The 72,089-nt window shown below is 43.4% G+C and overlaps 1 pseudogene; it reads left to right on the top strand.

Annotated features, from left to right (window-relative positions):
• Positions 1-31,290: 31,290 nt before the first annotated feature.
• LOC125079036 (60S ribosomal protein L32-like) lies at positions 31,291-31,755 on the top strand (annotated as a pseudogene).
• The last annotated feature ends 40,334 nt before the right edge of the window (positions 31,756-72,089 follow it).

Below are 72,089 nucleotides of genomic sequence, written 5' to 3'. Positions count from 1 at the left end.
TATATACAGATTCCATTTTGAAAGGCAAAGAATAGCACTCTCAATAGAGTGGAAAATGTAAAGAAATCCCTAAAAGGAAGAAAAACTCTTTAGCTTAATCCAGGCTTGAAGGCAGGGAGCACATGTGGCATTTCTAGCATTTAAAAGCTCAGGATTCCTGGGGCACCTGGGTGGCTCAGTGGGTTAAATCCTCTGCCTTCGGCTCGGGTCATGATCCAAGGGTCCTGGAATCGAGCCCCGCAATAAGGCTCTCTGCTCAGTGGGGAGCCTGCTTCCCCCTCTCTCTCTACCTGCCTCTCTGCCTATTTGTGATCTCTGTCTGCCAAATAAATAAATAAAATCTTTAAAAAAATAAAATAAAAGCCCAAGAGGCTATTGGTATTTCATAGCTATAGATACTGGTGCAGGTAAATGACCAGATCACAAAAAGCATAAGTTTGACCTTTTACTCTTTGACCCAAGAACATGAATAGTTGAAGAAATTAAGCCTTTGAGGAGGTGCTCATTCAGGACTTCTCCTGCATGGACAAGATAGGACATACAGAAAAAGAAAGAGCTGGCAGAGTGGCACAGCTGGCTCTTGAAAGGCCAACATACATTTCAGTGATGCTGACTGCTCGGATGTAGTAAGCTAGGCATGAAGGCCAAGTGAATGTCCTTCCTTCATACTCAAAGATTGGGCAGAAGCATCAGCTGAATGAGTGGTCTGGTCACTGAAGGTAGAAAAAGGGACAGCGTGAGTTGCCACGTTGTGAAATTCCAGATCTCTGTTGGCAGAGTGGGGTGCTTTAACAACAAGAAAACAATGTCAAACCCAGAATCAGAGTCTCCCATGGTGTAAATTTTTTGCCCAGGCCAAAAAAGAGTCCCATTTAGTCAATAATACCTAGCTAACATAGTCATATAAGAAGGAATCTCAATGGGCCCATCCAGAATGTTAGCAGCTGATACCTACCCCCACAAAAAATTAAAAAAATTTTTTTAAAATGCATTTGCATCACAAGGGGTAGAATTCTCTAGTAATTACCACCACCTACCTGTATTAGGGAGACAAGGGTGAGGATTAAGGATAAGACCACTTGAGTCATGGCATCCATGTTAAAGACATTGACAGGAAGAAGAGTCCTTCTGGTGGTTATTGTCATAATAGATTCTGATACTGACCCTCTTCAATAGGCTTAATATCTCTCCAAATGCATCTCTGCCAAAGCAGTTTGGTCTTAATGATATTTGAGAGGACCAGTAAATGAAGCCATTATCCGCAGCCCAGGAGTCATTCACCAGGAGAGGAGGAAGTAGACAATGGGAAACTTTGGCAATGACCTTTTATAGAGACTCCAGTTCACCCTAAAAGAATGAAACACCAGAACCTTTACATACTCATTCAGAAATTTCTCAGGGATGAATAATGCATAGCTGCTCTCATAACTCTACTCAGTTATGGGTATCACATAGAACCACCCAGAAACCAAGGCAGATTGGCTTCCTCACCCACTCAAAAGTCATATCTAATTATAAAGTTAGGGACAGTTAATAACCAGCAACTACTGAGGGTACAACTCATGGCTAGGGGATACTTTGCTACCACCACATGGAAGTAGAAGTTATCCATGGAAGGATGCTATGACCCAGAGAGACCACCCAGACAGACTACCTAAATATAGTCATCTGTGGCTTGGCCAAAACAGTTCTACTCCAGATAGGATATAATCCAACTAAAACACTAAAATGTGGGGTATACATGGTTTGGATGCTTTTCTAAAGTAAATGGGCATGATGGCCATCATCTAGGTACTCAATTTTAATGAGAACTCTATAAGCAGATAAAAGTTTGTTGCTTATAGAAGAGTGTCTAAAGACTAATAATAGCAGGAGTTTGCTTGCACAGAAGCTCAGAAACAATTTCTAGAGCCGTGAGGAACCCACCAAAAGCTTAAGAAGGCATGTGTGTCTAACCTAGGTGCAATGGAAGATGCTGTAGAATAATATGCAATTAGGGTAATAAGATATTAAAACAGGGCTCAATGTATCGGCATTTACACCAGCTCAAGATCTCTTGTTGTTTGGGTCCCCATTCAAAGGTAGACACATATGAACCCTGGGAGATGGGTTTGTGTAAGAGGCTGAGATCAGGAATAAAGTACATCATCAAACAACAGGAGTAGGTGCCAGACCTCCCACTTGGAAGAGAGCCGTTTTGCTCAGAATCCTTAAAGTGTCTTGCCTAGCATCTGGTGATTCCCAGCCCAGAGAGTGATGCTCAGACCCTGGACTAAATGTAGACTAAGAAGCCATCCACTGAGAAGCCATTCTCTATCTGTCACACAGGAGATGACCTCATGATGATCAACAAATGTCCCTGAATGGCACATCAGTATGTTGTCTCAGGACAATTTCTGGGATAGGATAGGAGTTAGACCGAGAGAAGAAAAGTCTTATTGCACTGTATGGTGATAGAGGGCCAGGCAGTAAACATGTATTGCTCAGATTCCCAAGTAAAGATACACTGTTGCTAGTAGCTGGGGTGGAAAGGAATAGAGAAGATATTCTTGGTTAGATCAATGACCATACATCATTGGAGTGGACACGCTAAGACATGTTCAGTCATGGCGATGATATCACAAATCTAAGACGGGTGGGCAAAACAATATTATTTAACCATCTCTAGGAAACAATGAGTTTCCAAAAGCCACTGTTCTTTTAAACTAACCATATAATGAACTGAAGGGTGGTAATGTTAAGACTTCAAATGAACCTCAGGTAAAGAGGCTCATTCCACTCCCCTTCCTTTGTGAGGGCAAGAAAGATTCAAAACAAGTACTGAATAAATGAGAATCTGATATTATGCATATCCTAATCTAGTATGCTAAGGACTTCTCACAACCCAAAGGAAGGGTCCTAGTAGCCAAGACAAAAATACTATATACAACCATGAGATAGCCTGGGACAACTAGAGGAGAGTTACATTGTATAGTTTTATTTTCTTATCCAGTTATAAGAAAGACTGGAAGGCCTTAGAAAAGCTGGCATAACTTGACTACAACCTTTCTGAGTGTCTGATCATAAAAACCCTGCTCTGGTAGGAGTAAGATAGCTGTTCTTCTTGACAAAGGCTACCACCAGAAGCTCTGGGACAAATCAGGCATGAATTAATAATAACCTCTATTCATGCCCCACAAAAAAGAGATGGCATCCACTGGAAGCAAATTTAATCTCATAAATGGAAGCAAAACAAATACATAGGACAATATCATAACCAAAAGTGGTAAGAAAATGCCACCAAGAATTTATGAGGCTGTTCCCTGCCTGGATGCAACAGGCACTATGGTGCCTCATGTCCTGAGTTGAAAAAAAACTTCTTCTAGATCCTATTCGATCACATTTCCCATGCCCAGGGGACAAAGCAGCTTCTACAAGAAGCAGTCCCTGAGAAGAGGTCATGTTAGAGCTAAGAGAGCAAATCCTCCTCCTGTTCTGCTAATGACCTGGCACTCCTCCCAAGTCCCTGTAAGGTGTCTCTGTGAGGACCTTATCCAGAGTGCCCCTATTGAGCATCCTTCTGTCATGATGATCATGATGGTCATGATGACCATGATCAGATGGACGAAACTAGTGTGTATTTCATTGTAGAAACCAGCCCCTAAGTTGCCCCCAATGATCCCAGCCCCATGGCACCCTGGTATTGTCCCCTCCCAGCTATGCAAGACTCACCTGTATAACCTATAGAATGTTGCAGGAATGATGGTGTGTGACTGCCAAACCTAGTTCACTATTCTCTCTTGGATTACTTGTTCAGGGAAGAGAGCTGCCACGCCATGCACAAACTCAAGCAGCCCAGTGCTTTATGTGGGAATTTTATATGGGGAGAAACTGAGGACCCCTGCCATCAGCCAGCACCAACTTGCCAGCCATGTCAGTGGCATCTTGGAAGTGGATCCTCCATCCCAGGTAAGCTTCTAATTTTGTAGACCCAGTTGATATTCTGACTGCAACCTCAAGAAACACTTTGAACCATTACAACCCAGCCAAGCTGCTCCCGAATTCCCAGCCCACAAAAACTGTAAGGGATTTTTAAAAAGTGTATTATTGTTTTCAGTTGATAAATTCTAGGGTGATTTGCTACACAGCAATAGTTAACTAGAGCTAGCATAGATAGAAAGCAAGCAAGTAGCTTATGAGTTTGCAAGATACAGGCAGAATTCATAAGATATACTAATTATAGATAATGAAGTAGTAACCTGTAAGACATGCTAAAGATATACGGAATAAATGGAATGTATGATGAAACAAACAAGAATGTTACTTATAGGTAGAAAGAAACAGAATAAGTCATGATCGTGCCACCTCTGGGCTGACAGTTTTGTCACCTTTAAATCAGCAGCCCATTGGCTGACAACCGTAAGGTCTCATTTTGGCCCCAAGTGCTCTGGGCAAGAAATGCATATAACACTCCTGGCTGTTCAGAAGGCTAACCGGCAACAATAGCTCTGGGCCAGCATACGTGTTCTTGCCCCTGTGCTCCTCCTATCAGACAGCAAATACGAGCTTTGGCTCCAGGCAGCTTTTGTGGGGTCTTCTTGCTGAAATCTCAGTTCTGACGCTTACAACCAAACCATCAGCTCAGAGACCACTACCGCTTCAAAGTAATTTTCCATATAACAGGGACCTTGGGAAAGTCACTTTACCACTCTGAGCCTCAGTTTTTCTTATTTAAATAAAAAATTAAGCTAATGCTATATAATGGGCAGTACTGTAAGAATAAGAAATATTGATGGGAATGCACAGCAGAGGCACAAGGTAGATACCAAAAAATAGTTCCTTCTGTCTTTGTGTGACTCTGTACACGTAGCTAACCTCAGCTTTGCCATCTGTTAAAAGGCTATCACACCTAGCCCTCCATGATTACTATGAAGATGGACGTAACATTTCTGAGAGCACCTAGTGCAAGGTTTGACACACAGTCCATGGTCAACCCATTTTTAAATGTGTCTTCCTTTCCTTACAAAAACAAAACAAACAAACAGAAAACCCCACTGTGACACCTGCTGCTGTGGAAACATTCCAAAAAAATGTGGGAAATCTCTCCATCCTCACCACCAACTCAGATTATATCCCTCCTCTCCTCTCCCGGCTTCCCATTCCTTTGAAGGGTTAGAGCTTTGTTCCTTAATAGAGAATTACAACTCATCCTGGAGGAAGAAACGAAATGACTTAAATTCTCCCAAAGACACAAATGACTAACAATAGATCCTTGCACAGAAAGGAAGATTTTATGGGGAGAGAGAGGAGGAAGTAAGAGACAGGGTTTAGAGAAAGGGCACTCAGAGGTGAAAAAGAAGAGAAAGGCCCAGAAAGAGGGCCAGGACACAAGGCCATAACAAAGACACATTTATTGCTGTGAATACGTCCAAAAACGGCAGGACCACAGAGCTGCTCCCTCAAAGTCCCTGCCCTCAGACATCCCCTCCATCCCTGACAGCACGCCCTCCACAGATCCCTGCCCTCACACAATACCCCTCCCCCACCAGCCCCTCCTTCAGACAGCTCATCCCGCACAGGCCTGTCCCACACATGCCCCTTCCTGTCCCCCTCAACATACACAGCCCCTCCCTCACAGGCCCCTTCCACCCCCTCACACAGCCCCTCAGGCTACTCCTCCCACCTATGGCCCTTCCCACACAACCCGTCCCACAGACACTCCTCCCTCACACAGCTCCTCCCCCACACAGACCGTCCCGGAACGCTTCCCACATATGGCCCCTCCCCAAGGCTCCCTTTCCTACACAGGCCCCGCCCTCACGTGGCCCCTCCCCTCCCAGAAGATGAGGACGTGCCGCCCTTTAGGCAGCCCGGAGTCAACAGGCAAAGAGCAGGAACGGAAGAAGCGTCCTACCGAAAAGAGCCGCAGCAAGCTGAAATGGCCCACTTTTTAACCACAACCTCCTCCTCTTCTTAGGACAGGGAGGAGGATTGTGGGACATGTGGCTCAGACCAAGAGCGGCCCTTGCGAAGCTTACCAGCTACACCATCAGAGGCCCAGAGCAATCTGGCAGCCATGGAAGGAGGCAGTAGAGAGCAATGGAAAACACATTAAGCTTAGCATCAGAGGTTGTGACTGCACACATCATGAGAGCTGTGCCCGGGAAAAAGTCACGTAACGTCACTGTCAGAGTCACTAGGTAGGGATCTTCACAGACCTGCAGAGCAGACTGAACTGGGATCTGGGAGAGCTAAGCCCCCCGGCCGCTGCCCTTCATGCCCTCCCCTCCCCAGCCTGAGTGAAGAGTGTTCCTGGTGGAAGGGAGAAGCCAGGCTGCCAGTGTGAAACGTTCATATGTGAGCATTTTGGGTAAAATGCCTAAAGAGATCTCAGAAGAAAGAGACCTAGATTTCCAGATTGATAGCCATTTTGCGTGTGGGCAATTCATTTTTTTGCTCATTATAAATTAATACTCACTTTTACATCTAATTTTATATTTTTATTCTTTTTCTTACGGCCCCTAAACTGTACTTCAGATCCCACAAAACCTGGCTCTACCCCTAAAGGCATCTGAGAGTTGTTAAATCAAGTGGCCGCAGAAGAAGTGACCGGCTTACAAAAAGCCGGAAATAAATGCTTATTAAATCTGATTCTGAGGTCCCTAACTCGGTACTCTTCTACCCAGGTAAGGTGGGTGGGGTAGGGGGAGCAAGTTTAGCCCAAGAGACCTCCCCCAGTTTGCAGACAGTAGAACTGGCGGGGAACCTGCCACTTTGCAGCCAGGGTGCCTCCAGCCAGACAGGGACAGATGATGCAGTGACTTAATTCAGTGGGTAAACATCCAATGCAGCTTGCTGGAGGCTCCCAGCCTCATATTACTGTTGACACAAGGCAGATTCCCTTTCTCTAAACCACTGTTTATATTTTAGCCAAGTGTCCTACATAAATCTCCTATCCAACCACCAAACTCTGGCTGCTACAGAAGTGACCAACTAGAAAATGGCCTAATAAGGAGTTTGCGGCAGAAACCGAGGGTATCTCCATAAGAAAGGCTGCCTTAGGGGCAGGTCCAGGAAATCCTGATGCTAGATCATTTCCAAAATGAGGGGGCCAGAATAGGGTTAAAGGCAGCTTCAGCTGAAATAAAGTTTCTTTTAAAGAACTGAGTCTTAACCCGGGGACCCAGTCCATGAAATACAGGTTCAGTTCGGCTCAGGGTTGAGAGAACATTCTGAAGTCCCGGTTCAGTAGTTCTAGGAAATATGCAGGCTTGGTTCCAGTCCAGACTCGTCCTTCAATAGGGCGTTTTCAGAGGAAAAATAGAGCACAACTTCGTAATCGCTTTGTGGTTCCATAAATTAATATTAGGGCTTGGTTCAGAGCTCAGCACAGTTGTGTGGTAAGCTGTGGTTTGGGGTTCATGGTCTGGCGGAGGTCCCTGATGGAAGGCCTCGATGCCTGGAGAGCTGTGGCTTGAAAGGAGCAAAGGGGAAATCTTTTCCTTTCAAGTAGGAACTAACAGCTGAAACCAGATCATCTTGACTCAGCAAGGGGCAATTCAAAAACTGATTCCCCCAGCTATAGCTTTGGGGAGTTGGCCTCTATTTCTTTTCTGTCATAGTTCTGCAGGTATCATAAATAGCTACTCTGGACTACCAGAGGAGCTGTTATTTCAAATAATAATTAAAAAGAGTGACAGTAATCTTCAGGGACCAGAGGAGGGGAGAGGGTGCATTATATTTAGATATTCTGGACTTGATTATAAATCCTAGAACTTGGCTGCTCTGCGAGGATCTTGCTTCTCTAGGCTGTCCATCTCTACATGATTAACTGACTACTGCCATCTAGTGGATGTGGAGGCCTTTGATGCTCCAGCTCCTAATGGACATGATGTTGGGCATTGATCTTGAGAGATGCTATGCTTAATTAGGGCAGCAGATCTTAGGGTGGCCTGTAGGGAGGATTATGGATCATTCACCCTGGGAAAACCCCATATGCAATTTCTCCTCTTTGACACAGGTTAACAGAGAAAAAGGAAAAGTTTAACAATTCACTGCGTTTGGGTCATCAATGTTCTGCAGTTTAATTGGCAACTGAATCAAAACTGTCCTTCAGAGCCTTACAAAGAGCCAGAACTAAGGCTGTGGGTAACCACCTCACTGCTCTATTCTGAGCTCTCCATGCAGGCTGCAGCGGCCACACTGGACCACAGGCATGGCTTGGGTGATGAGAGGAAGCCCTCTGTAAGAAACAGAGCTCTGGGTCCCTGCAGCCATTCTCTGGTAGAGCTGGGCTATCCTGTTCAGGTAGTTCCCTGGGCTTAGCCCCCAGGTGATGCCCTTAATTGAGGAAATAAGGGAAAAGGGGGCCGGGCCTGGACCCTAGAACTTCCTTCTGTGGAAGCTTCTGTTTACCTGAGGTGGTTGTTCTGAGAACAGACACATAGATGTGCAGGGACAGAGCAGATCAAGGAACTGCTGACCTAGAGTTTTCAGGGAACTTAAGAAATCAGATTAACTACATAAAGAATCAGCAAATGTGCATAAGTTAGTCTTCAAAATGGACAAGAAACTTGGTATGACTCAATACATTTGCATCTCTGCCTCAACAATCACATAAGGATGCAAAGCAAACCTGCACAAAGCATTTGAATGAAGTCTGCAAAGATTTCTTTTTCAGTTATGTAGCTTCATGTTCTCCTAGGTTATAACCCTCTTCCCTTGCCCCAGCGGACTATGAGGTTTCTGTCCAAAGCTGGAAATGAACCCAAAGCACTCTCCACTCCCCCCACTCCTAGGCTTCAGTTCCCTTGTCTGGAAAATGAGGGGGTGGGTTTGATTACCTAGGGAGAGCTCTGCTGAATTTGAATTCTTTAAGTCTAAATTTTCCTTTGCAAGGTTTCCTTAAATTTCACCTAGAAGTGAAGGTCTGGCTCAAGGTCTGGGGCAGAATGAACTAGGGATCTTTTACTATCACCTGGAATATCCCCCCAAGGAGTTGTTCATCGAGAACAAGAGGATATTTGGGCTAACATATGAACTTGAGTGACCATTAGGTAGGCGTGATAAAACAATTTTTGTAGAGCAGCCCTAATGTTAAGACACCCTACTGGGATTCCAGCCTGCTGCTAACTCACTGTGTGACCTTGGGAAGTCATTCATTCACTTAGATTTTGCTTTCCCCATTTAAAAACTAAAAATAACAACCCCCTATCCTATCTCCCTCTCAGGATTGTGGAAAGGAAACAAACAAATAAAAATCGGCATAAACACATTCAAGAAGTGTTTCCTTAAAAAGCTCAACATGAATTTTAAATGCCACTTTTCTGTTTAGGTTAGGTTAAATCTATTTAATATTACAACTGTCTTCCAGAGGATGCCCATCAAATAAACAGCCAAACAATCCATGTCTGAAGAATCAGACTTTGCTTTGAGGAAAAAATGCTATGCTAAGACAAATAAATCAGTCCCTCTAACCAACAGGGAAACTCTGGCCTTTCCTCACACCTATCCCTTCTATTCCTGGGGCCTCGTTGTTGGAAGTGGAGCTAGACTGTAGACACAGAGTATTGCTTTCAGTGGATGATAATGAGGAGAGCTGGAACTTACCGTTTTACCTGGAATATCTGACACTGCTTCCCTTCCTCCACGGTAAACCTCTCCATGAAAGAGCAGAGAACAAGAAAACTGTAAGATGTGATTCGTAATTGTCAATAACATTTGTGTCATTTTGATGCTCTAACTCTATTACGTTAATTGCTTTCCTCTCTACACTTTAAGGTGAACATTAATTGATTCCCAACTGTAATCACAATTATGGTGAGTTATTCTGATTAATGGAAGATGTGATTAATAGGTAGGAAGGTGCAACTGTTTCTCCTTCCGAGGGAAGAGATGATATATGCTATTATAGCTCTGCTGTAGGTTGCGTTTTCCCCAAGAATTCAGGGCTAATGCACATCTATCAATCACCAGCTTCTATTGTTCTGCCTGGATGACTAGACACAACTCCCTTCAGCTTGGCCTGTTTCTCCTTGCCCACTGACTGTCAGGCTTCCTCGGGAACTCTCCTATTCCCAACCCCCAGTATTCCAGAGATAGAGTTTCTAGCATGTCAGATCTGAAGTCATGAATTCTGATGCAGTTAAGATGGGTAGGGTCATGGGTGTGTGCCCCCAGGCCCACACCCAGACAAGACACTGAAGCAGGCAGAAGAGGAAAACAATTGTTCACATGTGTTCTCCAATGTCTGGCACCATCACCAGCCCACTGGAGCTCTTTACCACATCGTATATGAAAAGGAGAATGGACAAATTAAGTTTCTCTTCCCTTCCTATGCCCTTTTGCTATCCCAGCTCCCTGGCTGCCAGCTGCCCCATGGCAATTCTGGACTTCCCTCTGCCTCCCCACCCAGCCTTGTCCTCCTACTAAAGAAGATGTGCCTCTCCACACCTCTCTCCCTACAGCCTAGCTCACCTGTCCTATGTCCTGCTCTATGAGTGCCCTGCACGGAGACAAGGCAGCTCATCAGATGGACGGATTGATTTGATAGCTAATGCTGAGATAATTATTCCTGTAGCAGGAATCCTGTAATAGGAACCTTGAATACATCTCTTTATGACTCCATTACATGGGTCAAACTTCCTCCCCAGCCTCATCTCCAGGCAGGAGCCCCTCCAACCCACCCTTTCACACACTGGACACAGATGTCTTATAATTGGTCTGGTGGCATCTACTGTGTAGAAGCTCCAGGCTATGTGGAAAGGAGAACTAAAATACTTGCTTTGAAGCTGCAATGCCTGACAAGTACGGAGGTTTTTCTCATAGTATGTATGTATGTATGTATGTATGTATGTATGTATTTATTTATGAGGGTTGAGGAGGGCCTCTCACAGAGAAGTCCTGCGGGGGGCTTATGTCTGCAGTTCACAGCACTATCAGCCATGGACAGTGTCCCAAATTCAGACTTCTGTACCTTTCCCAGGAGCAGGAGGTTCCTTTGCTCTGTCATCTGGTGAGATTCTGCTCATCCCCCAGGGTTCAGCTTAAACCTAAGAGCTTTCCAACCTGGCCAGACCAGGACACACCTCTGTCCTCTGGGCTTGGAGGCACCCTGGCTACACATCCACACAGGCCACATGGCACACCACCACCTCATAACTCAGATGTCCTCTGTCCCACTGCTGTGCCAGACCATGTCTGGGCCTCTGCAGACCTCAATGCAGCTTGTATCTGCCTGAAGACAGCCAGCAGAGGGGGCGAGGTGGGGCAGAAGTCCAGCCCTCACTCCACTTGCCAAGCCATGGTACCTGGCCTGTGGCAAAATCTGCTTGCATGAAGGAAGCCTTTTTCCTTCTCTAAGGGCTCAGCCTTCAGCGGCCCAAGCCATGCCCTGGTTGGCTCAGCCCAGAGGTACGTTACCTACAGAGCCCAGAGACACTGAGAGCCCCTAGCAGCCCTTCTTATGATGTTGTGGGTATGACCCTTGGGCCTGACCTCAGCTCCTTCACGGTTTCTCGGTCACACTCAGTACCGTTCAGCTGTTTTGTAGACCTCACAGGGAACCACACAGGGAACCACACAGGGAACCACACAGGGAAGCAGCAGCTGTGCATCTGACGTTGCGGCACACATGGCACTCATCTGCCCGGCACAGTGTGTTTTCCCCACAAGTGACCCGCTCCACTAAGAGCAGAGCTAGGCCCAGCCACCTGCAGCAGAAACCCCTACCTCCTGGATGTCCTCTCCTCTCTACACCTATTTCGTGACCCCAGCCCACCCCACCTCCTACCCCGAACCTGCAAACTCTCTCCATCACAGCATGGTCAGCAAGCTTTGGCTCCCAGGATGTACCACTTCCTCCCTCGCCCCCGCCCCCGACCCAAACTAATAATGATAAGTTAAAAAAAAAAAAAAACCTTCTGTTATAATTTAGGAGTTAATCTAGTGTTGATTTCCAGGAGGTCAAAGACTGTGCATTATTTGTCCTTGTCTACCTGGTCTGACTTAGGCTCAAAGGCCAGGTCCTTCACATATTTTTTGCTATGTGACTTTGGGTGGTGTCACTTTAGCCTCAGTCTCCCCACAGAGGCAATTACCAGGCCTATTTCAGAGGATTCAATAACCTTCTCATTCAATTATGAGGACTGAATAGGATGAGGTGCAAAAGGGGTTGGCATACAAGTGCTTGATAGATGTTAGCTGTTAGTGTATCACTAGGTTCTGTGGTTATTAAATATTAGTGGAATGATAACTGAACAGGACTTTATCACCCCAGCATAGCCAACAGTTGCCAACATACACGGGCTGATGTTAGCTCCATCCCTATCCTCCAACCACAATCTCTGTCAATAGTACCGAAACGCCTTCTCACAGAAGATCGTGCCAGATACGCACTTATACATAAGACCCAGGAGCTGCTTTTTTTTTTCCAAATCGTAAGTTCAGATCCTGCCCAGATGTGTCAACTTGGATCTGTGGTTTCTGGGTCTTCCCTCAGCCTCAGGGCCTTGCTGCTCTTAATTGGTTTGGTTTCAAAATTGCTCAACCCTTCCAGGCATAAAGAGCTGTAGGCTAGATCCTGATGGACACTTAATAGATGTGTGTGGGCATGTGTATATGTAAATATTTAACCACCTCAGAAGAACTGAGATTCAGAGCTATGGTCATGTGCTTGAAAGATTATGTTACAGTTGGGGCCCTTCAGTGACAGCCTTGCTCTGAAGCTGCCGCAGAGATCGTAGGCTTATTTTCAATTTGGTTCAGTTCAACAGATTTCTACCTAACATATACTAAGTGCCCAGCACTGTGACAGACAGTCTGACAAATAGCCCTGTGTTACTACAATAATACTGCATAACAACAACAAAAAACAACACCTAAGGTTTCTTTCTCACATGTAAGATTTCTTTCTCACTCATCCAGGGTCAGATGGTCTAAGCTGAGCTTAGCTATAGATCTGTGGGTCAGCTGGGGACCATGCTTTATGTGTCTCTCAACCAAAAGCTACCCAAGGAATTTTTTTACCATGGCCTTTGTAGAGGGAAAAGTCCAAGCCCAAAGATGCAAGTCTCTGTTTTGTCATATCTAGTAATACTCCATTGGTCAAAGCAGACACATGGCCAAGCCCCCAGGTTAAGGATCCAAAGGTATTCTCCACCTACTCTGAGGCCAAAGCAAGTACCCAGCCAAGTCCAAAATCCACAGAGTAGAAAAATATACCATCATCACTGAGGTGGTGTTGAAGAGTGAATATCTCTGCATGACAACCCAATTTATGGCATGCCCTCATTGTGATTCAGTATAAAACAGAGCTTCACTTGAGCCCCAAAAGTGAGTTCAAGCTTTAACAAAAAGAAGAAGTGATTGTGCAATGTGACTGTTATTTTCATTGCTGTTGTTACTTGCTTATATTTACTTTTGGGGCAAGCAGATTGAGGAAGAAATAGGACTAGTGCTTAGAGCTGGTGTTGTGATTCATAGTTTGGATCTCTAGAAGTATCCAAACGGCAATACTTAGGTTATAGTTTTAAGTTCTCAAGCAATGAGGTGCTGCCTGAAGCTTTAATTTCTCACTGAAATTGTTTATCTTTTCCAACTTAGAAATCATTCTCTTGGATGAACTAAACAGAGGATTTGGACCTGGGGTTCCTGAATGTATAAGCAGAATGCTGTACATAGGGTCCATTGCTTCATGAGGTTGTCAACAGGCCAGTAACTAGAATAGGGGAACACCATTCTGGCCTTCCACAAAAAGGGTAAAAGGGAAGTCCAAAAACAAAAGCTGAAGGTTGAATCCCCAAGCCCAGACTGATCACTAAGGAGATGGTTCCTGAATCCTTTAAAGTGGTGATACCATTCTCCATAGTTCCATTCAACATTCCCAAGCCAAATTTACTTGTTTCCTTTGAGGAAGACTGTATATTTCAGTAAAAAGTTTGGCAACCACTCCTATAACATTCTTGTAGCTAGAAATATGGGCAATATAATAATACAGTTCAGTCAAATCTTACTTAGAGTGCTACTTAGAAAATGTTGATTAAGGACACCCTAAAGGCCTGCCTCTGGCAAGGTGCCCCAGGACTCTGGCCTTGGCCTTCCCCTGACAGTTTTATCAATTACCTGAATGAAAAAAAAAATCAGAAAGCATGCTAATCAAGTTTGTAGGCTGCACAAAGCTGGGATGGTGAACAAGTACAGACCCACACTCAGAGTAATAGACTACAGTAATAAAGTGCATTGAACAAGGATAATCACAAAACCCAAATTTAGGCCCTGAAGCAGTACAGGTTGTGAAAGTCATCTGCCTTGATGACAATTTAAATAGAAAACATCTGGGCATTTCAGAGGAGACTTCAAGCTCAGTATGAATCAGAAAGGATCTGATAATATTTGAAAGTCACTTTTATAGCAATCATGGCCCAGATCAGAAAAAGTCATAGTCCCACTGCACACAAAGTTGATTCAAGCACTTTTATCGCCCCAGAAATGACCAGGGATAATCTGATTTTCTGACCAGCTAGAAAGACATCCTCCTCTCATTCTCTTCTTACTTTTGTCTCATTTTCCTTCCTGAAGCTCTACCGTTAGGCATAGAGTGCTTAGCTTTTGATTTAGCCAATAAGCATTTCATGCATTCAACAAATATTTATTTAGAATCGTCATATGTATTCACTCTACTGAATCCCTCTTCCAGTGCTAGGGGTGGGATGACAAACAAGATAAACACAGCAATGGGGAAAATGCACAAACATACACATTACAGTGTGCAAAGTGCTAAAATGATGGTACTTGCAAAGTGCTGTTTTTTTTTTGTTTTGTTTTTTTTAAGGATTTTTATTTATTTATTTGACAGAGAGAGATCACAAGTAGATGGAGAGGAAGGCAGAGAGAGAGAGAGAGAGAGGGAAGCAGGCTTCTCGCCGAGCAGAGAGCCCGATGTGGGACTCGATCCCAGGACCCTGAGATCATGACCTGAGCCGAAGGCAGCGGCTTAACCCACTGAGCCACCCAGGTGCCCCGCAAAGTGCTGTTTTAACCCTGGCTTCCCCCAGGCAACAAGCACATTGTTGGGCTAACGCAGGCAACTTGTTCTAAGGGAGTCAGTGTTGAGGTCATTTCACCCCAGGCCAATGGCGGAGCTTGGCACATAGTATTTAATAAGTAACTGATTGATGGAGGGATGGCAAAGAAGACTGGCTGGCAGATCTAAAGGCAAGTCCTAACTGTGCAGCCTCCCAGGAGGGAGACCATGAGCAAGGTGAATCAACTCACCAAACTTTTAGTGGCCCATAAGTAAAATGGGGGTGATGATCCTCACCTCCCAGGGGTGTTTGGCAGATTTGATGAAACAAGAATGAACTAATAGACTTAAAGAGTGCAAAGGTACATGGAACCTAGTAAGAAGAAGCTGTAGTCTCTATTGTGCTTCCTACTCATGTGCCAGCGAAACTGTATTTGGATTATTCTGGGTGTCATGTTCTAAGAAAGGCATTTACAGCTCAGTCTCAGAGCAGAGACCAAACCGAAGAGGGGCTCAGGAAGCAGGAGAGACGGAGGGGCCAAGGAGGCAAAGATGATTTAAAAGCTGTCCTCAGTGGAAGGAGGCTGCCTTATCCCACAGAGCCCCAGTAGGAAGCACCAAAAGGGGAGGGATTGGAGAATTGGATTCTGGATATAGAATAATGTTCCGACAACCACAGCTGCCAAGAATACAGTGAGCTGCGTCTTGAAGCAAGGAGCATCTCATTGCTAGAACCTGTAAAGCAGAGCCTGGAGGAACATCTGCCAGAGCTATTCATACAGTCACTTACTTATCCACCAGAGTATTTCTTGAGTGCCTACTATGTGCTCCCATCTTGTGCTAGGAATCTTTGTATTAAAGGCGGGGGAAGAGACCCTCTCAATCTGAGGTGTTCAACAAAAGCAAACAATTCTGTGCATGATGCTATCAGCTGTTGCAGAAGCACAGAGGGTTTAGTAGGAGGGATTACATACTTGGGTGGGAAGTGGAATGGGATGACCTCTAAAGTCTCTTGGCTCCTATTATTCTGTGATTCTATGTAAGACAGAATCTCTGTCCGCAAAGAATTTACTCATCTAATCCACAGACTTTCCTCAGATCTAAACCTTGGAGACCCAGGCCCCTAACGCTCAAATTCTAAGACTCCACAAAAACAATAACAATGATGCTTTATATCAGTAACACCCTTTCCCCTCTAATCTGCTAGAAGTTTTATATTATAACATCTGAAACTCACACCTAACCTATACCTAAGACCACGTCTAAACAGATGAGGAAACGAAACAACAGAAACAGCATAGGAGACTGGCCTAAAATTACCCAGCTCATTCACAGCAGGGCTGGGGAGAACTCAGGTCTCCGGAGTCTCATTTACCGCTCTTGCCGAGAGACCATAATGTGTTTAGCTTTCTCCTTTGGTGGATTTTGTCCCAGAAAGTTTCTCTTTTCTTCTGCCTTCTCCCCTCCTCCCTACTCTGTTATTGCAAGCGCAGAATCTGGCAGATGAATGACCCGGCTGATCTCCCAAGTCTCCCTCTGAAACGTAGAACCCGACATCCTTTGCATTTGGAATTCCAAACACAGTCATTGCTGTGTCAGAAAAATATGAACTGTTTGAGCAGTGGACCTTGCCACCAACCCAGGAGAATGATAAGCACAGGCAGAGAGGGAAAGGGCCTCACTGCTTTTGTTCAGCTCTAAGGGAAGATACATGACCTAGTTCCAGTGGTGATGCTGCTTTTTAAAAATAAAATATAGGGATTCAGAGGCCTGTGATAAGATCATTGGCTCTATGGGGAAATGGCCTTCTCTGAGAGACCAATAAATGTGAGCTTTGGCTTATTTATTTGGCTTCCATTTGAGGTTGAAGTGGCAACCAGTGGGGAGGTCATGAGGCCAGGACTTCTGCAAATGCTGGACCATAGGATGCTGGCAGTTCTGTTGTCACCTTTTATTTCTCTAAGGGAGTCACTCTGATAGCCTGACCAGGCTGTTGAGAGACAGCATGAGACCCTTGTTTTGACACCATCCCATCAGACTGAGCAGCATCCCATCAGACTGTACCCTCACGGGCAGGACTCAGACAGGGTTCAGAACGTATTGGAGGATGTAGGTGCCTGGGCAGAACATGGCACCATAGCCTCAGTATGTCCCTGACCAGCGGCCCTCTGGACACCTCCTGAGCCATTCCCAAGCCTGGACTGGAATTCTCCAACTTGATTTCAGTCAGGTGACTTAGGTGAGCAGCTTCTAGAAACACCAGAGAGAAAATATAGGAAAATCTCTGGACTTTCAACCATGAAGGACTGGGCTTTCAAAGGAATTCCCAAAAAGGAATTTGATATTTTTGGCAATGACAGGATCATTGGAAGATGACCCACACCTATACACAACTACACCTCACGCAAATGCACACACATACACCCGCACATGCACCAGCACTTCCTAATCCTCTTATCTTGCTTTATTTTTCACATAGCACAATTTTTTTACAGTCATTTATTTGCATATTTTCTATCCCCCTCTACCAGGGAATATCAGCTCCATGAAGGCAAGGACTTTGTTATTCATTGCTGCAGCCCCAGTTCATAAAGCAGTAACAGGCACATAGCTAGTTCTCATTAAATAACTGTTTCTTCACTTGTAGCCCAAATCCCTATTTCTGGAGATTTATTAACCTAGTTTTCAAAGGCTTCAAAGTTATTGAAATGCAAACATCCCTAGAATAGTACTTTAAGTCTTAATAATAGTTCTCAGGTAATAAATTTTGAGGACAGGAGCCTCTGCCATGACATTATGGAACACAGATACTTACCAGAATGATGCTTAAGAGGAAAGCATACAGGTGGGAAGGACCTAATTTGGGAGGTGAGAAACAAGGAGGGGGTCGTGAGTAAAGCCCGAAGTATGACCTCTTGCCTGGAAGTCATGTTTGACTCCCTGGCCTCCTCCAATCCAACATTAGTTTCTAACAAATCCTATGTCAGCTCTGCTGAAGTGACACTTTTCCTCTCCATTCTCACTACTGATACCACAGTGCATGATCTCACTGCCTCCTTCTTGGTGACGTCAATGATCACCTACGCAGTCTACTGCCTCCGGTCTCCCCATACTAGCCATGCATACCACTTCCAAGCCAACCTTCCGAAATACTACTTCCATCTTACTCCCATGTGACTGTCATTAGGACTGCTTATCAATATTTCTGATTTTCCTTTTATAGGCATACCATAAGTGGGTGATTACTACTTTCAGTGAGTTGGAAGAAGTGACAGATGTTGCTTTTGGGGTTGAGCATCTCACTGCTACTGTGACAGCTTCCAGGTCTCTGTCAATGTGGCCCAGCAACCATCAGCATTTGAGATTAGGCTGGGATTGTGAGTGAGCAGGATGAACAGACATCCCTGCTAACCAACCATGGACATAGGGCAAAAAAGTAACATTTGTTTTTTGATTCGTTATTACTGCAACATAACATAGCCTATCCTGATGGATGTGTACCACCCACTCAAGAACCAACAGTGTTTCTCATTACCCATGATAGCACATGATGTAGCATACAGACTGTGGTTAAGCCGACATACCCCAATTCCTGGTTCTACTAACCACAAGTTAAGGACAAGCTACATTATCTCTTAAGTCTCTTCATTTGTGAAACTGGAATAATAATTGGATGAGTAATCTTCCCAGAATCAAGTTCCCAAATGCCAGAGTCTTGAGAATATAGAAAATAAGAAAATATAGACATTGTTAGTGTATAAGAAAGCAACTGATTTCTGTACATTGACTTTGTATCCTGCCACCTTACTGAATTGCTGTATGAGTTCTAGTAGTTTGGGGGTGGAGTCTTTTGTGTTTTTCATATAACCTAACCAAAGAGGTAAAGGATTTGTACTCGAGGAACAACAGAACACTCACGAAAGAAGATGGAAGAACTCACGAAAAAAGATGGAAGATCATTCCATGTTCATGGATCAGAAGAATAAACATTGTTAAAATGTCTCTACTGCCTAGAGCAATCTATACTTTCTATGCCATTCTGATAAAAATTCCACCAGCATTTTTCAAAGAGCTGGAGCAAACAATCCTAAAATTTGTATGGAATCAGAAGAGACCCCGAATTGCTAAGCAAATGTTGAAAAAGAAAAACAAAACTGGGGGCATCACGTTGCCCGATTTCAAGCTTTACTACAAAGCTGTGATCACCAAGACAGCATGATACTGGCATAAAAACAGACACATAGACCAGTGGAACAGAGTAGAGAGCCCAGATATGGACCCTCAACTCTACAGTCAAATAATCTTCGACAAAGCAGGAAAAAATATGCAGTGGAAAAAAGACAGTTCTTCAATAAATGCTGCTAAGAAAATTCGACAGCTATATGCAGAGGAATGAAACTCAACCATTCTCTTACACCATACACAAAGATAAACTCGAAATGGATAAAAGACCTCAACCTGAGGCAAGAACCCATCAGAATCCTAGAGGAGAACATAGGCAGTTACCTCTTCTACATCAGGCACCGCAACTTCTTCCAAGATATGTCTCCAAGGGCAAAGGAAACAAAAGCGAATATGAATTTTTGGGACTTCATCAAGATCAAAAGCTTCTGCACAGCAAAGGAAACAGTCAACAAAACAGAGGCAACCCACGGAATGGGAGAAGATATTCACAAATGACATGACAGACAAAGGGCTGATATCCAGGATCTATAAAGAACTCCTCAAACTCAACATACACAAAACAGATAATCATGTCAAAAAATGGGCAGAAGACATGAACAGACACTTCTCTAATGAAGACATACAAATGGCTAACAGACACATGAAAAAATGTTCATCATCACTAGGCATCAGGGAGATTCAAATCAAAACCACATTGAGATACCACCTGACACCAGTTAGGAGGGCCAAAATCAACAAGACAGTAAACAACATGTGTTGGAGAGGTTGTGCAGAAAGGGGAACCCTCTTACACTGTTGGTGGGAATGCAAGTTGGTGCAGCCACTTTGGAAAACAGTGTGGAGATTCCTTAAGAAATTAAAAATAGAGCTTCCCTATGACCCTGCAATTGAGCTTCTTTACCCCAAAGATACAGATGTAGCTTCCCTATGACCCTGCAATTGCACTACTGGGTATTTACTCCAAAGATACAGATGTAGTGAAAAGAAGGGCCATCTGTACCCCAATGTTCATAGCAGCAATGGCCACTGATGCCAAACTGTGGAAAGAACCCAAGATGCCCTTCAATGGACAAATGGATAAGGAAGATGTGGTCCATATATCCTATGGAGTATTATGCCTCCATCAGAAAGGATGAATACCCAACTTTTGTAGCAACATGGACGGGACTGGAAGATATTACGCTGAGTGAAATAAGTCAAGCAGAGAGAGTCAATAATCATATGGTTTCACTTATTTGTGGAGCATGAGAAATAACATGGAGGACATTGGGAGATGGAGAGTAGAAGGGAGTTGGGGGAAATGGAAGGGGAAGACGAACCATGAGAGACTGTGGCCTCTGAAAAACAATCTGATGGTTTTGGAAGGGTGGGGGGTGGGGGGCTGGGTGAGCCTGGAGGTGGGTATTATGGAGGTCACGTAATGCATGGAGCACTGGGTATGGTGCATAAACAATGAATTCTGGAACACTGAAAAGAAATTTTAAAAATAAATAAAAAGAAAAAAAAAAGAAAATCTAGACAATATAGCATGTGATGGTGAACTCTGTAGTGAAAACAATTGGGAGGAATAAAAGATACTTTCACCCTACAACTCAAGCCACAAAGGACAGAGACTTGGTCTTCAGTTAAGAGTCTGAAAATGGCTGCAGTGAGGCTAAGAGAGTGCCAACACCTCCTCTGGCCCATGAGAAGAAAGGAAGCAGCGTCTATAAGGAAAATCAGAGTTTTGGTTAAGGCCTGAGTTTACAGGGAGTAGCACAGATGTGTAGGGAGTTCAGTCTGAGAAACAGCGCCAGAGAGAACAATGGAAAGAGAAGGCAAGAGATCAGGAGTGGAAGATAGAACATAGAGCTTGCAGAGAAGGCATGAAAGAGTAAATGAGAGGATTGTAGGGGCAGAAGAACAAGGAGTAGTAGAACACTGACTGCTCTGGATCATGGACCTGCACAGCCTGAGGTCCCAAGTAGTTCAAGGAGCCTGACTAAGCTAGCAGTGTCCATTAGTTTGATAACATGTGGCTAAGAAGTTCTGCACAAGCCCCTGCAGAAAGGATTTCTTGGCCTCTTTTTTTTTTTCTTCAGCATAACAGTATTCCTTGTTTTTGCACCACACCCAGTGCTCCATGCAATCTGTGCCCTCTCCAATACCCACCACCTGGTTCCCCCAACCTCCCACCCCCCACCCCTTCAAACCCCTCAGATTGTTTTTCAGAGTTCATAGTCTCTCATGGTTCACCTCCCCTTCCAATTTCCCCCAACTCCCTTCTCCTCTCCATCTCCCCTTGTCCTCCATGCTATTTGTTATGCTCCACAAATAAGTGAAACCATATGATCATTGACTCTCTCTGCTTGACTTATTTCACTCAGCATAATCTCTTCCAGTCCCGTCCATGTTGCTACAAAAGTTGGGTATTCATCCTTTCTGATGGAGGCATAATACTCCATAGTGTATATGGACCACATCTTCCTTATCCATTCATCTGTTGAAGGGCATCTTGGTTCTTTCCACAGTTTGGCGACCGTGGCCATTTCTGCTATAAACATTGGGGTACAGATGGTCTCTTAATGTCCTACTCCCAGTAGAATAACCAAAGCCGAGGGCAGCTTGGAGATTTAAGCCTTTGCCTATGTAAATGGAGAAGCCTGCAAAATTTGGAGGAACTTCTCCCCACAGAAACAAGAAAGGATGAAATGAATCCCCGGTGCCTCCTAGTGGAGTCCTTGTGGCCCATGTGTCTCAGGGTCTTTGTTTTCAAATCTATCATTATTTCAATAGACAATGTGGGCATTCAAGGAGATCAAGATACAAGAGACAGAGAAGGTAGACATAAAAGGCAGCTGATCTGAGATCACTTCTAAGACCTCTAGTTTCAAAACCCAAGGAGCTCCAGCCAGTTATGCTAGGCCATGGAAGGACAGCCCCCAAACATCCCTCTTTTGAGCAAAGGAATTAGTCATAGCCCAGTTTTTCCTGTCTGGCTGTTTGGAAAGCCTGAAGCATGAATTCTTCCAATGCCTCTACGCCTTCCTCTTAAAGGTTCTTGCTGTTCGTGTTGCATGACTCCTTACTAGATGACCTTTATTCTGACTTTCCCTCCCTATCTCACCCACACTTCATATTTGCCCCACATGGCTGCTTCTTAATGTTTATTCACTCATTACTCAAAAATTGAGCAACTACCATATACTGGGCACTATACTAGATATTGGAGGCCCCTGATTTCCATTGTACATACCAGTCTTCCAGCAACCCAGACTCATGAAGGATCCCTTATGTGGAACACAGGACCAGGGCAGGTGCTGAAGTACTGTATCAAAAGGAAGACATGCTTATTCAGTCCCTGACTAGCTGGAGCTTGCCATCTGTGGAGGACACATGACTGACATAAGTCTTCATTTTCCAAGACAAGCTGAGCAATGGATGGGGACACTGCTAAGAGATATGTTTTCAATTATGGGAAAAGCAGAGTTAAAATCCCAGACTCTTCCATTTAAGTCATTGTTTGATCTTGGCTGAGTTTCTTATTCCTCTGGGAACTTCAGTTCGTCAGGCTGTAAAATGAGTATAATCATCATCTACCCCCAACATTGTTGTGAAGACCAAATGAATTGATGTCTCTGGAAACCTTTTGCAAACTGTAAAGGGAGGTAAGGATTATGATTAGCTACAGGTTAAAAAAAAATTGTGTCCCCAAACCTCACTCCCAAAGGATAAGCTGTAGTGGTGGTAATGTTCCCCCATGTTATCCAGATCTCAAAACCAAACAGACTGGCTTCTGAAAGCTCTGTAAACATAGCCCTGGGGGAGAAACTCTTAACCATGACCCTCTCCAAGTTCCTACTGTAAATTCCAGTAGTTCCCAGACAGCCATGGGATGCTTATACCTAACCAGAACCTCTGAACGTTTTGGAAATCCTGTCTACAGAAAGCACCCGGGCTTAGACAGCAGAGCTGAATGCCCATCCAGATAACGAGCTGCACAGCTGTGCAGCATCAAATATTTCCCCAATTATGGTGGCATTAGAGAAAGTTATTGGAAAGGACTTTCTCCCACCATTGAGTAGTAAATGCTTTGCTAATTTGCCTGATGATACATTTATGATGGTTGCTTGCTGATCTTCTTCCCCAATCCACCTTTAATGGTCTGTTAGGAGAGGAAAGTCTTCTCCAATGAACCAACTTTATTTCATTATAGTTTATTATTATATTTTATTCAGGGAGTGCCCACAAAATGAGAAAGCGGCCTACAAAAACTCTCTCATCGCAGGCGTAATTACTGCCTCAGTGCTTAGAAAGAAAGAAAAACAAATAGTAATCTTTGCTAATTGAAACAGTAAAATATGTGCAGCTCAGAACTATTCTGTGTAGAATTTTAAGAAGAAAAACCCTTACCCCCACCACATATATACACATACTTACACAAAATGGAGCATTGCCCCTGAAACTACAAATCACAAGCAGGACCTTCTATCCTTTTTCTTCCTCCCTCATCTGTCTTCTGCAACCCCTTACTCTGTGTGTGTGTGTGTTTGAAACTCAGTGTGCTGGTATTAATTATTTTTCAGATTTTTTTTTTTTTTGGCAGGATTGTTCTATAATTAAATCCATTTCCCTTGCGGGAGGATTTACTTCGCTTGTTTGCATTTCTTGTGTTCTTTTCACAGAATAAAATGTAAAAAGAAAGTTTTGTTTGCACTTGGTTCTGCAATTGATCCACTCCCACTCCCCCTCCCCCTCCCCCACCCCGGGTTTTTCTAGCCTCTGTCCATAGCCATAGTGCAGAAGCAATTCAACAATTCTCAGGACAATTATGCACAACTTGGGTGGGGGGTGCTTCTGGGAGTGGAGGGGGCTGTCATCCATAGGAGAAGCCAATTGTTGGGTAAGTGAGCAAATCATGTAATTCATTTGTTTCTACAGTAAAGATAAACTACCTGGGTCTGTGCTGGTTCTGCCTCCTTTACTCAATCACAAACACAGTGTGCAAAGGTGGATAACCTTTAGGCCAATTCGGTAGTCATATATTTATAAAAGCAAAAGAATGGTGGTGTAGTACATAGAAACATGCAGTACATAGAAACATGGAAGCTTTGTGGTCAATTTTGCATTCAAACCCTACCTCTACCATAAGGATGTTCCAAGATGGAACAAGCCCAGAAGCCTCTCTCTTTCACACTGATTACAGCTAAATGACTCTGGACAAAACACAAAAAAGCAACTCTCTGAGGACTGGGAAAGGAAACCAAAGCAAGCAGACTGTGAAGAGGAACTAACACCTGGAGATGCAAACAATATAGGATGACCTCCTGGGGCTTTCTTTCCCTTTCCTCACACAGCAATGTCATAGGATGGCTCACACAATGGGGCAAGGCTCACACATGCAACCATGACCCACTGCTGGCACTTGCAGCTAAAACTCTGATCGAAACACTTTTTCTAGCCAGTGGAATTGGGAAAAGGGGGTTTTGGAGGTGGGCAGGGTGAGGGAAATAATAGACAGGAGAGATCTGGAGAAGAAAATCTCTTAGTTCTGTATACAAACCCACACAAATCCCAGGGTCAGCTCTAAGCTGTGGATGGATGCATATAGCAAGGGCTGAGAAATGAGCTGTGAACCACTACCCAGAAAGGAAGACAAAATTTACAGTCTAATCCTGACTAAACCAGATGAAAACAAAATTAAAAAATCAACATTCTCTAGAGGATTTTAACAGGATGCAGGCGAGGCACAACACAGCATTTATACAATCCAGGATGCAATCTAAAATCACTTGACAGACAAAGAAGCAAGAAAATGTGACCAAATCTCAAGAGAAAAGACAATCATCATATGCTAAACAAGAACTGATCCAGATGTTGGAATTATCAGATAGGCACTTTGAAACTTTAAAAGAGCTATTAGAACTCTCTTGCATGAGGTAGAGGCAAAGGTAAACACACCCAAAATGAGTGGAAAGTTCTCAGCAGAGAAACAGAAATCATAAAAAAGGACCAACTGGAAATTTTAGATCTGAAAAATAAAACATCTGAAATTTTTAAAAACGTTAACTAGGTGGCCTAAATAGAGCTTGAAGGTAAATCAGTAGAAATTTTACAATCTGAGGAAGAAAAATGAAAACAAACCAGCAAACAGAGCCTTAGGAACTTGGGATGACATGAAAAGGCCATTAAGTCCCCTGAGGAGAAGAGAAAGAGTCTTTGAAGAAAGAATGACTAAGAACTTTCCAAATTAGGTGAAAGACATAAATTTACAGGTGCAAGAAGCTCAGTAAGTCTATATCTAGCAAAAATATTCTTTAAAAACATGATGAAAGAAACAGATGAAAGAAAACTAAGAAAATTTATAACCAGCAGACATGCTATAGAAGAAATGTCAAAGGGAATTCTAAAAAGAAATGTAAACAGAGAACCTTGGATCTTCAGGAGACCAGGAAAAGCAACTAAAATGATAAATATGTGGATAAATATAAAAGACTTTTTTTTTCTTCCTGAGGACTTTAAAATAGATGTTCCAGTTGAAAGTAAAAATTATAACATTGTTTGCTGGGATTTTCAATGTATGTAGAGGTGATATATACAACTATAACACAAAGGGGGAGGAAAAAGAGACCTGATGATTCTAGAGTTTCTCCATTCTACCTGAAGTGGTGAAATACTAACTTCAACTAGGCTGTGGATAATTAAGTACATACATTGTAATCCTTAGAGCAAGTACTAAAAAAATAACACAAAGAGTCCAAAAACCTGATAAATAAGTTGAAATGAAATACTAAAAATAAGGGGCGCCTGGGTGGCTCAGTGGGTTAAGCCGCTGCCTTCGGCTCAGGTCATGATCTCGGAGTCCTGGGATCGAGTCCCGCATCGGGCTCTCTGCTCAGCAGGGAGCCTGCTTCCTCCTGTCTCTCTGCCTGCCTCTCTGCCTGCTTGTGATCTCTCTCTGTCAAATAAATAAATAAAATCTTAAAAAAAAAAAAAAAGAAATACTAAAAATAAGTAAATCAAATAATTCAAAAGTAACTAAACAGGTAACAAGGGAATCAAAAATAGAAAAGACTGACAGAAAATGAATAATGGTAGACCTAAATCCAACCATATGAACAACTGTATTAAGTATGAGTAATCTAACCATACCAGTTAAAAGACAGAGACTGTAAGGTTGGATTTTTAAAACCTATCTACTACTCACTAACTATACAATTTGGAAAATCACTTAATTTTATGATCCATAATTTATCAGTTACAGGAGAGTAATATCTACCATGTAGGGCCTATTATGCAGATAAAATGAAGTGGTGTCAGTTAAATGCTTAGTGAATAATAAGTAACTAACAAATAATATCAATGTCTGCTAATGACCATTAACAGTGACCATTAACATCTAACTAAATTCATTAACAGTGGTTCAAGGCCACTATATTTAACCCTGTATCTTTTGTTTTTAAGAAAAGTACCACCAGAAAGGTATGACCACAAAAGATTAAAGATGTATCTTCCCCAATACAAGATGGGTTTCTTTCATTCTACTCTGAATCTGACACACAATTACTATGTATTTTTTTTTTTACAATATCACTATGTATTTATAATGTCCTTAGCATTATGAATTGGCAAATTTTATAGATTGAGGACCTGTTTACACATCTTCTATCAACTCTAAACATTTATTTATTGGAACTAACCCCTTCTGCCCTCATTAAAATAATTCCTGGTCACTTAAAAGTAATAATTTTCATTCTCATAAGTAAACTGTAATTTTACAATTCTGAGTGTCATAGAAAGGACCCAGGCCCCTCAAGTTCTTCTTTTACTGATCTTTATCATTAAGGCGTCCACCAATGAGCACGCATCCTCCACAGGAAGGCACAGCACTGATGCATTCTCCTTATTGAGAAGGCAGACTCATGGGATTCCAGCCAGAGAAGAAACAGGGAGATTAAGACTGGCTGTACATTTAAGAAGCCAGAGTTGCCAAGGTGCCAAAGAGGTCATGGACCATAAGATCCACCAGTGGTTGTCAAATTTCCAGGGGTAAAAATACAGAGAATTGCATCTCAACAACTACATATTGAATGCTACCATGAGCAGGGCACAGGACAGGGGGGGCCAAGAATAGAGATAAATCAGGAAGTGAATCAGCATGACTGCTACTCTCAGGTGGCTGAAGATCTGCTGGGGGAGAGAGCAGGTCAACAGATTATTTCAGGCAAACATGGTCATTGCTTCATTCATACCCCCTTGGACCTGCCATCTGAAGGCCTGGAGACTCATCCCTCAAGCCCTGGATGTCCCAGAGATCAATTTAGAGAATCCCCGCGCTGGGAACTGGTTTTCTTTAGTCATCATTACACACACAGGGAGGTCTGGGAGTATGTATTTCCTGGTGATGTTTGCAGTGTCAATTTCCATTTTTGTCACCTGTCATAGGAGTCATTATAATATTTGCTTAAGTATTTAAATCAAGTCCTTTACTTTAAGCCAGTGGTTGCTGAGCTTTAATTGAAGCATATTTGCATACGTTACTATCACCCAGCTTCTCTACATTTTAACTGTATTTTCACATTCAAAACATGACATTTCAATAACAATAGTTGTCAGTGCCTGGGTGCTTATTTATGCCACAATTACAGGTCCTGTTAATTACAGCCCCGGCTGGCTTCTCCAGCTCCTTCTGACAGCCTGTGTGCAGCCACATCTTCGACTCTGAGCGTGTGCATCTCACCACTTCCAGAGCAACTCCACTGTCTGCAAGGGGCTTAAAGACACCAAGCTCCCTTTATCTCCCACCCTGCTGACTTCCTACAAATTTGGGGGTCAAGAGGCACAAACATAGCTTTTACATCAGAGACTATTGGTCCGGGCAGCTCCTACTACCGGTCAGTCTCTACTGAGGACAGATAGGGAAGTTCCCACCTCATGAGTATTGCGAGGTGTTACCAGAGTCTAGAAGCAGTGGGAGTGGAGAGCTGCTTCTTACCAAGCGTTTGTAATAAGCTGGGAACTCGGCTCCCAGAGAGGGTGTGATCACACACTGAATTCCTGCTCCTACCTGAGGATATGGTCACGTCTCCCTGTGTCTTGACACACAGAGTCCCTCACTCTCAAGGAAACTTGTACTAGCTCTGTTAGAGCAGTGACCTCTCATCACTATTTTTCTATTTCTCTTCCCAACTGAACTATGAACTCTGAGGGAAAGACCATAATTTATCTCCTCATTGCCTCCCCATATATGGGTTTCTAATAAACATTCTTGGGGGAAAAATGAGTAAGAAACCAAAGTACCAAAATTCAAGATTCTAAACTAAAGCCCCAAATGAGGAAAAGGCACTAGTTGTGAGAAATACCAAAACAAAAGGCCACAACCACCCTTGACATAGGGCAAGCTTGTTCCCTCCATTGGACTAGCTGGCCAGCCAGCCAGCCCAGATGCTGCCATCGCATGTGGGGCACCCATGACCCTCCTTCTGCCCCAACAGCCTTGTCAATCAGACACTGAACTTCCCCTCCAGATGGCCCTGTGGAAACATTCAGAAACCAGAAACACAAACAACTTGTGGTATCCCAAAACTGCAGAGACAGTCAGAGAAAGGAAGCTCTTCCAAAACCTCCCCTGTGGGCACAGTGCCTTTCTGAACCCTGTGGCGAAGCCAGAGGAGTGAAAAGTCAGCCTGAGCCTGACATTTCCAAACACTGGGGCTAGAACAATAAACATCGAGCTCAGCAGGCAGAGAGACAAGCCTAATCTGGGTTTCTCATGTTTCTCTCCAAATACTCTCCTGCAGGCCCCAGCCCACAGAGGGTCTGTTTGTCTACTGCAGGCCCCCTAACTGTCACTGACCTCTGAGGGCTAGGCAGAGCTTCCTGGACCTGACAACAAGGTGACAGTAAGTATCTCTGCAGCACAGAGAACAACAGAAGGACACTGTGAGCCAGAGACTGCTTTGGGCCAAATTGGAACCTTACAGGGATGGGGGATGGGAAGGCTGCTGAAGGAGAGAATGAATACTTGTCTTTGAGCTCACTGCACTAGACAGGGAGGGTTGGTCTGTCCCATTTTAACAGCCACTTTTAAACCCCAATCTGTATACTGCCTTCTCTGCAAGCTTTTGTGTCTCCTTACATATCAGTTCACTTCAACAAAAATAAAAGAAACACAGATTATGTGCCAAGTACTGTGCTGGATTCTGGAGATACAAACATGAATTAGATTCAGATTCTGTCTTAAGAGATCTTGCCATCTAACAGAAGAAACAAGTAGTTAATATTTCTATAGAGTAGAATGTGGTGGTTTTGGAGTATACAAGATGTATATACTTGTATATACTTGCATATACATAGAAGAAGGAATAAAGAAGAGGATCACTAGGCTGAGACTGGGCATCCCGGAAGGCTTGCTGAAGGAGGTGACATCTGAACTGAATTCAGAAAATAAAATAAATTGTATCCAGACGAAGAAAGATGGAAAAGGTATTTCAGGTAGCACAACCAAAGTGAGCAAAGTACAAATGTGTGAAACCATGTGGTGTGTGCTGAAAGCTAGAGGCAGTTTAACGAGACTGGATGTATTGTACAAGGCAGAACAAGTAAAGGTCAGGCTGAAGGACTGGAAGAGGTCAGGTCATGGAGGGGGTTTGTAGGGTCCTTCATGCCAAGGGCAGGAGCTTGGATTTTCTCCTGAGAACAACAGGGGTTCTCTGAGCAGGTTTAGGTAGGCATGTGGCATACAGATCATGGCTTTTCAGAAAGCTCCTCTAGGCTACAATGTAGGAAACAGGCAATTACAGGACGCTCTTGGAGGCGAAGAGGCCAGTTACGTGGCTGTCACAATGATCCAGCAGAGAGCTCAGCTAGTGGCAGAGTACAGAGAGCACTGGACAAACTTCAGAGATATTGATAGGACAAGCTTGACTAGACTTGGTTATGAGGCTTTCAGGAGGAGAGAGAGACATGAAGATTAACTTTGAGATTTCTGAATTGGAGAGCTACGGAAAGGGTAGTGCTGTTGGTTAACAGTGGTAATTATACTAATAGCTTACTATGCGCCAGACATTACTGTGTTCTTCATGAGAGATTTAACATTCACAACAACCTTATGAGATATGACTATTACTTTATTTTATAAATTAGGAAAGCAAGACAAAGAGTGTTACATAACTTGCCTAACATCACACAACTACTGCATGGTGACCTTGACACTTAGAACCCTGGACAATCAAGGCTCCAGAAGTTATGACCTTGATTAATGCTCTTTGTGGCCCCCAGGACACAGGTGGAACCACAAGTGCCTCCCACAGTGTCAGGCACTGAGTCATGAGAGTCTACCTTGGCAAGCATTTATTCAGGAGGTTGTGACTTAATAAGAAATACATATTTGGTGTCTGCTCTCAGTTCTTGACAAAGAGCTCTTAAAACCTTATAATTTCCTGAGTAATGGGGGCGACAGAAGAATCTTACAGACAGAGCTCCTAAATCCCTTAGACTTTCCTGGATTATAGGAGCATCTTTTGCTCTAATGAGAGGACTCCTGGGTAGCTTCACAATGGGGGCTGGTCACCAGAAAGACGAAGCCATGACAGTTTAGAACTCTCAGCTCCATGCTCCATGCTTTGGGGAGGGGAGAGGGGCTGGAGATTGAGGTAAAAATCCATCTTGCCTACATAAAGTCTCCATAAAAATCCCTCAGCTACGGGGTTCAGAGAGCTCCCAATTTGATGAATACGTTCATGTGCCAGAAGGTGAGCATACCCCAACTCCATGCGGACAGATACTCCCGTGCTCAGAACCCTTCTGGACTTTACCCTACATACCTCTTCATTTGGTATCCACCTGTATCCTTTATCATACACTTTATAATAAATGGGCAAATGTAAGTAAATGTTTCCATGAGTTTTGTGAGCCATTCCAGCAAATAATTAAACTTAGAATAGGGAAACTGACTTCATAGCCCCGTCAAAAGTGTGGGTTCCACAGGGACCCATTATTTGCAACTAGCATCTGCAGTGAGGGCAGTCTCATGGGATTGAGCCCTTAAACTTGTGAAGTCTGAATCTCACTCCAGAACTGAATTAAAGTGTAGGACACCGGGCAGCCATCTGTTACTGGGCAACATGGCTGCCCTCAGACCTTTGGTGAAGCCCAAGATCGTTTAAAAAGAGGACCAAGAAGTTCATCCGGCACCAGTCAGACCGATATGTCAAAATTAAGCGCAACTGGTGGAAGCCAAGAGGCATTGACAATAGGGTGCACAGAAGATTCAAGGGCCAGATCTTGATGCCCACATTGGTTACAGGAGCAACAAGAAGACAAAGCACATGTTGCCCAGTGGCTTCAGGAAGTTGCCAGTGCACAACGTCAAGGAGCTTGAAGTGCTGCTGATGTGCAACAAATCTCACTGTGCAGAGGTTGCTCACAACGTCTCCTCCAAGAACCGCAAAGCTATTGTGGAAAAAGCAGCCCAGCTGGCAATCAGAGTCACCAATCCCAACGCCAAGCTGCGCAGTGAAGAAATGAATAGACAGCTTGTTGTGCACGTCATATTTGTGTTCATAAAACCATAAAACTACAAAAAAAAATTGTAGGACGCCTAGTTGGATGTCCAGAGAGTTGGGCAGTTAGTTGGTAAGGGAAGAAATCTCCCACATATTTGGTGTCTGAAGTGTAGAGAGTAGAGAAATAGTTTTCCTTTAGAAGTGATCTCATGAACTATTAGTAGGGAAAGAGAGAAGTGAGGTTGGGGAGGTAAGAAAACAAGTAACAGTAAAGTGATGTACAGGCCACAACTATAGCTCACGGGGCTCAGCCCTCCTCGGGAGCGCTGCGGTCAATGTAGAACACGTGCCTCCGAGCTGTCCTCTGGGAGGGATGAGGAGGCTGAGGTCTGTGCTCATTCCCAGACACTTCCAGCCAGCTGTGATGGCAGGCAGAATAGGCTCTGGTAGCCAGAGAAAGCCTACAGGTAAAATATCATAAGTGCTGGCAGTAGAAGACTGGCCAGGAGGCAGGTGAGGGTCAGGAGGCATGGGTGGGACATTGATAGCATCTGCGACAAAACCCAGTGCCTTTGAAAAGTGTTAAGATTCTGGAATGCCTAATAGATGACTACTTCCATATGTCTAAGCTAAGCAGGACAGAGACATTACAAGAGACAACCAACAGATACCCAGAACCTCTTAAAGTAGCATCATGAATTTGCAGGATTGAAGGACTCTAAAGTTCCTCTCTGAAAGGGGGGCAGGGAGAAAGGGGAAAAGAAAGGGAGGGAGAGAGAGAAAAGGCTCTGGGGGACTTTTTCACCTTTTGTTATTCCAAAACTATGGATGAAGAGAATGTCATGAAGCCAGGCCTGGCAAAAGCTCCTCCAAACAGAAGCACTCTCATGGGCTCATGACTCCACACATACAGAGTCAAGTCTGGGTGTGTGTGCTGGGGTGTGGAATGCCTCCTCTGCTTGTCTACAGCCCAAATTCCCTTTGGTAAGGTCTCCTCACAAGACCTCACCCTGAACACAGCCATGCCCCCCTCACTCCTGGCTCCAACCACCTCCAGGTTTCAATTTCCATTCACTTCTCTGAAGTAGAAAATGCAGGCTTTTCTGTGTCCAAGGTCAAGAAAATGACCATGCATCCACATTTCTGAAGTTTGGTGTGGATGTAATGGAAAGATTACACTCCAGTTAAATGTTAATTATAGTCTTAAGAGTAATGAAGGCTTAGAGGAGGTGCTTTATAACCAGATCTGCCCAATAGGATAGGACTCCAGGATCACAACCTGAGCCGAAGGCAGTCACTTAACCATAAGAGCCACCCAGGTGCCCAAAGTTGGACTCTGGGTTCAAAACCAAGCAAAACTGTCTTCTAAAGAGAGAGAAAGAGAGTTATTCAAGGTGGGTTGACTAGATATGGAAAAATCAGAGATGTCCCTTTAAGAATTAAACTTCACCAAAGCCATCCCCTTGGTCACTATGCTGTCAGGCAAACTGTTTACAGGTCAACTCACTTCAGATACCAGAATTTGAAGCAATACAAATCCCTCCACCTCAAATTTCCAATAGATTCTTTAACAAAGACAAAGAGAAGTATTAGCTGAGAACGACCCAACCACTATAATGTGCTACATGTAGTTTTTTAAATGGTTATCTTTAAACATGAATATATACATATATATTCATATGAGGTCAAGTAAGTAGTAAAGAGGAAGTTCAAACTAGGTGGGTCACACACCCAAGTTCATTGCTTTTCAACTATATCCTGTCTCCCAGATGAACCATAAAATGAAGGTACACCACTGTCTGAGGAGTGACTGAAGAAGGTTATATGAAGACATATTAGGGGATGAAAGAGAACCCTGATGCTGTGAGTAGGTGAGAATTCCAGAAGCCTGTGCTAAGGGCAACCCTACACATATGTTGGCTTCTCTGCTCTGCTACTGGGAAGCTTCCACTTGGAAGGATCTCTCCAAATATATCATAGCTCCTCTCCTTAACTTTCCACTACCACAACCTAAGGATTGGGGAGTGTTCACCTCCAAATGCCACCCCTTTAAGATTCTCAGTTTGGCCACTTTCTCTTGTTTCTCTCCCTGTTATGAACTGAACTGTGTCTTCCTAAAATTCTTATGTTGAAAATCTAAATCCAAGTACCTCAGACAATATGACTATAATGAAGACATGGTCTTTAAGATGGCAATTAAGATCAAGTGAGGTCATAAGTGTGGGCCCTAATCCAGTAGGACTAACATTTTTTTAAGAAAAGATATGGGGTGGGGTAGGGTGGGGTGCCTGGGTGGATCAGTCAGTTGTGTCCAACTTTTTTTTTTTTAAGAGTTTATTTATTTGGGAAAGAGAAAGAAAATGAGAGAGAGAGAGAGAGAGAGAGCATAAGAGAAGAGAGGTCAGAGGGAGAAGCAGACTCCCTGCCGAGCAGGAAGCCTGATGTAGGACTCCATCTGAGGACTCCAGGATCACGACCTGAGCCGAAGGCAGTCACTTAACCAACAGAGTCACCCAGGTGCCCAAGTGTCCAACTCTTGATCTCAGCTCAGATCTTGATTTCAGGGTCATGAGTTCAAACTCTGTGTTGGGCTCCACACTGAGCACAGAACCTACCTCAAAAAGAAAGGGAGGGAGAGAGGGAGAAAGAAAATACAAGACAAAAGGGACACACACACACAGAGAAAAGAGCGTAGGAAGAAACAATGAGAAGGTAGCCACGTGCAAGCCAAGGAGAGGCTCTCAAGGAGAGACACCAACCCTGCTGGAACCCTGATCTTGGATATCTAGCCTCCAGAACTGCGTGACAGTAAATTTCTGTTGTTTAAGTCCCCCCAGTCTGTGGTACTTTGTCATGGCAGCCCCAGCAAATTAACACACTCCTCCTGCTCCCCCTACCACTCATGCCGCCCAGGGAGCTCAGCGCCAGCACACAGGGCCAGCTGCAGCCAGCTTCCCTCATCTCTAAAAGGAGGGGCTGTAGTAGCCCCTCCCTAAGTCACCTCTAGCTCCGGCAGTCTGTCTACCTGTAACATGTATTATTCCACTAGAGTGAGAGAATCTCAGGGTAACAACCATGAATGAAGAACACCTCTCTCGCCCAACTCATTTAACTCAGTGGATTCTGCTGACTTCAAAAGCACTGCTTAATTGCTTCCAGGAATTTATTTTTCATTCACTTTATATGTGCTTAGCACCCATCAGGTGCCACAAGTAATACTGTACTGCTGACCTCTCTGTTGCCATTCCTGTTCCTCCCGAGGTCCAAGTGACATGTTCTTATAAACCTTGATTCGTCGCTCATCTTTTTCCCTTGCTCTCCTTCTCACCTCTCTCTCTTTCATTTAGTACTCTGGGGAGAGCCAGGGGCCATGTCATGAGACACCCAAGCAGCCCTATGGAGAGGCCCATGGAAGGAGGGACCTGAGACCTTGTGCCAATAACCAGCAAGAAACTGAGGCCTGCCAACAACTCATGAACAACATACTAGAAAATGAAGTTTCAGAACTGGGTTTTCCGATGCTAAACGGCAAGCTTTTTCTCTATCTTAAATGTGGATCCTCAGCCCCAGTTAAACCTTCAGATAACTGCAGACAAGCTGACATCTTCACTGCGGACTGAGAGACCCTGAAACACAACCACGTATGTGCTAAACAGCAACTGTTTAGCCACTGTTCCCACCAACGGAGTGTGAGATAATAAAATACTGTTTTGCGCCATTGAATTTTAGGGCTGCACCATAAATAGCTACTAAACTCCTTGAGGGCCACTTTGTGGCACCTTTCACAATGCCTCACCCAGGGCTGGTCTCCTAGGATGTGTAGGTTTAGTATTTGTCCCCCAACTGTTGGTCAAAACAGTTTGACAGTTTGAAAGACTGCCTGCTCCCACCGGGGAATAGGAAAGTTAGGGAAGGCTATAATTTGGACCTTTAGGGCAACAAAGAAAACATAAAATGGTGAACAAAAGACATGGCAGGATATAGTGGTTTATTAGTTTCCTATGGCTGCCGTAACAAATTACTGCAAACTTAGTGATTCAAACAATGCAAATTTATTTTCTTCTAATTCTGAAGGTCAAAAGCCAAAAATCAGTTTCACTGGCCCACAGTCCAGGTGTCATCAGAGCTGGTTTCTCCTGGAGGCTCTAGGGGAGAACCCAACTCCTAGCTTTATAAGCTTCTAGAGTTGTAGTTCTTGCATTCCTTAGCTTGCGGCTACTTCCTCCATTTTTAAAGCCGGTGGGGGGCGGGGGCTGGGGGCAGCATCTTCAAACCTCCCTGTGCTACTGTCTTCATATCTCCTTCTCTCTAGGGATCCTTATGATTACATCAGTCCCACTTGGATACACCAGATTAATTTCCCCACGTTAAGATCTGTAACTTAATCATATCTGCAAAGTCTCTTGTTGGCACATAAGGTGATAGGCACAGGTTCTGGCAATGAGGATGTGGACATATTGGGGGGCCATTATTCAGCCTACCACAGCAGGAAAATCCCACTTCTAGAGGCAGACAGATCCAAATTCCAATCTTCTGATTAACAATTAACTGTGTGAGGTTGAACAAATACCAACAAAGCTTAGGTCTTCTCACCTCCATAACACAGAGGACAAAACTTTAAAGTAAAGGCGCTGGCACTTACTGCTTTCTAAATAAGTGCCAGCTTTTCTCTTCTTTAATTTTACCAAGTAGCTAGAAAGACAAGGACCTGGACCAAGAGGAAAGAGGACTCCAAGTTTGTGGCCTTGTTACCAGTTTTGTATGGCACATTATGTTTGCAAGGCAGTTTTATGCCATTACTTCTATTACTTCATTTGACTATTATTCCCATTTTACCAAATGAGGAAAACAGAGGCAACAAGAATTAAGTTATTTTCCCTAGCATCTCCCAGCTAGTGTCATAACTGGGCTTTCTGATGCTAAATCCTAAGCTCTTTCCTTAACATGCCAGGTACCTGGGCAGGGCTTGGAAAAATCAGCTACCAAACTAACTACAGGGAATGAGAAAAGGACAACAGACTAGAGTATTATCATGAATGCTTGGAGGGTGCAGGAAACCTTTGAGAGGACAGAACGGAGAAATGACAGTGAGCAGTGTTCTCCAAGGCAGGCCCAGCTGGCTCCTGAGAAACAGGAAGAGAGTGAGACCAGCCTTCACCCCCACCATCCATTCTCATCCCTTTCCTCTCCTAGGGGCTATCTCAGACATTTGGTAATAAATAACTTTCAAGATGTGGCTTATCAGCTTGGTGTATCTGATAAGACACCCTGTCAGGAGTCAGAGGCCCCCTCAGGGGACAGTTTCATTATTCCAGTAGGGAATTATAAGGGATTGCTCTGTGGCAGGACCTGCCTGGCTCCTGAGTTTGGAGCCAGACCCAGAAGGTGGGAGAGTTGCTCTGCTGGGGGTTGAGGTTCATGGACTCACACAGAGAGGAAAGGGCTATCTGTTCCCTCTATAAAATCGTAACAAAAACACACCACACCCTGCCCTGAACACCTCCAAAGCACTCTAACCTACATTTTCTCATTTGCCCTCACAAAATTATGTTCATTTTACAAAGAAATGGATACAAAGAAAGTGAAAGTGGTTATTAAATGTTTAATATTTGCTAACACTGGAACAAAAGCCTTATAAGCATTATACAAATGTAATCATCTCAAGTTCTCCATGAGGTAGGTCTTCTCATCTCCAGATGAAGGACCTGAAGCCCAGAGAGGGTAAGTGGCTTGCACAAGAAGACCACAGCTACTATGTGACTAAATCAGCACTGCAACACAGGAAGGTCAAGGTGCTGACTAGCAATCCCCTTCCAGCTGAAGGGACAGAGCCCCTAGGTGTGCACTTGGAGCCTCCTCTGGAGGAGAAGTCAGAGGGCTCCCCTCAGCAATGGGGGTACATATCACCGGGGGGCCTTGGAATGATATGGGTTAGCTTGGCTGTGTAGCCCAGAGCCTGGCCACTGTGCACATATGAAGACACATCTTCAGCAAAACATGGTAAATTAAGTTAGGCTTCCAAAGGTTTCCTGAGAGTTGGTAGTCAAGGCCTCTGTGGCAGCTAACTTAATTTTTCCCTTAGATCTGCATGTTCTTAAAGCAGGTGGACAGGCCCAGCCAGACTTCAAATGGCTCCACATGGGAAATAGGATTAGAATAGCCCCCTGAGGACCTCTTCTGACATTATCTCACCCCTCCTGGCTAATTTTCTATTTCAATGTTAAGGAGAGATCTTTTGTCCCTCTAGGCTGCTCTCCCATTTAGTTTAATTTAGAAAAGAAGCCTCTGCAATATTGAATTGAAAATTATTTTCGTGGTCCAGGAAAAGAAGTGCCAGTAGTAGGGGGTACACAGGAACAAGAACTAACAAGGACTGGAGTTCAGCAACCTGCACCCCCCTGCAGGCCAGGTTAGAGAGCCACCAGATAGAGAAGCCTCAGCGCCAGCAGGGTCACAGGGCTGAGGCCAAGGTGGGGAGAACGAAGGCACGGGATGACATGGCAGGTGGAATGGGGCTGGGGGACTGGTGGCCAGTGTCATGGGCACAGGGCCAGGCATGGTGAAACTAGGGGGTGGGGTAGGGTTGGTGGGCACATGTCCAGGTGAAGTGGAGGGGGGCCTGGAGCCAGGACCAAGTGCAGAAAGGTCAATTCAAAAACAGCAAGTGGTATCAGAAGAGGTGGGCTTTGAAGCAGAGAGAATCCAATCCAGGCCCCCACTCACTGGCTGAGAGGCTGCGGGTAAACTGCTTAATTCCTCCATGCCTCCCTTCCTTCTTCATAAAGTGAGGACAATGATATCTACCTGAAAGGGGTTTTGTGAGGGCCAGCAGAGTTTCTGAGCACACAGAGAACAGCTAGTGGACCGCCTGACACATAGGTGCATGATAAATGTCCTTGTCCACTTTCCCTTTCCTCTGAGCAGAGAGAGTGGGGACGCCGACCTCGCAGCATTTGCTGCCGGCCCTCATGGCACTTGATGCGCTGTGGCTGAGCCTCCCACTTGAGGGGGCATGACCCACAGGGGTCAGGACAGAGCACCAAGCCCTGAGACAAGGAGAGTCTGGACAGATGCTAGACATCTGCTGGGTTCTCACTTAGCAGAGAGCCCCTGAAAGTCACCCAAGAAAGCACCCACAGCCGCCCATATTTGCCTAGCATGTTATAAACCTCAAAGCGCCTTTGCGTACATCATCAACATTAGCTTAACACCAGATATAGTGCTAGGTAGATAGAGCAGATATGTCTTTTTTCTAGTTTACAAATGAGAAAGCCAAGGTTTCAACAGTTTATATAAATTTTTCGAAGTCCTAGAGCTAATAAGATGCAGAGTTAGGGTTTAAACCCTTTGTGTATGCGTCCCTGTACCACACCCTTTCAGCTGAAGCTATACCTGAGGCTGAGAAGGAGATAGGAATCTGTCCAAGGTTAACCACAGACTGTAAGTTGGAAGGCTGGGGTGAGGGCTGACCCCTCCAGAGTGGCCTGTTAATTTAGTGCTAGCTTGACCCCTTCAATTAGGTGCTGGACAGAGCCAGGCCCAGGGGAGATGGACAGCAGGGCTTAATGGAAATGGGGATGCTGGTGACGATATGAACAATCTGAATTATGGTCTCAATTTGCACAAAGCCTGATGGATTTGCAATAATTCCAAACCAGGTCAAGTGTCTGTGTCTCCTCTTTTGCTGATCTTACACAAAGTCTCTCCATTTGTCAGGCTCTGACTTGCTCTGAGTGGCTGCCCGCCCCCTCCTTCCCTCCATTAGCTATGCTCTCCCTGCAGTGCTCTGACCCCAGGGCACCTCTGCAGCTGAGCCCAGAGGGACTGGGGCTGCTACCAGCAGGGCTCAGGAACCTAGGAGCTTTGAGGCCATCCACAGAGATAAACTGCACTCTGTAGTGAAGAAAGGGACATTCTCCACTGCCCAGGGACCACAGTCTGTGTTAGTTTTTAAGACAAAGGGACAGAATGATTTGGTGTCTTAGGGGTTCACAGTGTGGGTGTAACACTGCTACAGTGAATGGATTCTGGGAGAGTCGAGTCCTCCTGGTAGAGAGAACAAGGACAGCAAAGGGCTGGAGCAGATGCCAGAGCCTCCTCCAGGCCCAGCTAGAATAACTGATACACATCATAGTTTAGGAGAATTCTTGAAAACTTGGAAGATACTATGTTATGTCCCATCTTCGGGAATCTGCAGCTGGGGCCTTTGAATATGGGAATGGTTGGCTTCCTAATGGGGGTGTGTAGTGTTAAATGGAGGACAGTGGCAGATTCTGGAAGAGCTGCTGCTCTCCAACCCATGTGTCCAGTACTAGCCTGGCTCAAATGGTAGAGGAAACTGCTCGGTCACCTTGGCCAGCCACCTGCCTGGCTTGCAAATCCTGTCTACAACATCCCTAGCAAGTGGCCATCTGGCCTCACTTGAGTGCCTTCTGTACTAGGGAACTTGAGACTTTATGGGATAACAACCCATGCCATCTTCAGGTTGCTTTAATTTTCAAACATTTTTCCTTTGATTAAGGGAAAAAAAATCTATCTCCCTACAGCTTCCATACTTTCTTACCAAGAGCCAAACAATGCCTAATAAAGTAATTATTAAACTTATTTTGATGTTTTTCTTGGGGGTCATAGGATAGCCTCCTCCCTTTCTTGTCCCAGGAGGACCTCCTTGGTCTACTTCACAGTATGGGGAGAAGGAAAGAGCCCTAGGCTAGCATTCATTAGACCCAGGCACTGACCCCAGCAAACTATATGTACGGTCTGGCAAGTCTGTTCAAGGGTCTGTCTTTTACACCTCTTAGGTCTTGCTATAAATTCATCTGTGGATAAGCCACAGTTGTTGGATGAGAACCTATTATACACTTTTCTCTCAATATATGTGTTGTGGAATAAAGGACTTCAAAAACTAATAACCATTTTATTATTACTGTAATTTTCTGAACACTTATTATATCCTAGGCATTTTACTCAATGCCCTGCATACATTATTGTTTTGTTTCTCACGTTTCCATCTGAACTGATAAGGTCTATTATTATGCCCACCATAGATGAAGACATAGTGTCCCAGGGAAGTAACTAGTGAAACATTACTGATCAATAGTAGAGGTGCAATTTGAGCTCAAGTTTGTTTGTATGCTCTTAACCACTATGCAAAGACACTATCCCAGATTCAGAAACCTAAAATCTAGAAGGGAAGAAAAAACTAAGACACAAGAAACACCGGGATATGCACAAGTATCAAATCATTATGCTGTACACCTAAAACTAGTATGTTGCACATCAATTAAACTTCAATTTAAAATTTTTTAAATAAAAAAACATTACGGACAATAACAGGTAATGAAAGGGGAAAGTAGAACTGAAGTCTAAACTTCAGTCTAATGAAAGTGCCGCGCTGAAAACAGTAGCAAATATGTATTTGTTGAACGGATGAGTCTTCAGGCAGACCAAGGCAGAAATGTCCCAAAGGAAACACACGAAAGAATTGCAGGGTACTTTTTCCAGGGGATTAAGAAGAACCGAAATGAGGAAATCCTGCGCTCTCCCCGCAAAAAAAAGCATACTAAAGAAAATATACTTTTACTACCCATTCACCTATTCATTTACTCAACACATGTTTTTGAGCACCTCTATGGGCCAGGCATTGTATTAGTAATATTCTAATATCTAGTCTTTGCCCTTCAAGGAACTAACCTAAGGGCAAAGTCAGGTATTCATGGTAGTGTAGTAAAAACTAAAATAAGAAGCACTAGGCTAATATGCAACACAGCAAAGAAGAAGTAACTCTATGCCATGCAAACGATAAATGCCAGGAGGAAGGAGAGAGAGAAGGATGGCCCAAATGGAGGTAGGATGGCTTCTTGGAGCAAGCCTAAGGATGGAGAGAGTGAGGCAGGGAAAGGAGAGGAAGTTAGTGAACAGTGGGACCAAAACAGAGGGACTTCTAGTGCAGGGGGCAAAAGGCATAGAGAGAATACTTAGAGCCTCATTGTGAAGGATTTGAATGTTGAGGTAAGAGATGTAAAAACTGATCTCAGGGGCAACGTGGGGGAAGAGGTTTCCAGCAGGAGAAAGACTGGAGGCAGGACTGCACGATGGTGTGTGGAGCAGGGAGCTCCAGCCCCACCTGGATGACACAGATTCCTGGACACTCAACTCTTGCACTGAATAACTACTACAGTATAGCCTGTGAGACAGGATGTGGAGTCTCCATGAATAAGGAGATCCATGAAAATTGCCTTTTTGGGTGACAGAAGGTTAGGAGAGAAGAGAGCGAGCCAGAGGTGGATGAGACAGAAGGCAGAAAGGCATGGCGCAAGCCAAGCTCTAAGCTCTAGGAAGGCTGGGGACATGGCCAGGTGAAATCCCCAGAAGCACCACAGGAACCAAATGCTCCCAAGCTGGGAAGGTTAAGGAAACTGTTTGGTAAAGCAACATTCCCAGCTCATTCCTGAGCTGTGAGCACTGGGCAGGTAGGTGTTCTATATGAGCTAAGGCTCTGTATCTGTGGGATCTAAGATTATAGCAGCCAAGCCAACAGAAGCGTTTATGTGGACACTGCGGGAGCCAAGGCTGGCTCTGGTTCCCGGGTGGCAGGGGCGTGCTGAGCAGCAGGTGTAGGGCTATTCCAGACCATCAGCCTGGCAGACTCAAACAGAAAATATCACCCGCTGGTTCCGGAGCATGGTTCTGTCCCAATGGCCAGTGAGCCCCAGGTTCTATCTGTCCTGCCAGACAGGAACTGTGCCTTATGGAGCAAACACTAACAAGTTTGTTCACCACAAAAAAAGGGGGGGCAAGTAGTGCCTTGGCGTTGGGAGTGGTAAGAGACCACAGGACTTCAGCGAAGCCCCAGACCAGCAGAAGTCAAGCACTATGGAAGGCATTCTGTAGATCATTCCTCAGAGGGATCTAAAAGTCACTGTTTACTTCCTGACAAGAGCTCCATGAAACTCCTGGAAATCGTTTATTCAATGCTTTACAATTTACAAAGGTCTTTCACTTATGTTATCCCTCTTAATTACCACCACAGCCCTTTGAAGTAGATTAAATAGGTGTTACTCTGTATTTTACAATGAGAAAATGGGAAAGTGAGAGACCGCTGTCTTGCCCAAAGTTACACATTCATGAGTGGCAGTGCTGGGATTCAGTCAACACATCTTCCCTTCACCACCCTGGTTTCTCTATTAAATCACATTCCCTACTCTTCAGTGACTGTTGGCTTGGAGGCAGCAAGACAAATCCTAAAAAATAAGAACCCTAACTGGTTGCTTTTGGTCTCCCACTAATCTTCCATGAGAAATAGTTTAAGCAATTTCAGGGTAACCACTTATATCCAAGAAAGGAAGAGACTCTGATGGAAAAAGAAGCTGAGATCCATGAACAGTACTGAATGGGCTGGATGCAGTATGTATCTTTATTTAACACCCATTATTAATGCAGCCATTCAACCTAGAAATGTTTCTGAAAATCAGGCGCTCTACCAGGTATAGGGGACCTGATAAGAAACACAGAAGACATAGTTCCTGCTCTCAGAATTTAAATTCCAATAGAGATTATAAAACATAAGCAAAAAGCCCCTCTGCATTATGCTAAGTGCAGTGAAACAAAGAAATAAAAGACTAGATAATAAGGGGGAAGGTGGGTATGTTCCTTAGATACAAGGGTTAAAAAAGACCTCTGTAATGAGGTCTCACTGGAAAGGGGAAAGGAAAGCAGATATGTGATGAAACCAGGAAGATCATTTCAGGCTCACAGCCTGGGGCGGCTATCCACACCAGAGGAGGAAGACACTGTGGCGTGTTTAAATGAAGCCAGATCTGCTGGAATGAATAGAATGGGAGTGTGGTACCTACTGAAGGGGGAGAGAGGGCAGACTGCACAGGGTTGTGTTTGCCAAGGAAGAGTTTGGACTTGGTCTCAGCTCAGTGTACTAAAGGGTGTTACACAGGTGGATGGCATGACCTAATATATATATCTTGTAAAAGTCATCCCTGATGCTGTTTGGAGATTTTAAAAGGTAAAGTTGAAATAGGAAGCCTCATTAGAAGGGTAATTCAATAATTCCATGGGGAAAGGATAATAGTGCGGATTGGGGAAAGCAGTAGAAAAGAGGTAAATGAACATAGAATGTATCTTGGAGGCAATATTGACAGAATTTGTCATTGGATTGGATAAGAGGGAGTGAGAAAAAGGAAAGAATCATGAACAATTTCTAGAATTCTGCTTCAGGTAACTGGATAAGTGGCAATGACATTTATTGAGATGGAGCAGTCAGGTTTAGGGCAGGTTTGAAGAGGTAGAAGTGAAGAGTTCTTTTAGACATGATAATTAGGAGGTGTCAGTGGGACATCTGGGAGAAGACGTGAAGTGGGTATTTGGATACACAAGTTTGGCATTCAGATGACAGGGCTGGGCTGGAGACAGAACGTTGGTAATTGTCAGAAGACATGTGGTATTTTAATGTCATGAGAATGAGGACATCTAGAAAGAGACTGTGAAGAGGGGTTCATGGTCCAGCCTCAAGAAAGTCCAGCCTTTAGAAGTCCAGCAAAAAGGACAAATCCAGCAAAAAGAAAACTAAGAGTGGATAGTGGAGTAGTAAGAAAACTAGGAGCCAAGAAATCACAGAATCCACAAAGGGCTGCATGTTTCAAGAAGGAGTTGTAATCCATGGTGTCAAATTCTGCTGAGAGGTGAAGGTGGGGATTGATCTGACCATCTGAAAGCCACTAGTGACCTTGAGAAGAGCAGTTTCAGTAGTGTGTAAGCAAAAGGAAAATGGGAATGGGCTAAGTAGTAAATATGAGGTATGAGACTAAAACAACAACTTCCCCCAGCAAACAAACAAACAAACAAAAAGAAACAAAATCATTAGATACATTCGCAGGTTCAAAGGAAGGTTATTGTTTTTTATGTTTTGTAAGGTTGGAGGTGCTAGTGCATGTTTGATGATGTGAATGGTTTGGTTGAGCAGGAGAAATGAGTGATGGAATAGAGGTGGGGTAACCAAAGAAATACAATCTTTGGAAAGCTGAAAGAAGACAGAACCAGAGACTCTTAGTAAGAATTGGCCTTTCGTAAGAAAGGGATATTTTCTCCATCGTAGTAGGAGGAAAAGAAGAAATTGTTTCTGATGCAGGTGGATTTCAAGGTTCAATAGGGAGTTAGCATTTAATAGTTTCTATTTCCACAATAAAGTCTGAGGTCATCAACAGAGAACGACTGTGGAGTACAGGAACGGGGAGTCTGAAGAGAAAAGGCATGAAATTATCTCAGGAAATGGATCGTGAGTCCACCAGAAGGACAACATAGGGTCTCCAGACAGTGATGAGTGCCCAACTGTAATGCATCATCTTGGATTTTACTTTAAAAAGTTTGTTTGGTGACTCTCTTCATTAGTGTTCAGCTGCTGCTCAGGAGCAGGTACAGAGAAGGAAAGCAGTATTTAGAAGTCCAACAGAGGAGTTTTGCAAGCCAAGTTCAATAGAGGGAGAGAGGAGCGAAGGAGCTGGAGCCATTTGTGCAGAAACTGTGAGGACAGACCATAGATTCTAGGCTGGGAAGGGAAAGAAGTAAAGTTAGGCAGGTGCTGACAGAAAATGGGAAACAAATGGGGTCAAGGGATTAAGGGTCTCCATGAAGTCAGAGATCTGTGATAGAGGAGAAACCTGTGCAAGAAAGGGAGAGCAAGAGGAGTGGGCTGGAAAATCAGTAGGTTTGAAATTGAGATCTGGGAAGTGGTCTAGTTTCTGTTTATTGCAAGTACACTGTATGGTCATAGGAGTGAGGGTGCCAAGGAAGAAGAGAAGAAAACATGACAGGATGTGAGAAGCTCAAGGAGCAGACACCGGGGTGTTGAATGGCTCGTCCATCTGCAGAAGTTTCTTATGTTTGTGTAGAGGTGAATAGAAGATGTTCAGAAATACAAATCTTGAAATGGACCCACCATCTTTCCAAGATGTAAATGCCTCACTTGAGGTAAGAAGCACGTGTATGATCTATTCCAGTATTAATCAAGCTTGTCCTTTATGATTATACAGCTAACAGTTGCAGTGCTCTTTATGGAACATCATGAAATATGGACATATTAAACTTAAAATAGCTCAACATAAGATTTTTGCAGGATCAGGCACCATCTACTACTAGATTCTAGTTTAGATAAGTGGAGTAGCTGTTGTCAAAAGCTTAAGAGAAAGAAATTTAATGTAGAGAAAATTCCATCCATTAACTTAATGTTTTCCAAATACTGGGAAAAGACACCCATCCCCCACTGCTCTGATGCATCTGATGCTCTGCCCGAACTTGTTTCCAGGGCTTGGAGAGGAAAGGGAGTCCTGGCCCAGTGGAGAGGAGAGCTGAGAAGCTCCACCCAAAGACTTAGTAATAAAGTGAGATAGAGCAGCTCCTTCTTAGTCCTTGAAGGAGGGAGCCTGAGGAAGCACTCTGAAAAACAACAGACAGCTCCATTTACATTTCTATATGGATCAAAGAATAACACATGTCTTCATTAAACTGGCTGAATCTTTATACCTGGCATGCACTTGTTGGTTTTATCCCCCAACTTTTTTTCTATTAACCACTGATTTAAAGTCCCTTAGAGTGAGAGGCACTGTCTATATGCTTCACAACAGTGAGGAAATAGAGCAGCAATCTTGAGGGTGCTGGAGGATGACTTCAGTGGGCTAATTTCAATCATTTATAGCCTATTTCTATTCTCCTTGGTCCACTCAAATGGCTTATCTGAGTCAAACACTCTGTAACATGAGACAATTAAAAATAGAAAAGAAGTCTATTTATTGCATGTGTGAACAAAAGGAAAAGACAGAAAAGGCACCAGCTTCCCAGCCCCCTTGTCTATTCTGATCCCCTGGGTAAATAAATCACACCCACAGATCTAGGCTTACAACAGACCTGATGTTACAGGCTGATGAGAGAGCCAGAGTGAAGTACTGAATCTTAAGTCCCTACCATGACAGGATGGGTCTAGCGCCACCAACAGCACCCAAGGACATCATCAGAGCCCAGACCTTCTCTATGTCCCTTCCCCAAACCCCAAATATCATTTGACTTCTGGGGATGTTCAGCGAACCAAAACATTCTTCTGCTGAATCATGTGGACCACAGAAAATTGTTTTGAGCTCATGACACCTTTGAATTGTCTGTCAGAACCTTGGACAACCGAATGGCTTTGACTTCTGTCTTTTCCCAAGGTGAAAAAAACATCTACCAAGATGATCCCATGCACAGAGTACACAAATTGAAATTTATTCAACTTCTTCCTCTTAATCCCCAAAGTAAGATAATCATAACAATAATTAAAATTCTAAAAGATATCTACAACTCAAGAAAGGAAACCCCAAGAGGTAGAATAGGCTGTGGCAGCTATGAAAAGAGACAGAAAACGCAAATCCTAGAGTCTTCCAGAAGAAAGGGAAGGAAGCCAGTCTGAAATACCTTCACCACAGAAGCCTTCTTGAAGTTCTCCTGACAATAGGATGAAAATTTGTGGAAAGCATGAATCTGAGACTTGGGGGATCTAGCAGGTAGCGAATCTGAAAAGAAATTACTTTCTCAACCCCCCAGAAAAGAGGGCATTATTATCACTTGATGATTTTCATTGTCTAAAACATTCCCTGGGGGAGGCAATGGAACTGAGTGTCTAAAACCTCAAGGAAAGGGTAGAAATTGAAAAAAAGTCAGAAGGTGATGAAAGTTGGGATAAATGGAAAAGAGGCCATTTGTCCACCCCCAAGTCAATCAGAGCTCACTGTTGCCCAGACAGAGGGAGACAAATGGGATCAACTTCTCTCCTTTGTAGCTCTCCCTTTGAGTTCTGGGCTTTTTGCCTCAAACTCTGACTCAGCTCCCCCGACAGCTGCTTCTAATGTGCCAGATAGGCTGGACAGTAACAGTGTGGCTGATTTTACTGCAAGATGCCAATAGTATAGTCGTATTCAGGTTATATGGGTTTAGATGTATTCACATCATGTTCTGCTCTAGCTCCCACTGCTTCACATTTTAAGTTAACATTGAGACTCACACACACTAGAGGAGTATAAGCAAGTACAGGGTTTTTAGAGGATAAGTTAGAATCAGCAAGTCCTGTTCTAGGAATTCATCCTGTTAAGAAACCAGACAACAGGCTCCAAATGGAGTTGCTTGGTCCATGCACCACGTCAGCAAACCAAGACTTTCATACCTAACCTACCTGCAAGCTTCACCATCTCCCAGGAATGTAACCTTTAACAAATCAATCTGGAATTACCTGGCCAGTGCCAGTCGGGTAAACTGCCTGACAGACCCTTTCCATTCCCCTTAGGAAGGTAACTTTGCCTGAAACAATGCATTCTCTGCTAATAACTTTTTCTTTCAGCCCCCTTCCCTTCTCTACAGTTCAGCAGAGCTCCCTTTCTCTCGCTCAACAGGATGCTGCCAGATTCATGAATTGCTGAAAAAAGACCAACTTTATCTTCAATCTTCAAAATCAAGTTTTTGTTGATTAGGGATGTGCAAAAAAAAAAAAAAATTCATACGAAGGCTGTTCGCATCAGCAGCATTTATAATTGTGAAAGCCTGTTAATAGGCTAAATATCCAGCAATAGGGGTTACTCAAATAAATTGTTTGCATTCTAAAAAGGGAATGTTAGGCAACCAGTGAGAACAATAATAAAGGGAAATATTTACTAATTTAGAATTTGATTTACTATGTATGTTAAATGGAAGAAGCAGATCACAAAATGTTATTCACAAAAAGTACCATTTTGGAAATCTTTACATAGATGAATAGAAAAGATAAATACTGAGATATTAACAGAATTATGACTGGATAGTGAGATTTAAAAGTTTGTAGTTTGTTTCCTGCTTTATCTGTATTTTTCTGATTTTTCAACAGTGAGTACAACTACTGCTTTCATAAGAAAAAAAATTACCTTAATGGTTTTCCTTAAGAGTTTAAAAACATTTTCTAAGGTAAATCTCCCTTCCTCTCTCCCTGTCATTCTCATTTCCCCTCACCAAAAGCAATCTATGCTCACTAGTTTCTTGCATCACTTTTCAATGATACTCTTTGTACATACAAGCATGTGCAGGAAAGAATATATATATTTTTCAAAACCACACCAAATGCAACCTTAACCCAAGGGAATCAGGAAGGGCCGGCTGCTGAAGAAGGAAATCTCAGGTTACTCTTCAACCACCTTTGACAAGCAGGGGTGGTACCAGGGTGGAAAGCAAGATGGGGCACTTGCCTCAGGCACAAAATTTAAGAGTACCAAATACTCAGTAATCAAGATAAAGAATATGCTAATGTAGTATTTTAAAAGTCAAAATCAATGCAAGAAATTCGTAAAGAACAGAATAAAGACAAGACCAGTATTCCTGTTTTTTCCTTCTGCCTCAGGCTCCAATACGGCTCCATCTGGCACTGATTCTATCAGTGAAGAGGAGAGGAAACAGAGCAGGACAGAATACTGGAGGCAAGGGGAAAGGGGAGATGGGACAGAGACCCAACCTACTCTGAGTTTTCCCTCTGTGTCAGACACTGTGGCTGGCACTTTCTATCCATTATTGTAGTGGATGGAATACATCTATCCCACTCATGATGAAGGAAGCTTCCCCAGGTAGCACTGACCTTCTCTCCTGATGGCGTACTGGAGAAGAATGTAAGAGGGAGAGGGGGAGAGAGAGAGAGACAGTTTAAGGAAGTGGCTCAAGCAAAATGACTGGTTGGATGGGTTGGGAGTGGGGGGCTGCAAAGTCCAAAATTTATAGACCTGGTGGGTCCCACCTAGAGATTCAGGTAAGAGTTGTTGTTGTAGGGCGCCTGGGTGGCTCAGTGGGTTAAGCCGCTGCCATCGGCTCGGGTCATGATCTCAGGGTCCTGGGATCGAGTCCCGCATCGGGCTCTCTGCTCAGCAGGGAGCCTGCTTCCTCCTCTCTCTCTCTGCTTGCCTCCCTGTCTACTTGTGATCTCTCTCTGTCAAATAAGAAAAAAAAAAAAAAAAAAAAAAAAAAAAAGAGTTGTTGTTGTAGCTCAAGTCCAAACCTTTCAGGGCAGCAGGATGGAAACTTAGGTAAGGTTTCTATGTTGGAGTCAGGAGGCCCACTTACTTCAATTTCCAGAAACCTCAATCTTTGCTCTTAAGGCCTTCAGCTGATGAAATGAAGTCCACCCACATTAAAGAGGGATAATCTGCTTTACTCAAAGTCTGCTGATTCAAAGATTAATCAATCACTCAAGAAACTACTGTCATAGCAACTTTTAGACCGGTATTGACTAGACAATTGAGCACCATAGCCTAACCAACTTGACACAAGGGGATGCAAAATTTTTATTTTACCACTCTAGGTTCTTCAGCTCGTCTATTAATTGACTTAAGACAAATTAACAACAACAGAAAAAATACAAATGTAATTACATACATACAGAAGCCCCATAATAAATATGAGAACCAAGCCAGTCAGTTGAAGCTTACTGTGCCATCCTGAGGTTGGAAATGGGATGGGGGGGGGCACCTGGGTGGCTCAGTTGGTTAAACATCTGACTCTTGATTTTGGCTCAGGTCATGATCTCAGGGTCCTGAGATCAAGTCCAGCATTGTGCTCCACGCTGGGCAGGGAACTTGCTTAAGATTCTTTCTCTCCCTCTAACCCCTCCCCCCACTGCTTGCATACTCTCTTTCTCTTAAAAAAAAAAAAATGGGATGGGGCTTTGGGCTTCAAAAGGGAAGAAGGTAATTCACAGGACAATAAGAATAAATGTTTGGTAATTAGATGTTTGCCCTGACATATTGATATGTCTTTCAGATAAGTTATCCCTGGTATAAAGTATCTCTCTGAGCTAAGACCCTATCTAAGTGCTTTTAGGTAGTTAAGGGGGAGATCAAAGTTTTTCTTAAGTGTGCTGGGTCTTAACTGCCTTTAGCTCAAAATAACCACAGTTAAAAGTGCCATTCTCTAGGGTCATGTCTTTTGCTCCCCTTAACATATGAAATTAACCAATCACAGAGGAGTTTCCACCTCAAAACCCTCTGCCTTTTGGCTCTTGTAGTGGGGTAAAATGGGCTTCTCCACCAAGATTTAGAAGAAGATAATCTGGGAACAACACCTTTAATTATCATTAAATACAAAGGAGCTTTGCAATTTAGTCTCACATAGGAGAGAAATTTTTTTTTTTTCTCACAAGAAATAGAGATGAAATTGAACTGCTAAAAAGAAATAAGCATTGTTGAAAGGAAATCAATCTCTATTGTGGGGATATGTGTTTAAAGACATTAGGAGGGAAACAAGCCATTGCTCCAAATGGGCCTTGCCCCCAATCCCTGCCACCATGTTTTTCCCCATTCATGAACCAGAATTTACCCTTTCATCCCCCCCAACCTTCATAGAGGCAGCAACTACTAAGGTGACAGTCCACCCCTCCCCACAGAGAGCCACAAGAAAGTAAGGTGAAGAGAAGAGCTGTCAAGCCACATGGACACCCAAGACTGGAACCCAGCCAGAGAAAGAAAGTGCTGAATTCACATGGGCTTTGCTTTTCTGCAGAAAGGGGAAATGTCTAGGGGAAAAGAGAGAAAACTGGGACACCAGATGAAGAAAGGATTAAAAGATAATGAGAAGGAGGAAGGAATACTGTGGTCCAAACTGGAATTCCACCCATGGCCCAGGAATGTCTACACAGAAGTGTCAGAAAGCTCAGCAGCAAGGCTTCACCCCAAGTGTGGAAGCAGGGAGCTGGGCAACTAGACAAGGGTTATAACACCCAATTCCTGGGCAGAAATATGCTTAAATAATCCTTTTGGCCCAGCGGTGAAACCCTTTTAGAACAAAAGAGGAGAGAATACTTGCTACAGGCAAAAGAAAGAGGGCACCCTCCTTACTGGCAGAGCAGCATCTCCCCTGGGCAGAGAGAAGAACAAACCTGTGGCAAAGAACTCCGCTGGAGAAAATGTAAAGCTCATCATTCCATTATCCCTCTGCAGAGATGGGGGCCAAACATAGACAGGAGGGACAGAGATGAATGGAGAACACCATATGAATTACAAATGAAGTTAGCCAGTGACCATCACCGCCAAGAGAGTCTCTTTAGCAGTCACAAAGCACACTCAAATCAGGAGGACTCAAGGAGGATTTAACAACAGACTCTTTACAAAATGCAGGCAAGGCCCAGGGGAAAGGGAGAACACTGTAAACCAAAGGAGTAGGGAAGGCGCAGTGACCAGAACCCAGAAGGAATAAACCAGTAGAGGGCTGCCTTGAGGGGGCAGTGGTCAAGGAACGGGGCCAGCCCAAGGCAACTCTGCAGAAAAGAGGCCAGAGGGTAAATGCCCTGACCTTACACTTCTCTTTCCTTCCCATCAGCCACAGGGTCTCCCTAATGGACAACTCAGCAGAATGCTAGAGGACAAGGAGCACACTGATGCAGTCCATCAGGTCAGTCCCTGGTGAGAGCAGGGCAGAAAGAGCTGGAGAGTGAATCTAGCAGAGCAAACAGCACGTATCTGACCCAGTCACCAACATCCAACAAAAATCCGTATGTGTTAGGGATCCTGCAAGGGGCAACCAGTGTCTAACAACAGATAACTGGTCTGCATTCCTCTCTGCCTCCTCCTCTGCATACACATGTAAGCACACCACATGCACACACAAACACACATGTGTATGTTCCATGCTTATTCACAGTCTATAGGGGCTCCTCCAGCTCAGTCAAAAATTACCAGGAGATGAAACCAACAGAATTTAAATAAGGCAAGGAAAAAAAAAAAAAGAATGATGGGCAGACTTCTGTAATTGTTACTATTTTTAGAAACTGGACAGTAAATGGCAGATAAGAGAATGTGTCTCCTAAGAGGAAAGCTGACCAAAGAGGTCGTTCTGTTACTGGAAACAAAGAAAAGAAGCTGAGGAGGATGACTAGAAATTGGGACCAGGGAAGCAGCCCTTCCCATCCTTCCCCCTCACCCACCTCTGGAACTGAGGATTAGCAGGGAGGAAAGCACAGCAGACCAGAACGTGAGAGTTGACCTGGCTTTCCACTCTGGCCATATGACTTCCTAGATTTTAATGTGTTCCTGAGAGCCAGCTCTAGATTAGGGTGTCTTTGTGCAAATCATAAAATGGCATCCCTCTTTGAAATGATAAGTTTAAAAAAAAAAAAAAAGTTAAAAAAAAACCTCCCTCTGGTTGGATACAACACCTGAGGGTATTTTTTGTGCAGTGTCCCAACTGCCCAACTATATGTGGTAGTCAGGTGTCACTTTGCATCCACATACCTCGGCTTGTTCTCTCCATAAGTAGGGATAATATCTGCCCAAAAGGGAAACCCAATGTAAGAAACCAAACACAACGTAAGAAAACAAGGACTCCGAATAATTCAGGACCTGCTGTCAGGCAAAGACTCAGAGGAGCATGGGGTTCTCTGCCACATGAGAGAGGGCCGTGATGGCCACAATCAGGGAAATCTGAAAGGAAGATGTAGGATGTAGAGATATCCAGTGACCAAATTCCAGTTTACATCATCATCATCATCATCATGTTTCTTGATCTAGATTTCTGTTTCCTAATCAATGCAGGGTGAAGGCCAGGGACTCTGTGGTCCTAGCCTTGACAGTTACTAATTCATTTGGGGGTAACTCTACTCCTCAGTCTCCTCATCTGTAGAATCAGGTAAATGGAGTACCTTTTCCACAAAGAATTATAAGAATAAAGTGAAAGAATGTATGTGAAAGTATTCTGTAACTCATATAACATGAGTCTCCTTATTATTGATGATAAAATGCTATTTCTGATGACCCCTGGGCTTTCTTCCAGCCTCCATCTGGGTCTCTTGCTCTGTTTTTTAGGCACTTCGCTATCAGCTTAGGAAGTGGGTTTCCAGTGTCTGTCCCAGAGATGGGAGAGGAAAGAGAAGTCTTATGTTCCAACAGGAAGACTGAAGGTTAGACTTAAGAAAGGACCTTCTTATGCTGCAGCAGGTAAGTAAATGAGAAAGTGGGCTTTCTTTCTGGGAGAGAGGGGAAAGGGGTCCTTTGAAGTAGGAGTGAGACCCTCATCTGATGAGGTAAGTGATTTAGAAGTATGTTTGGAATTACTCCTGGGACACTCTGAGCCTGGGAGATAAGAGCCATACTTATGAGCCCCTTCTAGGCTCCTCTCCAGGCTCCAGAGGTTAATGTTTCCATTTAAATGGAAATTGAGTGCAAAATTATTAGCAACTGTTCAAAAAGAACCAAATTATAAGGGGCTGTTCTTTGTACAGTACAAACAGAACTGCCATAGATGTTCTGCACCTTAAATATTAAGGTAAGCCTGGCTGAAGGTCACTCCTCTACCGGCTAAGGAGCTGAACCCCAGGAAATGTTTCATTTGGAACACAGACTCTGTGCAACCAGAAAACCCCCCAAGATTCTAGTGAGCCAAAAAGGATGATCAAAGGCAGACCTTCCAAGAACATCTGCAAAATATGGGTCACACCCATCTTCACCTCCTAGGATGGAGCCTGGCACATCCACTGAATCCTTACTGTTCGCAGTCTTAGTATTTTCAAATTTGTCTACATGCGGCATTTATTTGTAAGCCCCAAATCAATGTTCTTTGGCCGTCACTTACGGACATGCACAGAGCAGTGAAAAATCTGGCACCTGAGGCACATGTTTTGGCTGAGAGTGAACAAGGCCGTGCTCTGCCTTCTTGTCTCAGCTTGCACGCTGGGAACAAGCAACCTTTTCACGGTCTATTCTGTGCCACATTTTTCATATTTCCATGCATCTGCATGTGTGTGTGTGATTTCTCTGTTTAAAGGGGCTCCAAGCTTGGTGCTTCAGTGCTGCCTGGAGTTCCCTCAAGCAAGACCAAATGTATAGAGAAAACCCGTGTGTTAGATGAACTTCATTCAAGCATGAGATACAGTGCTGCGGACTGTGAGTTCGATGTTAGTGTATCAACAATATATATTAAATAAGGTGTCTTTAGACAGAAACACATACAAAGCAAGAATATATACTGAATGGTTGACAACAATACTGTGACCAGAGTCTCACTTAGCCCTATATTTCCCTTAGGAAATATACATTTCTTTATGCAGTACTCCAGCATTCAAGGAAACTTTATAGAACTCCTACAAAGGACAAAATCGACTGTAGTAGGTGTTGTATCAGTAATTATAACTTCACAGGGTTGTCTCTTGGCTCAAACATGGCGGTACTGTTTTCAATAAAAGGTAATTTCTTGCCGGGGGGTTTAAAAGATCTTCCCACACATAAAAATGCCTTGCTTCTCAGCCCACATTTTTCCCATCCTCAGATCTGCATAACCTAGTAAACAGTGTAAGGCCCAAAGGGATCCACAGTGGGTTATGTCTTGAAGGCGTTGACCACATAACCCCCCTCCCTGTATGCCCAAGGGTGTCCAAGAGATTGATGGGGAAGGTGTTCAGTGATTGATAGCTAGGGCAGAGTCCTCTCATCTGAGGTTACATGAGCCTCTCCAAAAACCCACAGTCATTACAGCATCACATTGTGCAGAATCTAAAGTTCAAACCCCAGGAAGGGTAAGTATCACCAAAATAAAAAATCCCTGAAGGAATAAGTTCACCTCTCAATGAGCAGAGCCCAGAGTCAGGACTGAGCCTGTGTGAATGAGGACAGGAGCTGGAAAGGAGCCTGCAAGTGACAAGAGGCTGGGGAAAGCAGAGAACAGGCTGGTGAGAGTTTGCCTTTATGGGCCCCTCACAGAGGGCTGGAGGAGAGGAAGTCTCTTGAAGGATCAGGGAGAACAGGAGTTAGCCTTCTCAATAAAAGTATTGTGTTCCTATAAATCCATCAGAGGATTGCTGTGACAAAGCAACCCAAGGCTCTAGGGGAGAGCCAAACTTGAGATGGGGAGGGGCAGAGGGGAAAAAATATTGCCATCTCTCAACCTCCCTGAGCAATTTGCTCCAGCACCAAACACAAGTACCACTACCATTAAAACAAGATCCCCGTGTTAACTGGACCCACCCTCCTTAAATGGCAACTCAGCACTTGTGTTGATCAAACTCGCCCCTTGGGATCTCACTCTTCAAGTGGTTTATCACAGCATTCCTCATGAGTTCATGGAATACCCTTCTTGAGGGCAGTGTTCTCCATCTTAACCACATTTTTGGTGATGTATTCATACTCTCTAGAGATTGTGGTCTAAGAAATGGCCCAGCTGACCTAATTTCTTTCTGAGTCTGTCAGTGGGGCCCTCAGAGTTAAGCAGACAGGATGGACTGCTTGCTCAAAAAGCCCAGTCCACATCAGTACCTAGATTAATCCATGCATCCTGCACTGTCAGGCTGGGTGCCAGATGCCAGCTCTGGATGAGGGTCTGTAACGGTGGGAGCATATTAGTAACTGTATCCTTTCCCACCCAGGCCAGTCATTGGAAGATCTTTCAGTGGCTTACTAACTAATCAGAACCACAAGGACCGGGGCCCAGGACTTAGGTTCTGAAAGAGCTGTCTGGCTGGCCTGGAACTGTCTGCTCCTCATGTCCCCAAGGCCATTGTAGCCAAGGCTCTCGGCAGGGCAGCCCTGCACCAGGAAGCACTTGGATTAGAGCTGGCCTCTGGGATAATGGCTTTTCCATACAGAGTTCCAAGAACTGGAAAACTCACTAAAAGCATGAATCTGCTTGAATTTTTTTAAGGGGGAAAAAAACTCTCCACAACCATTCCTACTAAAACCTAATATTGGTAAAACCAGAATCAGGACACTGACCCTGACCCTGAGAGAGTCCAGCACACTTAATCTGTGATGGACCTGAGGGTAGAGTAGGGAATGAAGAGCTGTCTTCTCTCTTTTCCTGCTTCTCTCTTCCTGCTTCCTACTCCTGTTCTTCCTCTCTCTCTTTTTTTTTTTTTCAAAGATTTTTATTTATTTATTTGACAGACAGATCACAAGTAGGCAGAGAGGCAGGCAGAGAGAGAGAGGAGGAAGCAGGCTCCCCACTGAGCAGAGAGCCTGATGCGGGGCTCGATCCCAGGACTCTGGGATCATGACCTGAGCCGAAGGCAGAGGCTTTAAACCACTGACCCACCCAGGTGCCCCCCCTCTCTCTCTCGTTCCCCCTCTTCCTCTCTCTCCCTTTCTTCCTCTCCCTCCTTGCCCAGAGGAATGAAAATATAAAACTGTGTGGTGTCCCGCTGACTACCATGACCATCTTGTCTTCCTCAACTGTAGATGAGGTAGCCCCAGATGACTTCTAAAAATCCTGATGCCATCCTCTTCATTCAGGGAAATTCTGGCTCTTTTTACCAACTTTCACCTTTTTAAAGCTTTCTTGTTTTCATGTAATTTCCCATTTTCTGCCCAAGTGCTTTGCACCTGTATTTGCCCTCCCAGCTCCTTTTGCTTCATGCCTCGGCTGGGTGTACCTGGCTTTAATTTCTTTCTTTCTCGCTGGGTCTTCTTGGGTCACTTTTCCTCATCTCTACCACACCTTGGTCCAAAGCTGTGTCACAGTACAGGCATCAAGGTGTGCCATAGGAAAGCCCAAATGCAAAGGTGCCCTGAATACTCAATCCCTAGGAGGCTGGTTACACATACATAGGACCAGGGATTGGGGATGGAGAGGAAGGTTTACTGGACTCTGCATTAGTGCTGTTCTAAGTGGACTCAGTGCACTGCTCATTAGACCCACACAAGACAGGTTAGGGGAGAGGGGAAGAAGAGAGGCAGAAGGGAAAGCAAGTGAGTTGCACTAGAGGAACATTTTGGGATTTGGGGCATCAGAGGAAGCTGTAGGGGTAAGACAATTAGGGAGAACAGGGGTCTTCTGATAATTGTTACTGTGGTTAGGAAATGGATCCCTCTTAACATTATTTAAGAGATCTAAGTAAACATTTAAGTTGTCGTTTGGTGATTGGAGTGCCCTTTTCAAAATATAACCCTTTCCAGACACTAAGCTACATGGGATCATGGTTTTCTGACAATATCAAGACAGAGTCGAAACTCCTTCATATGGCTAGCCACATCTTACACTGCCTGGACTCTCCTGGTCATCTGTCACATTGTTCCAGTCAAAATTCAGATCCAGCCAGATGGAACTTATTTCAGATCTGTTAACAAGCTAGCTTTTTCCCTCCTTGTTTCTATAACCATCTTCCCCTGGCAAATTCCTGCTCAAGGTTTTAGCTTCCATACCACTTCCACCTCCCCACGTTTGGGCTCTGTCTCCCTTAGCATCCAGTACCACTCCCACATGGCATTCTCAGACTGCATCACAATTGTGGATTAACTGTCTCCTCTACCTGGTTATAAACATCAGGAAGGCAGGGACTATGTCCCTCACTGCTCAGTGCTCTGTGGTTAGCAGTGTCTGATACATAGCAATAGATGCTCTAACTGAATAAATGACTCTAACTCAAAAATCACAAGACACCACGCTGACTTTTGACATTCTACAATCCGCCAGCCCCACTGCCACTTGTCTCTTTTCCTGACAGTTTTCAGCCTTTAGAGCACAGAATTCACCTACTTCCTTCTGCTGGAAAAGCAAGAATGCAAACATCCTGTTCTCCTGGCTGTTATGCAGGGGGCTCCATCAGCATGAGTAACCTCATGGGATGAGAGAGGGCCGCATGGGGCAGCAGCACCCTCCAGCAGGCAGGTCACTCACCAGCTGGGTGTTCACCTCTGGGACTGCCTCTGCCGACTAGATGTTGAGCATAGCTTCAGAGAGATTTTTTTTTTTTTTTTTAAGGATTTCCTTTCTCAGGCTGGATTTTTCTCCCGTTCCTCCAAATCCTTGCCATGCTTAGATAAGACTTACTCACTCATCTTAAACATAATAAAAAATGTGGAAAGTAGAGGGTCCAGAGGAAAAGCCTAATACTGCTAATACTGCCTGGGACTACAGCTCCCCAAGACTTTCCTGGGTGATCCTTATTTTATTCTTTACCAATTAAGCCTCCTCTCTCCATCATCTCCTTTCCAGTGATTCTTCTCTTTCTCTTTTGGATCAGACACCTGAATCCTCCTGCTCATCTAGGCAGTTTCCTGGTTCCCCTCTAAATAGAAAGAGCCTCAAAAACCTGAATGTCCTCCTGGAAGGCTCTGCCTTCAGCCTCAACTCCTCTATATGCTGGTCATCCTTTGCTCACAAATGAGTGACTTAGTCAAGCTCCAGATTTAAGTATCCGAGGGTGATGGGCTATGTGATCCAGGAAGGGGATGCCACTCTGTCACGGAGGGTTTTCTATGTCTATGGAAGATTTAACACAGATATCCCTACCTAGGAGAACTTTTTCTAATCTTGACTGAGACTGAATCCTAGAAAAGAAAAAGAGACTCTGAGGCTCACATTTGAGGAGTCAAAGTACCTACCTGGGCAAGACCCTGGAGAGGGAATTTAGCAGCGTGGGCTTTGAGATCGGGCTGCTAAGGTTCAAACCCCAGCTCTGCTACTGACTGGCCAACTATCAGCTGAGCTGTTTATCCTGTGTAAGCCCGAGTTTCCTCAACTGTAAAACAGGCATAATAATAGCTCATACTTCATGGTGTTTCTATGAGGATTAACTCAGATAATTTATGTAAAGCCCTCTATACAGTGCCTGACATGTGGCATTCAATAAATGTCAGCTTTATTTTTGGAAACCTGTTTCAGGTATTGGATACCACAGTCTCCCATTAAGACTCTGTAGGAGCCACATCTTGCTGGGAGAGCTAAAAAGGAGGAATTTTTAAAAGACATGGCAATGATGGATTAAGTCCTACTTTGGGGCTCCCCATGTTGCCTTCCTCCTTTATGGTTTTCTAGGTGAATCTTAGATGGCCACTTAGCATTTTATATCAAACAGCTCTAGGGAGGACACACTCTGGAAAGTTGGCTACTCTAGCCTAGCAATCCAAAGCTGAAAGGCAAGGACCCAGTGGAATGAACAACAGGAAACCTCATCATCTGCGTCTGGAGATACTCCTGACATCACTGCAACACCCCTGCAAGCCCCCCCTCCTCCCATCACTACTACCAGCAGCAATTTCCTGCTCATGACTTGGCCCCAGAGGCCTCAAACTCCTCCACCACCTCCCAACTGCCACACCAAAGATGTGGTCACTACATCAAGCCTCTCAGGCAATGTCCTGAAGTGAAATGAAAACTGCTTCCTCACAGGGGTAGGGGAGCACACCTCATCCAGATGGTATAGTGGGCACTTGTCAAGTTTTCTGGCTGCCCAGTACCTTGTTAATGCCCTTCTCACATTTGAGGAATTCCCTACCCTGTGGATCATGCCTTCCCAAGGTAGAAAGGGGACAAGTCACTTTCCCAGCCTCCTTTGCAGCTGAGACACAAGCAGGGATGGCCTAGGTCACATTCCTGGGCCAGATGTGGCACTGCCCCTAAAGGCAAGGGTGGTGATACTCAGCTTCCTGGCAGTGTTGCAAACTATAGCGTCCAGTTGGCAGCAGTGGTGGTTACCAGCCGTTTCTCATTAGGCCAGTTCTGCGACGTGTAATGGAACATTATCCTGGATGTGTAGCCTCAAGTCTGGCTCTCCAGGCTCTACTGATTTTGTAAGACACTCATTATCCTTTCACCAAACGCTTCTTGATTAATCAGCGAGAATTGGCTTCTATTGCTTACAACTAAGAATCCTGATTCTTACAGGTGAGAATCACAAGGACACATGGTGACAATTTAGAAACTGAGTCTTATATCTCTCCTGCTCAATAAATCTGCTCAGTTCCTTTAAATTCCTTGTGCCTCGGGGTGCCTGGGTGGCTCAGTGGGTTAAAGCCTCTGCCTTCGGCTCAGGTCATGACCCCAGGGTCCTGGGATCGAGCCCCGCATCGGGCTCTCTGCTCAGCAGGGAGCCTGCTTCCCTTCCTCTCTCTGCCTACCTGTGATCTCTGTCTGTCAGATAAATAAATAAAATCTTAAAAAAATAAATAAATAATAAATAAAATAAATTCCTTGTGCCTCTGGCCTTGCCTTGAAGGGAAAACTCAAACACAAATGAATTTTAGGCAAATAGTTTATCCTTGAGAAGGGATGAAGAGTGTCTGAGCATGTGGCAAAACAACTTCCTCCAGAGAAGAAGTCCACGCCATCTTTGTTGGGATGATTCCAAAAGCAGGCTCCAAAGACCACAGCTACAGGCTGAGACCAACTCCCTCCACCAAACAAAAGGACCAAGATTGCAGCTGAATCTAGAGCTTGAGGGGTCTAAGATGTCAGGCCAAGGGAAGGCAGGAAGAGTGATGGGAAAGACTGAGAAGCTCAGGCCAGCTCAGCAAGATGTGTTTCCAGTGCCTTGGCTGCAACTCTTCCCATCCAGAGCTGGGGAGCAGCCACCCCTTTAAGCCCTTAAAGAGCCCTGGCGTTGCTAACAAAATGCTGGCAAGCTGCCTAGTTGAGCATAAACAAATTAACCTTCTCAGACTCCCGTGTAGCTGAAGGAGGAGGACAGGGCACTGAGAACCATACTGGGACATGTCTACAAGCTCCCTGCTAAGGGTCTTCCTGTTTAGTAAAAGCCTCTGATCAGAACAATTGTCTAGGAGAGAGCAGGCCTTTAGGCTCAACAATAGAGGAGAAATAAAGACACAGGGCAGCTGGAATGTGAGCTGTGGGTACGGATCCCCCTTGAACCATCTCTCCCAGGCAACTGCCTGGCTAATGTACCAAAGGAATCAAAGCCAAGCTGAGAGAGAGAGAGAGGGATGACAGCCCCCATGGCAAAGTCCAAGGCTGTGCACCTCTGTGCCAGATCTTTTTCTGTTTTCAGGAGCCAAGATGGATCTTCTCCTGCTCAAGCTAGTTTGAAGTGGCTTTTGTCGCTTGCAACCAAAAGAGGCCAGACCATCACAAGTTCCTAAGCCAGAATCCTATGCATGTTTCATGTCCTCTATATGCTTACCATTGATTTCAGTGGGGATGAGCCATCATGTCATGGAAGGTTAGCCCCCATGTGTCTTCCAGCTAGAGAGGCATCTCTTATTCATGCTTTACCTATGAACACCTCAAAAAAGAACCAACATAAATCCAAACACATACAAAAACAGTCTAAAGTCATGACTGAGTCACAGCTTGCTGGAGAAATTTTAGCATAATTCTGCATAAAACGTTAGTCTTTAATTCTGCATAGACTTAGAGAAAAGATCCAGTCCTCTTTTTCTCCTTTGGCCCTTGTCCTTGCCTCTGGGAACCTCACATTGCCAGACTAGTCTCATAAGATGCGGAGAACTGGCTAACTGCCCCTACAAGTCCAGCGCTACAGGAGTCAAATAAAACAAGGCCCCCACTTGCATTTCCCTGGCCCCCACCTGCCTCGTACTGGCCATATTCAGGGCTCAGCTCCAAGCTGGAGCCACACTCCCTGCATTCCTTCCTTGGGATGCTGGCACAGAACTCTAGGCTTCAGCCCAGCAACAACCATGGCTTTGTTACCCTGGGGCATGGAAAATTTTCTCTCTGACAGCCTAATTCATTTGACTCTTATTAAGACACAGAGCCCCACAGTGCTATGTCCTCTACTGTAGTCTGTGACAAGCCCCTGGAATGTCTCCTCTGTCTCCCTAGACTCACGGGGTCAGAAGAGGGGTGCTTCAGTCCGACCCCCACCCAGGACGTGCCCTCCACAGCCGCAACAGCTGCCAGCCTGTGAGGCAGTGACTTCCCTAGAGGCGGTCATTCCACTGCAGGCATTTCAGCTGTTAGAAAGTTCTTTCTCACAGACTCTAGCTAAAACTGACCTCCCTTCTACCCCATTCCTTCTCTATCTTATCAGAGCTGTAATTCACTTTTACATCTATAGGACAACCCTAAGTTTATTTGAAAACAGAGCATTTTGTCCTTATAAGAAATTAACCTTCAGCTAAACAATCAATTTCCTCTCCTAATTCTTATGGTTTTCAGACTCAGAGCCATTCTATCCATTCTTGCCTGGATATTTTCCATTACATAAGCAATGGATTTATATTGTAGCATCACAACCTAGGCCTACTCCAGATGAGACGTTTAAAAAAAAAAAAAAGTGCACATCAGGGGCACCTGTGTGGCTCAGTGGGTTAAAGCCTCTGCTTTCGGCTCAGGTCATGAACCCAGGGTCCTGGGATCGAACCCCACATTGGGTTCTCTGCTCAGCAGGGAGCCTGCTTCCCCGCCCACACACACCTCTCTGCCTGCCTCTCTGACTACTTGTGGTCTCTGTTTGTTAAATAAATTTTAAAAATCCTTTTTAAAAAAGTGTACATCAGACTTTCAGGGAAGATAGCAGAGTACAAGGATCCTAAGCTCACCTCATCCCATGGATATAACTACATAACACACATCTGTGTAAAGAACCCAGAAAGTGACCCAAAGACTGGCAGAACAGACTTTCCACAGCTAAATACAGCAAAGAGGCCACGATGGAGAGAGTACGAAGGATGGAGAAACAGACAGGAGCCAAGCGGACTCCCAAGACCATCTGGGGAAGAGAGGGACAATGTAGGCAAAGAGAGGGGAGAGAAACAGACCCTCACACCAGGAACCTCAAGCACCGGGAACCCAAACCGGGAAGACAAATTCCCACATTATTTGGGTTTGAAAAGTAGAGGGTCCGTAATTTCGTGAGTTCTTAAAATTAGTGGAGCTTAACTCCTGGAACTTTAAAAGTCAGTGGGCTTAGCTCGGGGAAAGGTGAATGAAAGGAAACTGAGTTCCCACCCTTAAAGTAACATCAGGACAACAGCCCCTCAGAGACAAAGCACAGAAGCAGCAATCTGAAAAATGCCTGGGGTATACAAGGGTGAGATTTGTTTACTAATCTCAGAGCTTGTGCTGGAGGAACAAGGATCATTGGGAAACTTCTCTGGAAACAAAGGAGCTGGGAGGTGCCATTTGTTCTCCCATCCCCCAATCCAGACACACAGACACTAGCAGGAACTGGGATAGCACCAACACTCTCCACCTAACTTGCAAACAGTACAGACGCCACCCCTGCAGTTCTGCAGAACTATACCTTACAACCTAGCCTAGCAGGAGTTTTCTGAGGCGGCTGTAGATTCCCTCCCTGCAGCAGACTGTATGGACCTTGCTAACACAATGCACTTCTTTGTTTTCCTGTATATATACCCCTTCCAATACACTATTGGCCACAGCCCATCCGAATAGTGCCACAAATCTAGCAGTGTACAAGCAGCCCTGACACGGGCCAGAACCTCTCCACAGTGACTCCTGCTCTGGGAAAAGATAACCACACATCAGTCCAACTGCTGGCCCAGCAGTGTGAGCGGAGAAAGATATTGGTTTGACTATAGGCCCCACCCACCAATGAAAGCTTCTCAGGGCACAACACAAAGAGACATGCAGTTTGGTGCTACTGTCTAACATTTGCCACTAACAACACAGGAACAAAACACTGTCCATAACAAGCAAAGAGAGCCATCACAGATGACTGGACTAAAGGCAAAAGTGGCTTAGCCACTACAGTAGAGCACACACAACATGTATAGGAGACACGCTTGAAAAGCCAGTTTCTGGGGAACAGAGGACATTGCACTGGAGGGCACTACAGGATCGCTTTTTCAATAAGACCACTACTTTCAAGAGGTATATAGCTGACCTTCCTAAGACAGAAACAGACACAGAGAGTTAGACAAAATGAGGAAAGAGAGGAATATGTCCCAAATGAAAGAACAGGACAAAGTAACAGGAAGAAAGCTAAATGAAAGAAGTTGCTGTGGCTGATGTTGAAGAGGTTACTCCCTATGTTCTCCTCTAGGATTTTGATAGATTCCTGCCTCACATTGAGATCTTCATCCATTTTGAGTTTGTCTTTGTGTATGGGGCAAGAGAATGGTCAAGTTTCATTCTTCTATAAATAGCTGTCCAATTTTCCCAGCACAATTTATTGCAGACTGTCTTTTTTCCGCTGGATATTTTTTCCTGCTTTGTCGAAGATTATTTGACCATAGAGTTGCAGGTCCATATCTGAACTCTCTACTCTGTTCCACTGGTCTATGTGTGTGTGTTTGTGCCAGTACCATGCTGTCTTGGTGATCACAGCTTTGTAGTAAAGCTTGAAATTAAGCAACGTGATGACCCCAGCTTTGTTTTTCTTTTTCAACATTTCCTTAGCAATTCAGGGTCTTTTCTGGTTCCATACAAATTTTGGGGTTGTTTGTTCCAACACTTTGAAAAATGCCAGTGGAATTTTGATCAGGATGGTACTGAAAATGTAGATTGCTCTGGGCAGTATAGACATTTTAACAATGTTTATTCTTCTGATCCACGGATAAAGAAGATATGATCCATACATACAATGGAATATTATGCCTCCATCAGAAAGGATGAACACCCAATTTTTATATCAACATGGATGGGACTGGAGAAGATTATGCTTAGTGAAATAGGTCAAGGAGAGAAAGTCAATTATCATATCGTTTCACTAACTTCTGGTGCATAAGGAATAACATGGAGGACATTAGGAGAAAGAAAGGAAAAGTGACTTGGGGTAAATCAGAGGGGGAGATGAACCATGAGAGACCGTGGACAATGTGAAACAAAACTGAGGGTTTTGGAAGGGAAGGGAGTGGGGGGGGTTGAGTGAGACTCATGGGGGGCATTAAGGAGGGCACGTATTGCATGGAGCACTGGGTGTGGTACATAAACAATGAATCTTAGATCATTGAAAAAAATAAATTAAAAAAAAAGGTAAGTCAAACAGAGAGAGTATGCCTGACAAAGAATCTAAAGTAATAGTCATAAAGATACTCACTGGACTTGAGAAAAGACTGCAAGACCTCAGTCAGACCCTTAACGAGATAGAAAACAAAGGACCAAACAGAGATGATGAACTCAAATGAAATTAAAAATACACTAGATGGAATAAGTAGTAGACTAGAAAAAGCAGAAGAATGGATCAGTGACCTGGAGGACAGAGCAATGAAAAACAATGAAGCTGAACATAAGAGAGAAAAAATAATAATAAATGAATTAAACTTAGGGAATTCAGTGACACCATTAAATGTAAAAACATCTGTATTATAGGGATACCAGAAAAAGAGAGAAAAGAGGAAAGAAAATGTTTTTGAAGAAATAATACTTCAAAATACGCCAAATCTGAGAAAGGAAAGAAAAACCCAGATCCAGGAATCACAGAGAGCCCCCTCAAATTCAACCCAGAGTCCCACACCAAGACATATGTTAATAAAATGGCAAAAAGTAGTGATTAAAAAAAAATTTTTAAAGCATCAAGAGAAAACAGGTATATACAAGAGAAACCCCATAGGCTGTAAGCTGCTTTTTCAGCAGAAAATTTGCAGCCAGAAGAAAGTGGTGGGATATATTCAAAGTGCTGAAAGAAAAAAAAACGTGCAGCTAGGAATATGCTATCCAGTAAGGCTATCATTCAGAATACAAGAAGAAACAGAGTCTCCCAAACAAAACAAAGGAATTCATTATTATTAAACCAGCCCTAAAAGAAATATTAGAAGTGGCTCTTTGAGCAGAAAGGAAAAACTTTTCATTCACTTCTCTCAGCAGTAAGAAAAGTAGGAAGCACAAAGCAGTAAAACTAAGCCTATCTATAAAAATCAGTTGAGGGATTCACAAAATAAAAGCGTGTAAAGTATGATACCATATACCTAAACATGGTGGGAAGAGGAGTAAGGATTGTGTTCAAACTTAAACCCATCAACTTCATATAGACTACTATACACATAAGATGTTATGGATGTAGGTATGTATGTATGTAAACCTAATGGTAACCACAAATCAAACAGCAGTAACAGATATGCAAAAAATAGAAACTCAGGTATATCACTAAAGAAAGCCAGCAAACTATAAGAGAAGAAAGAGACAAAGAACTACAAAAACAAACACAAAACAAGTAACAAAATGGAAATAAGTACATATCTATCAATAATTACTTTGAATATAAAAGGACTAAGTGCTCCAATCAAATGACACAGGGTGACAGAATGTATAAAAAAGCAAAATCCACATATATGCTACCTGCAAGAGGCTCCTTTCAAACCTAAAGACACATAAACATTGAAAATGAAGGGATGGACAAGAATTTACTATGCAAACAAAAGTGAAAAGAAAGCCAGGGTAGCACTGCTTATATCACACAAAACAGATTTTCGAAGACCATAATATGAAACAAAGACACTATATAATCATGAAAGGAAAAATTCAATAAGAATATTTAACAAATGTAAGTATTTATGCACCCAACAAGCGAGCTCCCAACCATAAAGCAGCTAATAACAAACATAAAGGAAGTAATTAATAGTAACACAACAGTAGGGGACTTAAACACACCACTTATGTCAATGGATAGAACATCCAGACAGAAAATTAACACATAAAGAGTGGCTTTGAATGACATATTGAACAAGATGGATCTAAAAGATATATTCAGAACTGTCCATCCTAAAATGGCAGACTACACAGGCTTTTCAAGTGCACATAAAACATTCTCCAGAAGAGATCCTAATAAGGACACCAAAAAAGTCTCAAAAATTCAAAATGACTTAAGTCATATCATGCATCTTTTCTCACCACAACACTATTAAACTAGAAATCAACCACAAGAAAAAATCTGGAAAGAACACAAATAAAAGGAGGCCAAATAACATACTACTAATCAATGAATCAATCAGCCAACATATGGAAGAGGAAATAAAAAAATACATGAAGACAAATGAAAACAAAAACCTAACCATCTAAAACCTTCAGGATGCATCAAAAACTGTTCTAAAAGGGAAGTTTATAGAAATACAAGCCTACTTCAAGAAGCAAGAAAAATCTCAATCTAAATTTACACCTAAAGGAGCTATAAGGAACAAACAAAAACCAAAGCCAGTAGAAGGAAGAAAATAAAGATGAGACCAGAAATAAAATCAAATAGAAATTTTAAAAAAATAGAACAGATTGATGAAACCAAGAGTTGGTTCCTCAAACAAATAAACTTTTAACCAGACACATCAAAAAAAAAGAGAAAGAAAAGACTCAAAATCAGAAATGAAAAGGGAGAAATAACAACCAACACCACAGAAACACAAAGGATTAGAAAAGAATATTATGAAAAAATTATATGCCAACAAATTGGACAACCTAGAAGAAATGACTACATTCCTGGCAGAGTATGGCGGAGTCAAATACAATATGACTACTACATGTAGAAATATGTAAACTCCCAAAACTGAGGCAGGAAAAAATTGAAAATGTGAACAGACAAATTACTGGTCATGAAATTTAATCAGTACTCAAAAGCTCCCAACAAGTTTCTAGAAGCAGACAGCTTCACAGGTGAATTCTACCAAGCATTTAAAGAAGAGTTAAAATTTATTCCTCTCAAACTATTTTAAAAAATACAAAAGAAAGTAAAGCTTCCAAATTTATTCTATGGGGCCAACATTACCCTTATATCAAAACCACATAAAAGACACTATTAAAAAAAAGATAAATACAGGCCAATATCTCTGAGTAACACAGATGCAAAAATCCTCAATAAAGTGTTAGAAAGCAGAATCCACCAGTACATTAAAAAAAAAAAAGGGGCGCCTGGGTGGCTCAGTGGGTTAAAGCCTCTGCCTTCGGCTCAGGTCATGATCCCAGGGTCCTGGGATCGAGCCCAGCATTGGGCTCTCTTTTCAGCAGGCAGCCTGCTTCCTCCTCCCTCTCTGCCTGTTTCTCTGCCTACTTGTGATCTCTGTCTGTCAAATAAGTAAATATAAATAAATAAAATCTTTAAAAAAAATCATTCACTTAGGATTTATTACTGGGATACAAGTGTGGTTCAAAATTCACAAATCAATCAACATGATACATCACATCAACATGAGAAAAGATAAAAAACCTAATGATCATTTCAACAGATGCAGAAGATGCTTTTCCCAAAGTACCGTATCATTCATTAAAAAAAAAAAACAAAACCTCAACAAAGTAGGTTTAAAGAGAAAAAGAGAACATACCTCAAGATAATAATGGCTATATTTGAGAAACCTACAGCTAACACACTGAATGGTAAAACAAAAAAACTGAGCTTTTCCCTTAAGATCAGGAACAAGACAAGGATGGCCACTCTTATCACTTTTATTCAACAAAGGACTGGAAGTCCTAGCCACAGCAACCAGACAAGGAAAAAAAAAAGGCATCCTAACTGGTAAGAAGGAAAATATTCACTATTTGCAGATGATATGATCCTATATGTAGAAAACCAAAAGAACTCCAATAGAAAAATACAAAATCTGATAAATGAACTCAGTAAGGTCACAGGATAAAAAAGACCAATATATGGAAATTCACTGCATTTTCATCTACTAATGATGAAGTAACAGAAAGAGAAATTAAGAAAACAATCCATTTACAATTGCACCAAAACTAATAAAATACAAAGGAATAAACTTAATCAAGGAGGTGAGAGAACTGTACTCTGAAAACTATAAAACAGTGATGACTAAAACTGAAGACAATACAAACAAATGGAAAGATATTACATGCTCATGGATTAGAAGAACAAATATTGTCAAAATGTCCAAAGCAACCTACAGATTTAATGCAATCCCTATCAAAATACCAACAGCATTTCTCACAGACCTAGAACAAACAATCCTAAAATTTGTATGGAACCACCAAAGACCCCAAATAGCCAAAGCACTCTTGAAAAAGAACCATAATGCTAGAGGTATCACAATCCCAGGTTTCTAACTACACTACAAAGCTGTTGTAATCAAAATGGTATGGTACTACCAAAAAAAAAAATAGACTCAGAGATCAATGAAAAAGAATAGAGAGCCCGGAAATAAACTCATGATTATATGATCAATTAATTTTCAACAAAGGAGGCAAAAGTATGCAATGGGAAAAAGTCTCTTCAACAAATGGTGTTGGGAAAACAGGACAGCTACATTCAAAAGAACAAAACTGGACCACTTTCCTATACCATATAGAAAAATAATTCCAAAATAGATTGAAGACCTAAATATGAAACCCCAAACCATAAATACCCTATAAAAGAGCATAGGCAATAATCTCTGAGATCACCCATAGCAACATTTTTCTAAATATGTCTGCTGAAACAAGGGAAACAAAAGCAAAAATAAACTATTGGGACTCTATCAAAATAAAAACCTTCTGCACAGCAAATTTAACAACTAAAAAAATCTACCAGACAATGTACTGAATGGGAGAAGATATTTGCAAATGACATATCCAATAAAGGGTTAGTATCCAAAATATATAAAGACCTTATACAAATCAACACCAAAAAAAATCCAATTTGAAAATGGACAGAAGACATAAACAGACATTGCTCCGAAGAAGACATACAGATAACCAACAGCACATGAAAAGATGCCCAACATCATCATCAGGGCAATGCAAATCAAAACCACAATGACATATCACCTCACATCTGTCAGAATGGCTATAATCAAAAACACAAGAAACAACAATGTTGGCAAAGATATGAAGAAAAAGGAGCCCTCTTGCACTGCTGGTGGAAATGCAAACTGGTGCAGCCAGTGTGGAAAACCATATGGAGGTTCCTCCAAAAATTAAAAATAGAAATACTATAAGATCCAGTAATTCCACTACTGGGTGTTTACCCAAAGAATACAAAAACACTGATTCAAAAAGATATATGCACTCCTAGTTATAGCAGCATTACTTATAATAGCCAGATTATGGGACAGCATTGATAGATAAATGGATTTTAAAATGTGGTGTTTTTATTATATATATACATATATACAATGGAGTATTTATTATACAATCAAATCTTGCCATTTGCAACAACATGGATGGAGCTAAGAAACAATGTTAAGTGAAATAAGAGACAAAAACCATATGATTTTTGTCACAGATAGACAAAAATGATATGATTTCATTCGTAGGCAGAATTTAATAAAACAAAACAAAGAAGAAAAGAGACAAACTAAAGAACAGACTTGTATATAAGGGAACAAGTTGGCGGCTGGGGAAGCTAGGTGAAATAGGAGAAGAGAATTAAGAGTCTTATGAGCACACAGTCATGTATAGAATTGTTGAATCACAATACTGTATGCCTGAAACTATTATAACACTGTATGTTAAGAATCAAAAATTTTTAAGCTGTAATGTAAAAAAATAATGCACAACTGTTACTTAAAATTGATCCCTCTACTTCCCCCTTAGTGACAGGGCTCTAGAATTCGAATAATTGGTGAGGCAGAAGTGGCTACTTGCCTCCAAATGTTTTTTCCCTTTATTTTTCTTAAATTTTTTTTCTTAGTTGACCATATTGTCATCCAGCTAAAATATTTCAATGCCAATCATACACTGACGATGTGTGACCATGAAACTCATTTCTAAGCAAAGAGATGTAAACAGAAATTTGTAAGAAACTTCCTTAAAAGCCTCCCCAGGAAGGAAAAGGTGGACCCTTCTTTTTAACCCTAATCTCTAACTGACTTCTGGAACTCAGATGTGATGCCTGCAACTCTAGCATAATAACTAAATAAACTCCTATTTAGTAATTAAATAAACACTTATTTAGTAATAAACTTCTCTCTTGTTCAGTATTTGAGGGTTCTCTTAAATATACATTCAGACTTAATCCTAACTTTATCACTCTAAAGTTACTATAATGGATTATATATTCACCCCAAGGAACCTCTCAACCACGTAATTCTGAGGACAAGAAACTTCAGCTCTCACCATTAATATTTTTTTAATTTTATCCTTTTTTTAACCCTTAAAACTACTGAATACTCAGGGGTAACAGAGACTATAACAAGGAAAACCTTAAACCTGGTATTATAGTTTCCTAAAACAACAGAGTTGTATTCTTTCGTAGCTCTGGAGGCCAGAAGTTTGAAATCGTATCATTAAGCTGAGATCAAGGTGTCTGTAGGACCTTGCTCCCTCCAGAGGGCTGGAAAGGAAAATCTGCTCTGTGCCTTTCTCAGCTTCTGGTAACTGCCATCATTCCTTGACTGTGGCCATGTCACTCAAATCTCTGCCTCTGTGGTCATATTGCCTTCTTTTCTTCTGGGTCAAATCTCCCTTTGCCTTTCTCTTACAAGGAAATACGACTGCATATAGGGTTCACCCAGATAATACAGGACAGTCTCTTCATCTCAAGGTCCTTAAACACATATGCAAAGGTGCTTTTTGCCCTACCAACTAACACCCACGGGTGCTAGGGATTGGGACATGGATGTCCTTTGGTGATCATTATTTTAGCCTTCCACACCCAGATACTAACTGGTATAACTCCTCTCAGAGCTTAATGCCTAAGACCACAGTGGTAGTGATACCTGCCACCAGCTGCCATGCACCAGGGACAAGCTTACTACTCTGCAGAGAATCCTAGCCAGGATGTAGGTTCCCAGCTCCTCCAGGAACAAAGAGAAGAATCTGTTTGCAATGCTTACTTCTGCCACCCACTTACATACCCTAATGCCAAGTCAAAGCCCACC

Source organism: Lutra lutra, chromosome 10, assembly GCF_902655055.1.
Source record: "Lutra lutra chromosome 10, mLutLut1.2, whole genome shotgun sequence".
In the NCBI taxonomy this organism is placed as follows: Eukaryota; Metazoa; Chordata; class Mammalia; order Carnivora; family Mustelidae; genus Lutra; species Lutra lutra.
Note: the sequence above shows the minus strand (reverse complement) of the source record. Positions and strands in the feature narration are given on the sequence as shown.